General features: G+C 40.6%; 1 non-coding gene across 1 annotated transcript; it reads right to left on the reverse strand.

Moving 5' to 3' along the window:
• Positions 1-19,099: 19,099 nt before the first annotated feature.
• Positions 19,100-19,207, reverse strand: LOC112787255 (small nucleolar RNA R71). The gene has a single exon (XR_003194677.1). It is a non-coding gene; the product is annotated as a small nucleolar RNA R71 (small nucleolar RNA).
• Positions 19,208-72,089: the final 52,882 nt, after the last annotated feature.

Consider the following 72,089-nt stretch of genomic DNA (forward strand, 5'->3'; position numbering starts at 1 on the left):
GAATGTCCTATGAATCCATCACCTCTCTTAAATAAAAACTGTTTTAATTCAAAAGAACAAGAAGTACATGAGTTTCGAATTTATCCTTGAACTTAGCTTAATTATATTGATGTGGTGACAATGCTTCTTGTTTTCTGAATGTATGCTTGAACAGTGCATATGTCTTTTGAAGTTATTGTTTAAGAATGTTAAATATGTTGGCTCTTGAAAGAATGATGACTAGGAGACATGTTATTTGATAATCTGAAAAATCATAAAAATGATTCTTGCAGCAAGAAAAAGCAGCAAAGAACAAAGCTTGCAGAAAAAAAAAGGGGCGAAAAAAAAAATAGAAAAAAAAAGAAAGAAAAAGAAAAAGCAAGCAGAAAAAGCCAATAACCCTTAAAACCAAAAGGCAAGGGAAATAAAAAGGATCCCAAGGCTTTGAGCATCAGTGGATAGGAGGGCCTAAAGGAATAAAATCCTGGTCTAAGCGGCTAAACCAAGTTGTCCCTAACCATGTGCTTGTGGCGTGTAGGTGTCAAGTGAAAACTTGAGACTGAGCGGTTAAAGTCAAGGTCCAAAGCAAAAAAAGAGTGTGCTTAAGAACCCTGGACACCTCTAATTGGGGACTTTAGCAAAGCTGAGTCACAATCTGAAAAGGTTCACCCAATTATGTGTCTGTGGTATTTATGTATCCGGTGGTAATACTGGAAAACAAAGTGCTTAGGGCCACGGCCAAGACTCATAAAGAAGCTGTGTTCAAGAATCATCATACTGAACTAGGAGAGTCAATAACACTATTCGAAATCTGAAGTTCCTATAGATGCCAATCATTCTGAACCTCAATGGATAAAGTGAGATGCCAAAACTATTCAAGAGGCAAAAAGCTATAAGTCCCGCTCATATGATTGGAGCTATGTTTCATTGATAGTTTGGAATTTATAGTATATTCTCTTCTTTTCATCCTATTTGATTTTTAGTTGCTTGGGGACAAGCAACAATTTAAGTTTGGTGTTGTGATGAGCGGATAATTTATACGCTTTTTGACATTGTTTTTAGTATGTTTTTAGTAGGATCTAGTTACTTTTAGGGATGTTTTCATTAGTTTTTATGTTAAATTCACATTTCTGGACTTTACTATGAGTTTGTGTGTTTTTCTGTGATTTCAGGTATTTTCTGGCTGAAATTGAGGGACTTGAGCAAAAATCAGATTCAGAGGTTGAAAAAGGACTGCTGATGCTGTTGGATTCTGACCTCCCTGCACTCAAAGTGGATTTTCTGGAGCTACAAAACTCAAAATGGCGCGCTTCCAATTGCGTTGGAAAGTAGACATCCAGGGCTTTCCAGCAATATATAATAGTCCATACTTTGGCCAAAAATAGACGACGTAAACTGGCGTTCAACGCCAGCTTTCTACCCAAATCTGGCGTCCAGCGCCAGAAAAGGATCCAAAACCAGAGTTGAACGCCCAAACTGGCACAAAAACTGGCGTTCAACTCCACAAATGGCCTCTGCACGTGCAACACTCAGGCTCAGCCCAAACACACACCAAGTGGGCCCAGGAAGTGGATTTATGCATCAATTACTTACTCATGTAAACCCTAGTAGCTAGTTTATTATAAATAGGACCTCTTACTATTGTATTAGGAATCTTTGGTCTCAGTTTTATTCCATTGTTCATCTTAGGAGACTATTGATCTCGTTTAGGGGGCTGGCCATCTCGGCCATGCCTGGACCTTCACTTATGTATTTTCAACGGTAGAGTTTCTACACTCCATAGATTAAGGTGTGGAGCTCTGCTGTTCCTCAAAGATTAATGAAAGTACTACTGTTTTCTATTCAATTCATCTTATTTCGCTTCTAAGATATCCATTCGCACCCAAGAACGTGATGAAGGTGATGATTATGTGTGACGCTCATCACCATCTCCCCTACGAACGCGTGCCTGACAAACACTTCTGTTCTACATGAAATAAGCTCGAATGAATATCTCTTAGATCTCCTAACCAGAATCTTCGTGGCGTAAGCTAGAATGATGGCGGCATTCAAGAGAATCCGGAAAGTCTAAACCTTATCTGTGGTATTCCGAGTAGGATTCAATGACTGAATGACTGTGACGAGCTTCAAACTCGCGAGTGCTGGGCGTTAGTGACAGACGCAAAAGGAGGGTGAATCCTATTCCAGCATGATCGAGAACCGACAGATGAATAGCCGTGCCGTGACAGGGTGCGTGAGCATATTATTCACTGAGAGGAGGGGATGTAGCCACTGACAACGGTGATGCCCTTGCATACAGCCAGCCATGGAAAGGAGTAAGACCGATTGGATGAAGATAGCAGGAAAGCAGAGGTTCAGAGGAACGAAAAGCATCTCCATTCGCTTATCTGAAATTCTCACCAATGAATTACATAAGTATCTCTATCCCTATTTTATTATATTAAATTCGAAAACTCCATGATTATTTTATATCCGCCTGACTGAGATTTACAAGGTGACCATAGCTTGCTTCATACCAACAATCTCCGTGGGATTCGACCCTTACTCACGTAAGGTATTACTTGGACGACCCAGTGCACTTGCTGGTTAGTTGTATCGAAGTTGTGACAATTATGAATTAAGATCAGAGCACCAAGCTTTGGAGCCATTACCAGGATTTGTTCGAGCCTGGAGATCACAATTTCGTGCACCAGCTTTTAAACTCTTTATTTCGTGGTTAGTTTATTTTGCTGACACTCTTTCTGGTTGCTTGTTTAGCAAACCATTATTTTGAAAAACACAACGAGTAGCTTCTAAGCTTTTGGGTCTGACCCTGAAGCTTTGTTATTTTATGTCATGCTTGCTTGCACCTGTCTTAGATTCTTTATATGTTTCGAGAATGTTGAAGCCTTGTTGCTCAGCCTCTTTGAACTGCTTTGTACTTGGAGGTCGTAGATGCGTGGATCCAATTAGCAATCCATGACCGACTTCTTTGTCCTTTTCCAAGTAGTTGATCGACGTCGTCATGTCGATCTTTTCTTAGTTATTTTTAGTAATCCTCTTTTTTGGACCTTGGTCAGGTCTCTTTCAGAGATTACTTTTATAACTTGTTTGTTGTAGGAGACCGACTTCGTTGTGGCGATCTCTTCTAAGTTATTTTTTGTAATCCTCTTTCTTAGATCTTTGTCAGATCTCTTTCAGGGATTACTTTTATAACTTGTTTGTTATAGGAGACCGACTTCGTTATGTCGATCTCTTCTAAGTTATTTTTGTAATCCTCTTTCTTGGATCTTTGTCAGATCTCTTTCAGGGATTACTTTTATAACTTGTTTGTTGTAGGAGACCGACTTCGTTATGTCGATCTCTTCTAAGTTATTTTTGTAATCCTCTTTCTTGGATCTTTGTCAGATCTCTTTCAGGAATTACTTTTATAACTTGTTCGTAGGAGGTCGACTTCTTTGCGTCGTCCTCTTTCTAAGTTATTTTTGTAGTCCTCTTTTTGGACCTTTGTCAAGTCTCTTTCAGGGACTACTTTTATAACTTTTTCATTTTGGGCTGACTTTGTCATGTCGGGCCCTTCTAAGTTAAAGTAATCCTCTTTAATAGGGTTGGCCAGACCTCTTTCCAGGGTTTACTTATAACTTAGGTTGACTTGGTCCGACTTCTTAACGTCGGCCAGTCTTTAAGTTATTATTTAGCAATCCATAAGACCTCGTCAGGTTCTTTTTTCGGATCACTTTCGATAACTTCTTACATTATTCTGTGTTCATCTTTGCCGATTTGTAGAAGGTGGTTGCTATCTTTAGATCATCTTTTAGGTGAATCGCGTTTTCACCTTTATCGGACGATTATCTTTATCGTGATCGTGCAGTGAAATTGTTTTTCACTTTTTGCCGATCTGTTGCTTTATAATCGGACGATGAATGCTTCAGATTAATGCATCTTGAAAACTTGTAGAATATCTAAAATATATTTTATTCAAAGGAAAGTGCAAATATATACATGTGGGAATTTTTCATCCCTTTAAGTCGGATAGTGTCTGAGTCTCACTTGGTGCCTCATTAAAAAACCTTTTCAGGAAAAAGAGTGCATCCAATAATGAGATCTTTTACCTTTTCTAGCTGTAGTACCTTCTTAGGTTGCAGGCGTGCCATGAACTGGGAAGCTCTCGTCCATCGAGTTCGGACAGTCTGTAGTAGCCCTTCCCAAGTACTTCTACAACTCGGTAGGGTCCTTTCTAGTTTTCTGCCAACTTTCCTTCACCTGGTCGAGTTGTTCCAATATCATTTCGGATTAGGGTGAGATCATTCTCCGCAAAACTTCTCGGCACTATCCTTTGATTATATCTGGAAGCCATTCGACGTTTTAGTGCTTCTACCCTGATCCGAGCTCTTTCTTGGATTTCAGGTAGTAGGTCGAGCTCTTCCCTCTGGAGTTGGGAGTTTTCTCCCTCATTGTAATGAACCACTCTAGGCGATTGATGAGCGGATAATTTATACGCTTTTTGGCATTATTTTTAGTATGTTTTTAGTATATTTTAATTATTTTTTATTATATTTTTATTAGTTTTTATTTAAAAATCACTCTTCTGGACTTTACTAAGAGTTTGTGTGTTTTTCTGTGATTTCAGGTATTTTCTGGCTGAAATTGAGGGACCTGAGCAAAAATCTGATCCAGAGGCTAAACAAGGACTGCAGATGCTGTTGGATTCTGACCTCCCTGCACTCAAAGTGGATTTTCTAGAGCTACAAAAGCCCAATTGGCGCGTTCTCAATTGCGTTGGAAAGTAGACATCCTGGGCTTTCCAGAAATATATAATTGTCCATACTTTGCCCGAGATTTGATGGCCCAAATAGGCGTTCCAAGTCAGCTCAAGAATTCTGGCGTTTAACTCCAAAACTGGCACAAAAGCTGGAGTTAAACGCCCAAACTGGCACAAAAGCTGGCGTTTAACTCCAAGAAAAGTCTCTACACATGGAAGCTTCAATGCTCAGCCAAAGCACACACCAAGTGGGCCCGGAAGAAGATTTCTACATTAATTACTCATTTTTGTAACCCTAGGCTACTAGTTCTCTATAAATAGGACCTTTTACTATTGTATTTAGACACACATCTTGGGACGTTTAGTCCTTAGACCTTTGAGGCTGGCCATTCGGCCATGCCTACACTATTTGTTCTTATGTATTTTCAATGGTGGAGTTTCTACACACCATAGATTAAGGTGTGGAGCTCTGCTGTTCTTCATGAATTAATACAAAGTACTATTGTTCTTCTATTCAACTCAAGTCTATTTCTTCTCCAAGATATTCATTCGTTCTTCAACTTGATGAATGTGATGATCTGTGACGCTCATCATCATTCTCACCTATGAACATGTTCCTGACAACCACCTCTGTTCTACTAGCAATGGCTTGAATGTGTATCTCTTGGGTTTCTAATCTAAGATTGGAACCTTTGTGGTATAGGCTAGAATTATTGGCGGCCATTCCTGAGATCCGGAAAGTCTAAACCTTGTCTGTGGTATTCTTAGTAGGATCTGGGAAGGGATGACTGTGACGAGCTTCAAACTCGCGATTGTGGGGCGTGTGACAGACGCAAAAGGATCAATGGATCCTATTCTGACATGATCGAGAACCGACAGCTGATTAGCCGATGTTGTGACAGAGCATCAGGATCATTTTCACTGAGAGGACGTGATGTAGCCATTGACAACGGTGATGCCCAACATAAAGCTTGCCATGGAAAGGAGTATGAATGATTGGAGGAAGGCAATAGGAAAGCAGAGGTTCAAGGGGAACAAAGCATCTTCATACGCTTATCTGAAATCCACCAATGAGTTACATAAGTATCTCTATCTTTATTTTATGTTTTATTCATATTTTAATTATCAATCCTCCATGACCATTTGAATCTGCCTGACTGAGATTTACAAGATGATCATAGCTTGCTTCAAGCCGACAATCTCCGTGGGATCGACCCTTACTCACGTAAGGTTTATTACTTGGACGACCCAGTGCACTTGCTGGTTAGTTGTGCGGAATTCTGACAAAGTGTGATTCACGTTTGAGAGCTCCAAGTCCCTTGGCGCCATTGTTGATGATCACAATTTCGCATACCAAGTTTTTGGCGCCGTTGCCGGGGATTGTTCGAGTTTGGACAACTGACGGTTCATCTTGTTGCTTAGATTAGGTACTTTTCAGAATTTTTAAGAATGAATTCTAGAGTTTTAAGGTGATGTTCTTATCATCACAAAAGCTGATTAATTCTCATCAATTTAGCTGCTGAATGTAATGTCCTGCTGAAGCTTGGCCAAACATGTCTAATCTTTTTAGACTGAATGTTTAGACTAACATTGCATGATTCCTGGAATTCTTTTTAAAAGTTTTGAATCCCTTTATTTTCTTTTCGATATAAATTTCGAAAATCACAAAAAAATTTTAAAATCATAAAATCAAAAATATTTTATGTTTCTTGTTTGAGTCTAGTATCTAATTTTAATTTTGGTGTCAATTGCATACCTATAATTTTTGAAAATTACATGCACTATGTTCTTCATTAATCTTCAAGTTGTTCTTGATGATTTCATTGCTCTGATCTTTAAATTCTCTTGTTTTGTGTGTTTTGTTGTTTCTCATATGCATTCTCAATTTGTTAGTGTCTCCTATATGAAAATTTTTAAGTTTGGTGTCCTACATGCATTGTTTATTTGATCTTAGTTGCATTTTTATTGATTCCCATCATTAAAAATTCAAAAATATTTTTAAAACTATGTCTTTTCAAGTCAATAATATAGAGAATTGAAGATTCAGAACATTAAGCAGAGGAATCAAACAGAAAAAGCTGGGCGTTCAAAACGCCCAGTGAAGAAGGAAAACTGGCGTTTAAACTCCAGTCAGGGTACCTGGCTAGGCGTTTAACGCCCAAAATGGTAGAGATTTGGGCGTTAAACGCCAGAATGGGCACCATTCTGGACGTTTAACGCCAGGATGACACTAGAGGGAAGATTTTGTTTTTAATTCACATTTTTTTCAAGTTTTCATAATTTTTCAAAATCAAATCTTTTTCAAATCATATCTTTTCAATCATATCTCTTTCAAAATCAATTTCTTTCCATTTTATATTTATTTTTACTATTTTTGAAAATCCTTGCTTCAATTCAAGATTTACTTCAAAAATTTTCAAGTTGTTACTTGCCTATTAAGAAAGGATCAAATTTTAAATTTTAGAATCATATCTTTTAATTTCTTGTTAGTCAAGTAATCAACTTTAGTTTTAAAACTTTCTCTTTTTAATTTGATTTTCAAATCATATCTTTTCAATCATATTTTTTCAATCACACCCTTTTTCAAAATTAATTTTCAATCATATCTTTTTAATTTCTGATTTCAAAATCTTTTTCAAAAATCACTTGATTTCTTTCTCAATCTTAGTTTTCGAAAACCAATTACCAAATTTTCAAAATCTTTTAATTAATTTTCGAAAATTCTTCCCCTCTTTTCACATCCTTCTATTTAAAGGACTAAGACTCCTCATCAAGGTGCAATTCGAACTATGTCCCTCTTGATAAGTTCGAATTCCCTCTTCTCCACCTCCTCCTTCTATTCTTCTTTTCCCCTGACACCTCAAGGAATCTCTATACTGTGACATAGAGGATTCCCTACTTTCTTGTTCTCTTCTCTTTCATATGAGCAGGAACAAAGATAAAGGCATACTTGTTGAAGCTGATCCTGAACCTGAAAGGACCTTGAAGAGAAAGCTAAGAGAAGCTAAAGAACAATTCTCTTTAGAGGGCCTAACAGAGCTCTTCAAAGAAGAAGAAACCATGGCAGCCTGTTCCGAGGGTTACCTAAAACTGTAGGTCGATCTCGGACGAGATCTTCTATGCTGGTCGGAATCGATGTGTCCGGTTGGTGAATGGTGACCGGAGCTGGTGCGTGCGACTTGTTTGGACTTGAACGTGCTGCTGATCCTCCGTCACCGAAGGGTAGGGGGTACCTGCAAGAGACTCCGATGCTTAAGTTAGCATGGGTATTAAACAGGTGTTATGTAGAATCAGAGTGTGAGTTATACCTGGGTGCTCTAGTGTATTTATAATGGTGACATGTGACCTTTTGGATAAGATAAGTTAGTTATCTTATCTTATCTTTATCTTTGAGTTGAGGTCAGCGTATCTTTCAACTGAACCGCCTTCATCTCTATAGGCTTAGGCCGCCTTAGGATTCGGGTCGTGCTCCTCTGTTTGGGCCCTTAACTGGGCTCTTCTGTCGATTTGGCCGAGCTCTTTGAGAAGAGGTCGGATAGTCTGACCTGAAGAGGTTGGTCGCTTTTTCTCGGATCATCCCAGGTCGGATAGCTCGACCCAGGGTATGAACAGTGCCCCTGCTTGAGCTCGATCTTCTTTTTGAGGTCGAGTCCTTGACTTCGGTCCTTCTTAAAGTCGAACTCAAGCATTTGTCGATTCCTTTCTTTGTAAAGTCTTTTTTGAATGTAGAACGTTTTCCTCTAAAAGCGCGCGTTTTTGTATTAGCGCTTTTTTGGGAACGCAAGCGGTTTTAATATCCGCATTTAATTGGCATTAATTTGCCCTTCATTCTCTCTTGGCTTTTATTTTAAATTTCCTAATCAAAAATGGTTTCTCTTCTTCATTTCTTCTTCGTAACTTCTCCCTTTACTCTCTCATTTTCTGTTTCTCTCATATGCTCTCTGTCTTTCGCTTGCGCTTCTGCTTTCGTCGCTTGCCGTTTTTCTGGGCAGCCTTTGTCTCTGCGCTTCCATTCTTCCTCGAAGCTTCTTCCATCTCCAGGTTAGTCCCATTTCGTATTTTCCTCGTTGTTTTTTGACTTTGCGATGGGGTTTTCCTTTTGATCTTCTTTTTGGGGAAAGTTTGGATCTTTCTGTTTTTTATCATGCTTGACTTGTTGCATGCTCTGGAATTTCTTTGCTTTTTGGTGCAAATCTTTTTCTTGTTGCTTGAATCTTTTTCTTTTGCATGTTGCCGCCATTTCTGTTTGTGCCTTGGCTGATGATTTTTTGCTTGATTTCAAAAGAAAGTTTGCGCCTTTGCTGCTTGGCCTTTTTTTGACATTTCTCATATACTGTAGAAGTAGTGTTTTTCGCTGGTAAACTGTAGAAGTGTGGTCCTTTTGCGTTTTTGCTTCCTTTGTTTTCTGGATTTTATTTTGATGAGTGCTGGGATGTAGGCCGTAGAAATAACTTGAAAACCTTGCTTGTTTACTGCCTCCAAGGGATACCCCAAGACCTTTGTCTTGAGTCTTGGGGTTTTCCCTTTTTGTTTATCCGCCCGTCGAGATGTTTTGCCCTCTGTCCGAGATATTTTTGAGTAATCCATTCTTCTTTTATTTTTGTAGGATTTAGTTGACCTCATGTCTTCCCGAAATAACGTTGTCGAAATGCCTTCCCAGGTTCCCACGGGTATGGCTGATTGGGTGGACTCCATGGTTCTTATGTGTGTCTCGCTGGTTGATTCTGAATTTTGTACTCAGCTTAGGCAGTTTCACAGTGTCTGTAGTAATTATGGTGATGAGAAGAATTATGAACTTGTCCCTCCCTCTTCTGACGAGAGAGTCTGTTTTTCGACTCGAGTTGTTGATGGTCGCCCTTTCTTTTATGCTTATGATTTTTTCTTTGGTCAGCTGGGTATCTCCCTTCCATTTACCAAATTCGAAACCGACCTGTTATGGTCTTGTAATGTTGCCCCTTCTCAACTTCACCCCAATTCCTGGGGTTTTATTAAAATTTTCCAGTTGCTGTGCGATGGTCTTGGTATTTCTGCTTCCCAATCTCTCTTTTTCTATCTGTTTGTCTTGACTAAGCCCGGTGTGGTAAAAAAAAAAGTCGGCCTGGGTCTCCTTTCGTTCTACCCAGGGGAAGAAGGTTTTTTCCATGTTTGACGAGTCGTTCCGTGATTTTAAAAATTACTTTTTCAAGGTCCGAGCTGTTGAAGGAGCTCGGCCCTTTTTTCTAGATGAAAATGACGAACCTGCTTTTCCCTTGGAATGGCAAAAAGATGTGAAGGTTTCCAGGTATTCATGGAAAATGTTGGATGATGCTGAGCGAGCCTTTGTGACTATCTTGGAAGAACGCTGGGGTCAACCTCCCCATCTTGACACAAAGAAATTTCTAACCAATCCTACTCTTCTTCAAACTGAATTGGGTATCTTGTGTTTCTTTTATTATTTTGTTTATATTGCTTGTAGCTGTCTTTTCCGACTTATCCGACTTGTAGCTGAGTTTTCTGTTTTATTTACAGAGGCAATGAAGAATAATGAATCCATGAAAGCTGATAAGAGGGCGCAGAGGGCGACTGCTGCCAGAAATGCTGCTGCCCAGGCGGCTGGGGAGGGATCCTCCCAAGTGCGCGAGAAGCCGTCGGTGCAGAATTCCGCCGGGGTGAGGAAAGTGATCCCTACGCCCCGAGTTCGTTTGGCAGATCCTCACGTCACCTCTGCTGCTCCTTCTGTTGCTCCTCCCAATAAAAAACAAAAGATTGCTGAGCCCTTTGACCTCGATGCTCCTGATTTTAATGCTATTGAATTCGTGGATCAACAAATCGGTCCTTATGGCACTCTCTCCATGGACGATGTGTCCATCCTCCATCACTTGGAATTCATGGCCCGAAATCATGTGAAGATGGCGTACATGTCGGCTGCCATATATCGGACTGCTCAGAATCTCCCTCTCCACGCTACTAAAGCATTTGTGGAGGAGGTGAAACATGAGTTTGATCGGATGAAGGAGCTAAAGGAGGAGCTTGAGACGAAGGTAGCCAAGCTGGAGAAGGACTTGAAGAATGAGGAGGCGAGCTCTCAGTCATTGGCGGCTTTTTTGAGGTTGGCTGAGGATGCAGTCCTGATGCACAAGGAGAGTTACCTTTCATCTTATCGGGAAGTGATGCGCCTGAGGAGGGAGCTTGACAGTGTTCGGGAAGATTATACTGAGCTCTAAAGTCATCTCGTTGGCAGAGTGACTGCTGCTTATGAGAACTTGAGGTAGCAAGTTCAGGTCATTGCTCCCGAGGCCGACCTCACCCTTTTTAGCCTGGATAATATTGTCAGGGATGGCAAGATTATCCTTGATGATGAGGGTGGTGATGATGATGTCGTTCCTCTTGTGTCTTCTACCAAAGTGCCGACCTCTTCAGTTCCTCCCGCTATGCCCGACCCGGATTGCCAGATCTTGAATCGGGAGGATGGAACTGTGGATGCTGTGCCGATCCAGACTCGCCCTCCTTCTCCTTGTCCTGATGCTGCCAAGAAGGCTCCTGATGCTTGTCGATCTTTTCTTAAAATTTGTGTAGTTGGCCCGGCTTGTGGGCTTTTTTAGAACTCTTTTATTTATTTGCTGATACTTCTTAGTTGCTTATCTAGCAACTTTTATTTTGAAAAACAAACAATAGCTCGCTATCTTTTTTATAGTAGTTTTTGGTGGCCTTTCGAGGCCTTATAACTCTGTAAAAAGTAGTTTTTTAACTAGGCATCTTTTCTGTTTTCTGCTGATGTCGAAATCTTGCGGATCGACCTCCTTGGGTTGTTTTTGTTTTGTTATTTGTAGCCTGAATCCTTTGAGGTCGTGGTTGTGGGGGTCCAACTTGTTTCTTTAGTTTTCTTTGCTTTGTATGCTTTCTTAACGTTGGTCCCCTTCTAAGCTATTTTCGTAATCCTGTGTCTTGGACCTTTGCTAGGTCTCCTTCAGGGATTACTTTTATATCTTATTTTTGTAGGAGTTCGACTTCGTTAGGTCGACCTCTTTCTAAGTTATTTTTGTAATCCTCTTTCTTGGACCTTTGTCAGGTCTCTTTCAGGGATTACTTTGATAACTTTCCAGTTGTAGGAGTCCGACTTGGTTATATCGGTCTCCTTTAAGTTATTTGTAGTCCTCCTTCTTGGATCTTTGTCAGATCTCTTTCAGGGACTACTTTGATAACTTTTAAGTAGTAGGAGTCCGACTTCGTTATATCGGTCTCCTTTAAGTTATTTTTGTAATCCTCTTTCTTGGACCTTTGTCAGATCTCTTTCAGGGATTACTTTGATAACTTTCCAGTTGTAGGAGTCCGACTTGGTTATATCGGTCTCTTTTAAGTTATTTGTAGTCCTCCTTCTTAGATCTTTGTCAGATCTCTTTCAGGGACTACTTTGATAACTTTTAAGTAGTAGGAGTCCGACTTCGTTATATCGGTCTCCTTTAAGTTATTTTTGTAATCCTCTTTCTTGGACCTTTGTCATATCTCTTTCAAGGATTACTTTGATAACTTTCCAGTTGTAGGAGTCCGACTTGGTTATATCGGTCTCCTTTAAGTTATTTGTAGTCCTCCTTCTTGGATCTTTGTCAGATCTCTTTCAGGGACTACTTTGATAACTTTTAAGTAGTAGGAGTCTGACTTCGTTATATCGGTCTCCTTTAAGTTATTTTTGTAATCCTCTTTCTTGGACCTTTGTCAGGTCTCTTTCAGGGATTACTTTTATAACTTTTCATTTTGGGCTGACTTTGTCATGTCGAGCCCTTTTAAGTTAAAGTAATCCTCTTTAATAGGGTTGGCCAGACCTCTTTCCAGGGTTTACTTATAACTTGGGTTGACTTGGTCCGACTTCTCAACGTCAGCCAGTCTTTAAGTTATTATTTTAGCAATCCGTAAGACCTCGTCAGGTTCTTTTTTAGATTACTTTCGATAACTTCTTACATTATTCTGTGTTCATCTTTGCTGATTTGTAGAAAGTGGTTGTCATCTCTAAATCGTCCTTTGGGTGAATCGTGTTTTCACCTTTATCGGATGGTTGTCTTTATCATGATCGTGCAGTGAAATTGTTTTTCACTTTCTGCCGATCTGTTGCTTTATAATCGAACGATGAATGTTTCAGATTAATGCGTCTTGAAATCTTTGTAGAATATCTAAAATATATTTTATTTAAAGGAAAAGTGCAAATATATACATATGGGATTTTCTGAGTCTCAACTTGGTGCCTCATTAAAAAACCTTTTCAGGAAAAAGAGTGCATCCAATGATGAGATCTTTTATCTTTTCTAACTATAGTACCTTTTGAGGTTGCAGGCGTGCCATGACCTGGGAAGCTCTCGTCCATCGAGTTCAGACAGTCTGTAGTAGCCCTTTCCATGTACTTCTACAACTCGGTAGGGTCCTTTCCAGTTTGCTGCCAGCTTTTCTTCTCCTGGTCGAGTAGTTCCGATATCATTTCGGATTAGGATGAGATCATTTTCTGCAAAACTTCTTGGCACTACCTTTTGATTATATCTGGAAGCCATTCGGCATTTTAGAGCTTCTTCCCTGATCCGAGCTCTTTCTTGGATTTCGGGTAACAAGTCGAGTTCTTCTTTCTGAAGTTGGGAGTTTGCTCCCTCATTGTAGTGAACTACTCTGGGCGACCCTTCCTCAATCTCTACTGGAATCATCGCCTCTATTCCGTATGCTAATCGGAAGGGGGATTCCTTTGTGGTGGAATGTGGCGTTGTTCGATATGCCCACAGGACCTGTGGAAGCTCTTCTGCCCAGGCTCCCTTTGCATCTTGTAATCTTTGTTTTAATTCGGCCAATATGACTTTGTTAGCAGCTTCGGCCTGCCCATTGGCTTGTGGATGTTCGACGGAGGTGTACTGGTGCTTTATATTCAAGTCGGCTACTAGTTTTCTAAAGCCTGCATCTGTGAATTGGGTGCCATTGTCTGTGGTTATTGAATATGAAACCCCGAACCTTGTGACAATGTTTCTATATAAGAATTTCTGGCTTCTTTGAGCGGTGGCATTGGCCAGGGGCTTTGCCTTGATCCACTTTATAAAGTAATCTATCCCTACTATGAGGAATTTAACTTGTCCTGATCCCTGTGGGAAGGGGCCGAGAAGATCGAGTCCCCATTTTGCAAACGGCCAAGGCGAGGTCACGCTGATGAGCTCTTCTGGCAGGGCGATGTGAAAGTTGGCATGTTTCTGACATGGTGGGCATGTTTTTACAAATTCTGTGGCTTCTTTCTGTAGAGTTGGCCAATAAAATCCCTCCCGGAATACTTTTTTGGCGAGAGCTCGTGCTCCGAGATGATTGCCACAGATACCACTGTGTATTTCTTCTAGCACTTCCTTTGTGTTGGAGGTTGGCACACATTTTAGTAAAGGTGTTAAGATTCCTCTTTTGTACAGGATGTTGTTTATGATGGTGTAGTACTGTGCCTCCCTTTTTAACCTCTTTGCCTCCTTTTCTTCTGTGGGGAGCATTCCTGTTCTGAGGTAGTTGGCTATAGGGGTCATCTATCCTTGGTCCTGACTTGTTATAGTCAGGACTTTTTCCTCTTCCGAGATTGACAGGTTCTGCAACATTTCCTGGATGAGGCTTCTATTGTTGCCCCCTGGTTTGGTGCTGGCTAGTTTTGAGAGTGCATCAGCTCGGGCATTTTGTTCGCGGGGTATGTGGCAGATCTTATACTCCCCTATTTGTCCGAGCTGTTCCTTGGTTTTATCCAAATACCTTTTTATGGTGGGATCTTTGGCTTGGTAGCTCCCTGTTATTTGTGATGTGACCACTTGTGAATCGCTGTAAATATTGAGTTTTTGAGCTCCGACTTCTTTAGCCAGCTTCAAACCAGCTAATAATGCTTCATATTCTGCCTGGTTGTTTGAGGCCGGGAACCCGAACTTGAGGGAGAGCTCAACCTGGTTCCTTGGTTGCTTTCTATTATCACGCTCGCACCGCTTCTAGTTTTATTTGAAGAACTGTCCACGTAAAGGTTCCATTCTGTTGGGGTTTCTAGGGCATCTGTGAATTCTGCGATAAAATCGGCCAAATACTGTGATTTGATGGCCATCCGAGCTTTATATTGGAGGTCAAGCTCTGACAACTCGACTGCCCATTGTAGAATTCTGCCTGCTAGATCTGTTTTCTGTAATATTCCTTTTATGGGTTGGTTAGTTCGAACCTTAATAGTGTGAGCCTGGAAGTACGGGCGGAGTCGTCGAGATGTTAGGATAAGAGTATAGGAAAATTTTTCTATTTTCTGGTAGTTCAGCTCGGATCCCTGTAGTGCCTTGTTAATGAAGTAGACGGGTTGTTGTCCATTTTCGTCTTCTCTGACTAGTGCTGAGGCTATTGCCCGACTCCCTACTACGAGATATAATATGAGCGGTTCTCCTTCTCATGGTCGAGATAAGATAGGTGGCCGTCCTAAGAACTCCTTGAAGTCTTTGAATGCTTGCTCACATTCTGTCGTCCATTCGAACTGTTTTCCCTTTCTTAAAGTAGCATAGAAGGGGAGAGATCTTATCGCAGCTCCTGCTAAGAATCGGGATAGGGCGGCCAATCTCCCGTTGAGTTGTTGTACTTCTTTGACACATGTTGGGGTCTTCATGTTGAGTATGGCTTGACATTTGTCTGGATTTGCTTCAATTTCCCTTTGTGTGAGCATGAAACCTAAGAATTTGCCTGCTTCTACTGCGAAGGTACATTTTGCGGGATTGAGTCGCATGTTGTGTTTCCTTATGGTGTCAAACACTTGAGCCAGGTCAGATAATAATGTATCTTCGGTTTGTGTTTTTATTAGCATGTCGTCCACATAGACCTCCATGATGTTTCCGATGTGATCCGAAAAAACTTTATTCATTAGTCTTTGATATGTAGCTCCTGCGTTCTTGAGACCGAAGGGAATCACGATGTAACAGTAGTTTGCCTATGGTGTTAAAAACGAGGTATTTTCTTGGTCTCGTGGATACATGGGGATTTGGTTGTATCCTGAATACGCGTCCATAAACGAGAGATATTTATATCCAGAGGAAGCATCTACCAGGGCGTCAATACTTGGGAGTGGGTATGGATCTTTTGGGCAAGCTTTGTTGAGATCGGTGTAATCGGTGCACATTCGTCACTTCCCATTCGATTTTTTCACCAAGACGACGTTGGCTAGCCATAGCGGGTATTTAACTTCTCTTATAAATCCGGCTTCCAGTAGTGCCTGTACTTGCTCTTCCACAGCCTGGGATCGCTCTGGCCCAAGCTTTCTTCGTCTCTGCTGTACCGGTCGAAATCCTGGGTAGACCGCCAACTTGTGGCACATTAGCTTAGGGTCTATGCTTGGCATGTCCGCGGCTTTCCATGCAAAGAGGTCGACATTATCTCGAAAGAATTGTATTAGCAATTCTTTTAAATCTCCTTTGAGGATTGTGCCGATATTAGTTGTTTTTTCCGAGGTGTCCCCGATCTGAATTCTTTCTATCTCGCCCTCTGGTTGGGGGCGAAGATCTTCTCGTCGTTGAACTCCGCCCAACTCGATTGCGTGGAACTCTTCTCCTTTGCCTCTGAGGTTTAGGCTTTCGTTATAACAGCGACGTGCCATTTTTTGGTCAGCTTTTATCGTGGCTATCCCTTTCAGAGTTGGGAACTTCATACATAGGTGTGGGGTCGAGACTATTGCGTCGAGTTGGTTGAGTGTTGTCCGACCTATGAGAGCATTGTAAGCTGAACTTACATCAACCAAGATGTAGTCTATTTTGAGGGTCCTGGATTGGTCTCCTTTTTCGAAGGTTGTATGTAGTGATATATATCCTAGTGGTCGAACCGGGGTATCTCCTAACCCGAACAGGCTGTTTGGATATGCCTTAAGTTCTTTTTCATCTAAGCCGAGTTTGTCAAAGGCTGTCTTGAATAAGATGTCGGCAGAACTCCCTTGGTCTATTAAGGTGCGGTGTAGGTTGGCGTTTGCCAATATGATGGTGATGACCATGGGATCGTCGTGTCCTGTGATGATGCCAGACGCGTCCTCCTTAGTGAATGTTATCACTGGGATGTTGAGTGCTTCCTCCTCTCCTTCGACATGATATACTTCTTTGAGATACCTTTTGCGGGAAGATTTGGAGATCCCTCCTGCTGCGAATCCGCCATGTATCATGTGGACATGTCTTTCTGGTGTCCGAGGTGATCGTTCTGTTCGCTCGGTATCTTCATCTCTTCGTCTTTTTCTTTGATCATCATCTCGAGTAGCCAGGAATCGATCTAATTTTCCTTCCCTTACCAATTTTTCTATGATATTTTTTAAGTCAAAGCATTCGTTGGTGGCGTGTCCTCTGACCCGATGATATTCACAATATTCCTTCCGATTTCCTCCTCCCCTTTTTCCTTTGAGGGGCCGTGCTGGGGGGAATTTTTTCTGTATGGCAGACCTCTTTGTATATTTCGACTAGGGATGCTCTGAGGGGAGTATAATTATGGTATTTTTTAATTTTCTCCCCTTGTCGGTCTTCTTTTCATTTAGATTCCTTGTCTTTGTCACGGTAGGAGGCCCCCGATTTTGAGGTCTCTCATAACCGAGCGTTTTCTTCCATGTTGTATTTTTCTGCCCGTTCCTGCACTTCGTCTAAGGAAGTCGAGTACTTTTTTGATATAGACTGGCTGAAAGTTCCCTCTCGTAGGCCGTTGATAAGTCCCATGATGGCGGCCTCTGTGGGTAAGCTTTGTATGTCCATGCATGTTTTGTTGAATCTTTCCATGTAATTGCGGAGGCTCTCCCGATCTCCTTGCTTGATTCCTAGTAGACTGGGGGCGTGTTTAGCTTTATCTTTCTGGATGGAGAATCTGGCGAGGAACTTTCCGGCTAGATCGTCAAAGTTTGAGATGGACTTGGGAGGTAAGCTGTCGAACCATCTGATCACCATTTTCGTGAGGGTTGTTGGAAAGGCTTTGCAGCGAATGGCATCTGAGGCGTCGGTAAGGTACATTCTGCTTCTGAAATTGCTGAGATGATGGTTGGGACCAGTGGTACCGTCGTACAAAATCATATCCGGGAGTTTGAAGTCTTTTGGAATTTTGGTTTTCATGATTTCCCTGGTGAACGGATCCTGTTCTTTGCGTGAGCTTTCCTCAGGAGTGATCCGAGGGACTTTTAATTTGAGATCGGCTTCTAATTGCTGTAACTTGTCTTCCAATTCTCGACGTCGCCGTACTTCTTTTTGTAGATCTTTTTCTATTTCTTGTTGTCGTTGGGTTTTTTCTTCAAGTTGCTTCAAGCGATTTTGAAGGGCTTCTATTGCTCCCGGTTTAGCTGAATTTTTGTCTCCATTGGATTCCAAAGTGTCCTTTGGTGGGGTGTCCGCATTTTTGTGCGGTGTTCTATTCTCTAGATCTGAGTCGTGGTCATTGTCATGGTTTTCCGCCATGGTGATGGGATGACTTCCAGATTCCCCGGCAACGGCACCAATGTTCCGAGGGTTACCTGAAACTGTAGGTCAATCTCGGACGAGATCTTCTATGCTGGTCGGAACCGATGTGTCCGGTTGGTGAATGGTGACCGGAGCTGGTGCGTCCGACTTGTTTGGACTTGAACGTGCTGCTGATCCTCCATCACCGAAGGGTGGGGGGTACCTGCAAGAGATTCCGATGCTTAAGTTAGCATGGGTATTAAACAGGTGTTATGTAGAATCAGAGTATGAGTTATACCTGGGTGCTCCAGTGTATTTATAATGGTGACATGTGACCTTTTGGATAAGATAAGTTAGTTATCTTATCTTATCTTTATCTTTGAGTTGAGGTCAGCGTATCTTTCAACGGAACCGCCTTCATCTCTATAGGCTTAGGCCGCCTTAGGATTCGGGTCGTGCTCCTCTGTTTGGGCCCTTAACTGGGCTCTTTTGTCGATTTGGCCGAGCTCTTTGAGAAGAGGTCGGATAGTCTGACCTAAAGAGGTTGGTCGCTTTTTCTCGGATAATCCTAGGTCGGATAGCTCGACCCAGGGTATGAACACAGCCGAAAACAACAATGCCAACAATGCAAGGAAGGTGCTTGGTGACTTTACTGCACCTACTCCTGATTTCTATGGGAGAAGCATCTCTATCCCTGCCATTGGAGCAAACAACTTTGAGCTTAAGCCTCAATTAGTTTCTCTAATACAACAGAATTGCAAGTTTCATGGACTTCCATTGGAAGATCCTCATCAGTTCTTAGCTGAGTTCTTGCAAATCTGACACTGTCAAGACCAATGGGATTGACCCTAAAGTCTACAGACTTATGCTTTTTCCTTTTGCAGTAAGAGACAGAGCTAGAACATGGTTGGATTCACAACCTAAGGAGAGCCTGAACTCTTGGGAAAAGCTAGTCAATGCCTTCTTGGCAAAGTTCTTTCCACCTCAAAAATTGAGTAAGCTTAGAGTGGAAGTCCAAACCTTTAGACAGAAGGATGGCGAGTCCCTCTATGAAGCTTGGGAGAGATACAAGCAATTGATTAGAACGTGCCCTTCTGACATGCTTTCAGAATGGAGCATCATAGGAATCTTCTATGATGGTCTGTCTGAACTATCCAAGATATCATTGGATAGCTCTGTTGGAGGATATCTTCATCTGAAGAAGACGCCTGCAGAAGCTTAGGAACTCATTAAAATGGTTGCAAATAACCAATTCATGTACACCTCTGAAAGGAATCCTGTGAATAATGGGTCAACTCAGAAGAAAGGAGTTCTTGAGATTGATACTCTGAATGCCATATTGGCTCAGAATAAAATATTGACTCAACAAGTCAATATGATTTCTCAGAGTCTGTCTGGAATGCAACCAGCAACAGGCAGTACTAAGGAAGCTTCCTCTAAAGAAGAAGCTTATGATCCTGAGAACCCAGCAATGGAAGAGGTGAATTACATGGAAGAATCCTATGGAAACACCTATAATCCTTCATAGAGAAATCACCCAAATCTCTCATGGAAGGATCAACAGAGACCTCAACAAGGTTTCAACCACAACAATGGTGGAAGAAACAGGTTTAGCAATGGCAAGCCTTTTCCATCATCTTCTCAGCAACAGACAGAGAATTCTAAGCAAAACCCCTCTGACTTAACAACCATTGTCTCTGATCTAATCAAAACCACTCAAAGTTTCATGACTGAAACAAGGTCCTCCATTAGAAATTTGGAGGCACAATTGGGTCAGCTGAGTAAGAAAATTACTGAACTCCCTCATAGCACTCTCCCTAGCAATACAGAAGAGAATCCAAAAAGAGAGTGCAAGGCCATAACCACATCTCACATGGACGAACATGGAGAGGAGGAAGAGGCAGTGATTCCCATTGAGGAAAACCTCAATGGACGCCCACTGACCTCCATGGAGTTCCCTAATGAGGAATCATGGGAATCTAAGGCTCATACTGAGACCATAGAGATTCCATTAAATCTACTTCTGCCATTCATGAGCTCTGATGAATATTCTTCCTCTGAAGAGGATGAAGATGTTACTGAAGAGCAAGTTGCTAAGTACCTTGGAGCAATCATGAAGCTAAATGCCAAGTTATTTGGTAATGAGAATTGGGAGGATGAACCTCCATTGCTCATCAAAGAACTGGATGACTTGACTAGGCAGAGATTACCTCAAAAGAGACAGGACCCTGAAAAGTTCTCAATCCCTTGTACCATAGGCACCATGACCTTTGAGAAGGCTCTGTGTGACCTAGGGTCAAGCATAAACCTTATGCCTCTCTCTGTAATGGAGAAGCTAGGGATCATTGAGGTACAAGCTGTAAGAATCTCACTAGAGATGGCAAACAATTCAAAGAAACAAGCTTATGGACTTGTAGAGGATGTCTTGGTAACGGTTGAAGACCATTACATCCCTGCTGATTTCATAGTCCTAGAGACTGAGAAGTGTATGGATGAATCCATCATTCTTGGCAGACCCTTCCTAGCCACATCAAAAGCTGTGATTGATGTTGACAGAGGAGAATTGATCATTCAAGTGAATGAAGACTCCCTTGTATTTAAAGCTCAAGGATATCCCTCTATCACCATGGAGAGGAAGCATGAAGAGCTTCTCTCAATACAGAGTCAAACAGAGCCCCACAGTCAAACTCTAAGTTTGGTGTTGGGAGGCCACAACCAAACTTTAAGTTTGATGTTGAACCCCCACATTCAAACTCTAAGTTTGGTGTTGGGAGGTTACAACATTGCTCTGAACATCTGTGAGGCTCCATGAGAGCCACTGTCAAGCTATTGACATTAAAGAAGCGCTTGTTGAGAGGCAACCCAATCTTTACTTATCTATGTTAAATTTCTATTTTCTATTGTTATTTTATGTTTTCTGTAGGTTGATGATCATGTGAAGTCACAAAAATAATTGAAAAAGCAAAAACAGAAGGAAAAACAGAATGAAAAACAGAACACCCTGGAGGAGACAGTTACTGGCGTTTAAACGCCAGTAAAGGTAGCAAAATGGGCGTTAAACGCCTAGTCTGGCATCATTCTAGGCGTTTAATGCCAGAAAAGGGCACCAGACTGGCGTTTAACGCCAGGAATGGGCAAGAAGCTGGCGTTAAATGCCAGAAATGGGCAGCAGCCTGGCGTTTAACGCAAGGATTGGCAGAAAGGGGCGTTTTGCACGCCACTTGGTGCAGGGATGAGATATCCTTGACACCTCAGGATCTGTGGACCACACAGGATCCCCACCTACCCCACCACTCTCTCTCTTCTTCACCCATTCACCAATCAGCTCAATACCTCTTCCCCAAAAACCCCTCACCTATCAAATCCCACCATTCTCTTCACCACTCACATCCATCCTTCATAAAACCCCACCTACCTCACCATTCAAATTCAAACCACTTTCCCTCCCAAACCTACCCTCTATAGCCGAACCATACACACCCCTCTCACCCCTATATAAACCCATCTTCACTCCTTCATTTTCACACAACCTAAACACCACTTCTCCCCATTGGCCGAAACACAAAGCCCACTCCATCTCCTCTATTTCTTCTTCTTCTACTCTCTTCTTTCTTCTTTTGCTCGAGGACGAGCAACCTTCTAAGTTTGGTGTGGTAAAAGCTAAAGCTTTTTATTTTTCCAAACCATTTATGGCACCAAAGGCCGGAGAAACCTCTAGAAAGAGGAAAGGGAAGGCAAAAGCTTCCACCTCCGAGTCATGGGAGATGGAGAGATTCCTCTCAAGGGTGCATCAAGACCACTTCTATGAAGCTGTGGCTAAGAAGAAAGTGATCCCCGAGGTCCCTTTCAAACTCAAAAAGAATGAGTATCCAGAGATCCGACATGAGATCCGAAGAAGAGGTTGAGAAGTTCTCACCAACCCTATTCAACAAGTCGGAATCTTAATGGTTCAAGAGTTCTATGCCAACGCATGGATCACCAAGAACCATGATCAAAGTGTGAACCCGGACCCCAAGAATTGGCTTATAATGGTCCGAGGGAAATACTTAGACTTTAGTCCGGAAAATGTAAGGTTGGCATTCAACTTGCCTATGATGCAAGGAGATGCACACCCCTACACTAGAAGGGTCAACTTTGATCAAAGGTTGGACCAAGTCCTCATGGACATATGCGAAGAGGGCGCTCAATGGAAGAGAGATTCAAGAGGGAAGCCGGTTCAACTAAGAAGGCATGACCTCAAGCCCGTGGCTAGGGGATGGTTAGAGTTCATCCAACGCTCAATCATTCCCACTAGCAACCGGTCCGAAGCTACTATGGACCGGGCTATCATGATACATAGCATCATGATTGGAGAGGAAGTGGAAGTTCATGAGGTTATATCCCAAGAACTCTACAAGGTGGCGGACAAGTCCTCTCCTTTGGCAAGGTTAGCCTTCCCTCATCTCATTTGTCACCTTTGCAATTCGGTTGGAATTGACATAGAGGGAGACATTCTCATTGATGAGGACAAACCCATCACTAAGAAAAGGATGGAGAAAACAAGAGAACCTCATCAAGAGCATAAGGAAATTCCTCATCATGAAATCCCTGAGATACCTCAAGGGATGCATCTTCCTCCACAAAACTATTGGGAGCAAATCAACACCTCCCTAGGAGAATTGAGTTCCAACATGGGACAACTAAGGGTGGAGCACCAAGAGCATTCCATCCTCCTCCATGAAATTAGAGAAGATCAAAGAACCATGAAAGAGGAGCAACAAAGGCAAGGAAGAGACATTGAGGAGCTCAAGCACTCCATAAGATCTTCAAGAGGAAGAACAAGCCGCCATCATTAAGGTAGACCCATTCTTTAATCTCCTTGTTCTTTATTTTTCTATTTTTCGAAAATTGTGCTTTATGTTTATTTATATTTGTGTCTTTATTACATGATCATTAGTGTCTAAGTGTCTATGCCTTAAAGCTATGAAAATGAATCCATCACCTTTCTTAAATGAAAAATGTTTTTAATTGAAAAAGAAAAAGAAGTGCATCAATTTCAAATTTTAAAACAGTTTAATTATTTTGATGTGGAGGCAATACTATTGTTTTTTTGAATGAATGCTTGAATAGTGCATATTTTTGAATTTAATTGTTTATGAATGTTAAAATTGTTGGCTCTTAAAAGAATGAAAGGAAAAGGAGAAATGTTATTTGATGATCTGAAAAATCATAAAATTGATTCTTGAAGCAAGAAAAAGCAGTGAAAAGCTTGCAGAAAAAAAGATATATGCGAAAAAAAAGAGAGAAAAGAAAAAGAAAAAAAAAGAAAAAGTAAGCAGAAAAAGCCAATACCCCTTTAAACCAAAAGGCAAGAGTGATAAAAAGGATCCAAGGCTTTGAGCATCAGTGGATAGGAGGGCCCACAGGAATAAAATCCTGGCCTAAGTGGCTAAACCAAGTTGTCCCTAACCATGTGCTTGTGGCGTGAAGGTGTCAAGTGAAAACTTGAGACTGAGCGGTTAAAGTCGAGGTCCAAAGCAAAAAGAAGAGTGTGCTTAAGAACCCTGGACACCTCTAATTGGGGACTCTAGCAAAACTGAGTCACAATCTAAAAAAGATTCACCCAGTTATGTGTCTGTGGCATTTATGTATCCGGTGGTAATACTGGAAAACAAAGTGCTTAGGGCCGCGGCCAAGACTCATAAAATAGCTGTGTTCAAGAATCAACATACTTAACTAGGAGTGTCAGTAACACTATCTGGATTCTGAGTTCCTATAGATGCCAATCATTCTGAACTTCAAGGAATAAAGTGAGATGCCAAAACTGTTCAGAAGCAAAAAGCTAAAAGCCCCGCTCATCTAATTAATACTGATCTTCATAGATGTTTTTGGAATTCATTGTACATTCTCTTCTTTTTATCCTATTTGATTTTCAGTTGCTTGGGGACAAGCAACAATTTAAGTTTGGTGTTGTGATGAGCGGATAATTTATATGCTTTTTGGCATTGTTTTTAGTATGTTTTTAGTATATTTTAATTATTTTTTATTATATTTTTATTAGTTTTTATTTAAAAATCACTCTTCTGGACTTTACTATGAGTTTGTGTGTTTTTCTGTGATTTCAGATATTTTCTGGCTGAAATTGAGGGACCTGAGCAAAAATCTGATTCAGAGGCTGAACAAGGACTGCAGATGCTATTGGATTTTGACCTCCTTGCACTCAAAGTGGATTTTTTGGAGCTACAGAAGCCCAATTGGTGCGCTCTCAATTACGTTAGAAAGTAGACATCCTGGGCTTTCTAGCAATATATAATAGTCCATACTTTGCTCGATATTTGATGGCCCAAACAGGCGTTCCAAGTCAGCTCAAGAATTCTAGCGTTTAACTCCAAAACTGGCACAAAAGCTGGAGTTAAACGCCCAAACTGGCCCAAAAGCTGGCGTTTAACTCCAAGAAAAGTCTCTACACATGGAAGCTTCAATGCTCAGCCCAAGCACACACCAAGTGGGCCCGGAAGAAGATTTCTGCATTAATTACTCATTTCTGTAACCCTAGGCTACTAGTTCTCTATAAATAGGACATTTTACTATTGTATTTAAACACACATCTTGGGACGTTTAGTCCTTAGACCTTTGAGGCTGGCCATTCGGCCATGCCTACACTATTTGTTCTTATGTATTTTCAATGGTGGAGTTTCTACACACCATAGATTAAGGTGTGGAGCTCTGCTGTTCTTCATGAATTAATACAAAGTACTATTGTTCTTCTATTCAACTCAAGTCTATTTCTTCTCCAAGATATTCATTCGTTCTTCAACTTGATGAATGTGATGATCCGTGACACTCATCATCATTCTCACCTATGAACATGTGCCTGACAACCACCTCTGTTCTACTAGCAATGGCTTGAATGTGTATCTCTTGGGTTTCTAATCTAAGATTGGAACCTTCGTGGTATAGGCTAGAATTATTGGCGGCCATTCCTGAGATCCGGAAAGTCTAAACCTTGTCTGTGGTATTCTGAGTAGGATCTGGGAAGGGATGACTTTGACGAGCTTCAAACTCGCGATTGTGGGGCGTGTGACAGACGCAAAAGGATCAATGGATCCTATTCCGACATAATCGAGAACCGACAGCTGATTAGCCGATGTTGTGACAGAGCATCAGGACCATTTTCACTGAGAGGACGGGATGTAGCCATTGACAACGTGATGCCCAACATAAAGCTTGCCATGGAAAGGAGTATGAATGATTGGAAGAAGGCAATAGGAAAGCAGAGGTTCAAGGGGAACAAAGCATCTTCATACGCTTATCTGAAATCCACCAATGAATTACATAAGTATCTCTATCTTTATTTTATATTTTATTCATCTTTTAATTATCAATCCTCCATCACCATTTGAATCTGCCTGACTGAGATTTACAAGATGACCATAGCTTGCTTCAAGCCGACAATCTCCGTGGGATCGACCCTTACTCACGTAAGGTTTATTACTTGGACGACCCAGTGCACTTGCTGGTTAGTTGTGCGGAATTGTGACAAAGTGTGATTCACGTTTGAGAGCTCCAAGTCCCTTAGCGCCATTGTTGATGATTACAATTTCGCATACCAGCGATCCTTCCTCAATCTCTACTAGGATCATTGCTTCTATTCTGTTTGCTAACCGGAAGGGGGATTCCTTTGTGGTGGAATGTGGCGTCGTTCGATACGCCTATAGAACTTGTGGAAGCTCTTCTGCCCAAGCTCCCTTTGCGTCTTGTAATCTCCGTTTTAACCCGGCCAATATGACTTTGTTGGCAGCTTCGGCCTGTCCATTGGCTTGCGGGTGTTCAACGGAGGTGTACTGGTGCTTTATGTTTAAGTCGGCTACTAATTTTCTGAAGCCTGCATCTGTGAATTGAGTGCCATTGTCTGTGGTGATGGAGTGTGGAACCCCGAACCTTGTGACAATGTTTCTATATAGGAATTTCCGGCTTCTTTGAGTAGTGGCGTTGGCTAGGGGCTCTGCCTCGATCCACTTTGTGAAATAGTCTACCCCTACTATGAGGAATTTAACTTGTCCTGATCCCTGGGGGAAGGGTCCGAGAAGATCAAGTCCCAATTTTGCAAATGGCCAAGGCGAAGTTACGCTGATAAGCTCTTCTGGCGGGGCGATGTGAAAGTTGGCATGTTTCTGACATGGTGGACATGTCTTTACAAATTTTGTAGCTTCTTTCTGTAGAGTTGGCCAATAAAATCCCGCCCAGAGTACTTTTTTGGCGAGAGCTCGTGCTCCGAGATGTTTGCCGCAAATGCCGCCGTGTACTTCTTCTAGCACTTCCCTTGTGTTGGAGGTCGGCACGTATTTTAGTAATGGTATTGAGATCCCTCTTTTGTAAAGGATGTTGTTTATGATAGTGTAGTACTGTGCGTCCCTTTTTAACCTCTTTGCCTCCTTTTCTTTTGAGGGGAGTGTTTCTTCTTTGAGGTAGTTAATTATGGGGGTCATCCGTCCTTGGTCCTGACTTGTTATGGCTAGGACTTTTTCCTCTTCTGAGATTGACGGGTTCTGTAGCATTTCCTGGTTGAGGCTTCTATTGTTGCCCCCTGGTTTGGTGCTGGCTAGTTTTGAGAGTGCGTCAGCTCGGGCATTTTGTTCGCGGGGTATGTGGCAGATCTTATATTCCCCGAGTTATCTGAGCTGTTCCTTGGTTTTATCCAAATACTTTTTCATGGTAGGATCTTTGGCTTGGTAGCTCCCTGTTATCTGTGAGGTGACTACTTGTGAATCGCTGTAAATGTTGAGTTTTTGAGCTCCAACCTCTTTAGACAGCTTCAAACCAGCTAATAACGCTTCATATTCTGCCTGGTTTTTTGAGGCTGGGAACCCGAACTTGAGGGAGAGCTCAACTTGGGTTCCTTGGTTGCTTTCTATTATCACACCTGCGCCGCTTCCAGTCTTATTTGAAGAACCGTCCACATAGAGATTCCATTCTGTGGGGATTTTCAGGACATCTGTAAATTCTGCGATGAAGTCGGCCAGATACTGTGATTTGATGGCCGTCCGAGCTTCATATTGGAGGTCGAACTCGGATAACTCGACTGCCCATTGTAAAATTCTGCTTGCTAAATCTGTTTTTTGCAATATTCTTTTTATGGGCTGGTTAGTTCGAACCTTAATGGTGTGAGCCTGGAAGTACGGGCAAAGTCGTCAAGATGTTAGAATGAGAGTATAGGCAAACTTTTCTATTTTCTGGTAGTTCAACTCGGATCCCTGTAGCGCTTTACTAATGAAGTAGACGGGTTGTTGCCCACTTTCGTCTTCTTTGACTAGTGCTGAGGCTATTGCCCGGCTTCCTACTGCGAGATATAATATGAGCGGTTCTCCTTTTCGTGGCCGAGATAGGATAGGTGGCCGTCCTAAGAATTCCTTGAAGTCTTGGAAGGCTTGTTCACATTCTGTTGTCCATTCGAACTGCTTTCCCTTCCTTAATGTAGCATAGAAGGGGACAGATCTTATCGCTGATCCTGCTAAGAACCTGGATAGGGCGGCCAATCTCCCGTTGAGTTGCTGTACTTCTTTGACACAGGTTGGGCTCTTCATGTTGAGTATGGCTTGATATTTATCCGGATTTGCTTCAATTCCTCTTTGTGTGAGCATGAAACCTAAGAATTTGCCCGCTTCTACTGCAAAGGTGCATTTTGCGGGATTGAGTCGCATGTCATGCTTTCTTATAGTGTCGAACACTTGAGCCAGGTTGGACAATAATGTCTCTTCGCTTTGTGTCTTTATCAACATGTCGTCCACATAGACTTCCATGACTTTTCCGATGTGATCTGAGAAGACTTTATTCATTAGCCTTTGATAAGTAGCTCCCGCATTCTTGAGACCGAAAGGCATCACAATGTAGCAGAAATTCGCTTTCGGCGTTAAAAACGAGGTCTTTTCTTGATCTGGTGGATACATGGGGATTTGGTTGTATCCCGAGTATGCGTCCATAAACGAGAGGTATCTTGATGAGCGGATATTTTATACGCTTTTTGGGGTTAATTTCATATAGTTTTGAGTATGTTTTAGTTAGTTTTTAGTCTATTTTCATTAGTTTTGAGGAAAAATTCATATTTCTGGACTTTACTATGAGTTGTGTGTTTTTCTGTAATTTCAGGTATTTTTCTGGCTGAAATTGAAGGAGCTGAGCAAAAATATGATTCAGGCTGAAAAAGGACTGCCGATGCTGTTGGATTCTGACCTCCCTGCACTCAAAGTAGATTTTCTGGAGCTACAGAACTCGAAATGGCATGCTTTCAATTGGGTTGGAAAGTAGACATCCAGGGATTTCCAGCAATATATAATAGTCCATACTTTGCACAAGAATAGATGACGTAAACTGGCGTTCAACGCCAGTTCTCTGCCCAATTCTGGCGTCCAGCGCCAGAAAAGGATCAAAAGCTGGAGTTGAACGCCCAAACTGGCACAAAAACTGGCGTTCAACTCCACAAATGGCCTCTGCACGTGACTTGCTTAAATCTCAGCCCCAGCACACACCAAGTGGGCCCCAGAAGTGGATCTCTGCATCATCCATCATAGTCTACTCACTTTTTGTAAACCTAGGCTACTAGTTTAGTATTTAAACAACTTTTAGAGACTTATTTTGTATCTCATGACATTTTAGATCTAAACTTTGTACTCTTTGACGGCATGAGTCTCTAAACTCCATTGTTGGGGGTGAGGAGCTCTGCTGCGTCTCGATGAATTAATGCAAGTATTTCTGTTTTCCATTCAAACACGCTTGTTCCTATCTAAGATGTTCATTCGCGCTTAACTGTGATGAAGGTGATGATCCGTGACATTCATCACCTTCCTCAAACCATGAACGTGTGCCTGACAACCACCTCCGTTCTATATCCGATTGAATGAGTGTCTCTTAGATTCCTTAATCAGAATCTCCGTGGTATAAGCTAGAACTAATGGCGGCATTCATGAGAATCCGGAAAGTCTAAACCTTGTCTGTGGTATTCCAAGTAGGATTCAATGATCGAATGACTGTGACGAGCTTCAAACTCACGAGTGCTGGGTGTTAGTGACAGACGCAAAAGGATGAAGAATCCTATTCCAGTATGATCGAGAACCGACAGATGATTAGCCGTGCTGTGACAGAGCATGTGAGCATATTCTTCACTGAGAGGATGGGATGTAGCCATTGACGACGGTGATCCCCTACTTACAGCTTGCCATAGGAGGACGTGCGTGCGTGAATTAGAAGACAGAGGAAAGCAGAGATTCAGAAGACAAAGCATCTCCAAAACTCCAACATATTCTCCATTATTGCATAACAAGTAACCTTTAATTTATGCTCTCTTGGTTATTCGCAATTCAACTGATAAACATAATTGACTTCCTGACTAAGATTTACAAGGTAACCATAGATTGCTTCAAACCAACAATCTCCGTGGGATTCGACCCTTACTCACGTAAGATATTACTTGGACGACCCAGTGCACTTGCTGGTTAGTGGTACGAGTTGTGAAAAGTGTGATTCACAATTCGTGCACCAAGTTTTTGGCGCCGTTGCCGGGGATTGTTCGTGTTTGGACAACTGACGGTTTATTTTGTTGCTTAGATTAGGAAAATTTTTCTTTTTTGGTTTAGAGTCTCTTATTATTGTTCTTGGTTAAAAATATCCTTCTTTAAAACAAGTGTTACATTTACTGCCCAATTGGCTAGAGCGTTAGTCTAAGCCCGTGGCAGTTTGGTACACTCTTTTTTAAAAAAATCTTTTTCAAAAATAATTTTTCTATTAAATCCTGTGCCAAACTTTAAGTTTGGTGTTTTCTTGTTGATTTTTCTGTGTTTTTCGAAAATTTATTTTGGTTTTCTAAAAATTTTAAGTTTGGTGTTCTTCCTTTGTGTTCTCGTGTTCTTGTAAATCTTCAAAGTGTTCTTAAGTTTTCCTTGTGTCTTGATCTTAAAATTTTTAAGTTTGGTGTTCCTTGGTGTTCCCCCCCCCCCCCAAAAGTTTCGAAAATAAGGAACCTCAGATCTAAAAATTTTAAATCCTGTGTTATTTTATTGTTTTTCTCTCTCCTTTAAAAATTCAGATTTTTATTTCAAAATTTAAAACCTTTTTCAAAAATCATCATATCTTTTTCAAAATCTCCTAACCACTTTCTCTCTCCTCACTTTTTCGAAAATCTTTTACTCATTTTTATTTATTTTATTTTTTATTTTATTTTCGAAATAAATTAATAAATAAATAAATAAAAATATTTTTTCTATTTTACATCATCTCCCTTTCTCCATCATGGACCTAAGCGGAAATGAACAGTCCAGGAGGACTCTGGGGTCATATTCTAACCCCTCCACTGCTTCATATAGGAGTAGTATCTGCATACCCTCCATTGGAGTCAGTAGCTTTGAGTTGAATCCTCAGCTCATTATCATGGTGTAGCAAAGCTGCCAGTATTCCAGTCTTCCACAAGAAGAACCTACAGAGTTTCTGGCACAATTTTTACAAATTGCTGACACAGTACATGATAAAGAAATAGATCAGGATGTCTACAGACTATTACTGTTTCCATTTGCTGTAAAAGATCAAGCTAAGAGGTGGTTGAATAACCAACCTAAGGCCAGCATAAGGACATGAAAACAGCTGACAGAAAAATTCCTGAATCAATATTTCCCTCCAAAAAGGATGACACAGCTAAGGCTGGACATCCAAGGCTTTAAACAAGGAGATAATGAATCTCTTTATGATGCCTGGGAGAGATACAGAGAGATGCTACGAAAATGCCCCTCTGAAATGTTTTCAGAGTGGGTTCAGTTAGACATCTTCTACTATGGGCTTGCAGAAGGAGCTCAGATGTCTCTAGATTACTCAGCTGGTGGATCTATCCACATGAGAAAGACAATTGAAGAGGCTCAAGAGCTCATTGATACAGTTGCCAGGAATCAGCATCTGTACCTAAGCAACAACCCTTCCATGAATGAAGAGGTTAAAACAGTAACTGCTGAACTCAATCCTGTAAAACAAGCTGCTGAATTCAATCAGCAATTGGACTTTCTAACAAAGCAGCTAGCCGAATTTAAAGACAGGTTACAAGAGACAAGGATGGCTAATATACATATGGATGAACAGTTTAAGCAAACAAAGCAGCAGCTGTCAAGGCAAATAGCAGAAGAATGCCAAGCAGTTCAACTAAGAAGTGGGAAAACATTAAATACCCCACCTCAAGGCAGCAAAAAGCTAAGAAATGAGCAAACCACCCAAAATTCACCTGAGGACAGTAAGAGCCCAGGGAAAAATAATTCTGGCGCTAAAATGCCAGAAAATTGGTGGAAGGCTGGTGCTGAATGCCCAGACCATGGCCAAAACTGGCGTTCAACGCCAGAAACAAAGCAGGACTGGCGTTCAACGCCAGAAATGGGCAAGGATCTGGCGTTGAACGCCCAAAATGGGCAGGATCTGGCGCTGAACACCCAAAATGGGCACAATTCTGGCGTTCAAACGCCAGGAACAGACAAGGAGTTGGCTTCTCACGTCACTCCAGCTTCTAACTCTGGCACTCAATTGCCAGTGAGGGATCAGACACACACAAGTGCTGATGACAACCCCTCTAAAAAGGCTTCTTCAACCACTTCTGTAGGCAATAAACCTGCAGCAACTAAGGTTGAAGAATATAAAGCCAAGATACCTTATCCTCAAAAACTCCGGAAAGAGGAGCAGGATAAGTAATTTGCTCGCTTTGCAGATTATCTCAGGACTCTTGAAATAAAGATTCCATTTGCAGAAGCACTTGAGCAAATACTTTCTTATGCCAAGTTCATGAAAGAGATCTTGAGTCATAAAAAGGATTGGAGAGAAATAGAAAGAGTTCTCCTCACTGAAGAATGCAGTGCAGTCATTCTAGAGAGCTTTCCTGAAAAGCTTAAAGACCCTGGGAGTTTTCTGATACCATGCATATTAGAAGGTAATTGCACCAAGACAACTTTATGCGATCTTGGGGCAAGCATCAACCTAATACCTGCATCCACTATTAGGAAGCTTGGCTTAACTGAAGAAGTTAAACCAACCCGGATATGTCTCCAACTTACTGATGGTTCCACTAAATACCCATCAGGCGTGATTGAAGACATGATTGTCAGAGTTGGGCCATTCGCCTTTCCCACTGACTTTGTTGTGCTGGAAATGGAGGAGCACAAGAGTGCTACTCTCATTCTAGGAAGACCTTTCCTAGCAACTGGACGATCCCTCATTGATGTCCAACAGGGGAAATAACCCTGAGAGTCAATGATGATGAGTTCAAGTTGAACGCCGTCAAAGCCATGCAGCATCCAGACACATCAACAGACTGCATGAAAGTTGATCTTATTGACTCTTTGGTAGAAGAGATTAACATGGCTGAGAGTCTCGAATCAGAGTTGGAAGACATCTTTAAAGATGTTCAGCCTGATTTGGAGGATTCAGAGGACATGAAAGAGCCTCTGAACCTTCTTCTGAAAGAGGAAAAACCTCTTAAACCCGAGCTCAAGCCATTACCACCATCCTTGAAATATGTGTTTCTGGGAGAAGGTGACACTTTTCCAGTGATCATAAGCTCTGCTTTAAATTCACAGGAAGAGGAGGCACTTATTCAAGTGCTAAGGACACACAAGACAGCTCTTGGGTGGTCCATAGGTGACCTTAAGGGCATAAGCCAGCTAAATGCATGCACAAAATCTTATTGGAGGATAATGCCAAACCAGTGGTGCAACCACAGAGGCGGCTAAATCCAGCCATGAAAGAAGTGATGCAGAAAGAGGTCACCAAATTACTGGAGGCTGGGATTATTTATCCTATTTCTAATAGCCCCTGGGTGAGTCCTGTTCAAGTCGTCCCAAAAAAGGGAGGCATGACAGTGATTCATAATGAAAAAAATGAACTGGTTCCTACAAGAACAGTTACAGGGTGGCGCATGTGTATTGACTACAGAAGGCTCAATACAGCCACCAAAAAGGATCATTTTCCTTTACCATTCATAGACCAGATGCTAGAAAGACTAGCAGGTCATGATTATTACTGCTTTTTGGATGGCTACTCAGGCTATAACCAGATTGCAGTAGATCCCCAGGATCAAGAGAAAACAGCATTCACATGTCCATTCGGAGTGTTTGCTTATAGAAGGATGCCATTTGGGCTATGTAATGCGCCTGCAACCTTCCAGAGATGCATGCTCTCTATTTTCTCTGACATGGTGGAAAAATTTCTGGAAGTCTTCATGAATGACTTCTCAGTATATGAAGACTCATTCAGCTCCTGTCTTGATCACCTGAAACTTGTTCTGAAAAGATGCCAAGAGACCAACCTAGTTTTAAACTGGGAAAAGTGTCACTTCATGGTGACTGAAGGAATTGTTCTTGGGCATAAAATCTCAAACAAGGGAATAGAGGTGGATCAAGCAAAAATAGAGGTAATTGAAAAATTACCACCACCTGCCAATGTTAAGGCAATCAGAAGCTTTCTGGGGCATGCAGGATTCTATAGGAGGTTTATAAAGGATTTTTCAAAAATTGCAAAACCTCTAAGCAATCTGCTAGCTGCTGATACGCCATTTGTGTTTGACACAGAGTGCCTGCAGGCGTTTGAAATGCTGAATGCCAAGCTGGTCACAGCACCAGTCATTTCTGCACCAGACTGGACATTACCATTTGAGCTAATGTGTGATGCCAGTGATCATGCCATTGGTGCAGTACTGGGACAGAGGCATAACAAGCTTCTGCATGTCATTTATTATGCTAGTCGCATTCTAAATGATGCCCAAAAAAATTACACAACCACAGAAAAAGAATTACTTGCAGTGATTTACGCCATTGACAAGTTCAGATCGTACTTAGTAGGATCAAAAGTGATTGTGTATACAGACCATGCTGCTCTTAAATATCTACTCACAAAGCAGGATTCAAAACCCAGGCTCATCAGATGGGTATTGCTTCTGCAAGAGTTTGATATAGAAATAAGAGACAGAAAAGGGACAGAGAACCAAGTGGCTGATCATCTGTCCCGGATAGAGCCAGTGGAAGGGACGTCCCTCCCCTTTCTTGAGATCTCTGAGACGTTTCCTGATGAGCATTTATTTGCCATTCAGGAAGCACCATGGTTTGCCGATATTGCAAACTATAAAGCTGCAAGGTTCATACCCAAGGAGTACAACAGGATACAAAAGAAGAAATTAATTACTGATGCCAAGTATTACTTGTGGGATGAACCTTATCTCTTTAAGAGATGTGCAGACGGAATAATCCGTAGGTGCGTGCCTAGAGAAGAAGCACAGAGGATCCTGTGGCATTGCCATGGATCTCAATATGGAGGCCATTTCGGAGGTGAGCGAACAGCCACCAAGGTCTTCCAATGTGGCTTCTATTGGCCCACACTCTATAAAGATTCCCGAGAGTTTGTACGTAATTGTGACAGTTGCCAAAGAGCTGGTAATCTGCCTCATGGTTACGCCATGCCTCAACAAGGAATCTTGGAAATTGAGTTGTTTGACGTATGGGGAATTGACTTCATGGGACCTTTCCCACCATCATTCTCAAACACTTATATTCTGGTGGCAGTTGATTATGTATCAAAATGGGTTGAGGCTATTGCCACACCCACCAATGATACTAAAACAGTGCTGAAGTTCCTCCAGAAACATATCTTTAGCAGGTTTGGTGTCCCTAGAGTACTAATCAGTGATGGGGGCACTCACTTCTGTAATAAACAGCTTTACTCTGCCATGGTTCGGTATGGAATTCGCCACAAGGTGGCCACTCCATATCATCCACAAACCAATGGGCAAGCTGAAGTCTCCAACAGAGAATTAAAGAGAATCCTAGAACGGACAGTAAATACCCGTAGAAACGATTGGGCACGGAGCTTGGATGATGCTCTGTGGGCTTACAGGACAGCATTCAAGACCCCCATAGGGACATCTCCATACCAACTCGTGTATGGTAAGGCATGTCACCTGCCCGTGGAATTGGAACATAAGGCCTACTGGGCAACCAAATTCCTAAACTTTGATGCCAAATTAGCAGGAGAAAAATGATTGCTCCAGCTAAATGAGCTAGAGAAATTCAGATTCACAGCTTTCGAAAATGCCAAGCTTTATAAAGAAAAATAAAAAAATGGCATGACAGAAAGCTGTCATCTAGAATCTTTGAACCAGGACAGAAGGTCCTATTGTTTAACTCTAGATTCAGGCTATTCCCCGGGAAACTGAAATCCCGGTGGAGGGGACCATACGTGATTACAAGTGTATCACCATATGGTTATGTGGAGCTTCAAGATATTGATTCTGATAAGAAGTTCATTGTCAATGGACAGAGAATCAAGCATTATCTTGAAGGCAACATTGAGCAAGAATGCTCAAGGCTGAAGCTAGATTAAAAGCTCAGCAAGGTCCAACTAAAGACAAAAAAGAAGCGCTTGCTGGGAGGCAACCCAGCCATGGGGCAACAATCCTCTAAGCATTTTGCCCTATTTTTATTTTTATTTTTATTTTTATTTTTATTTGTTTATATAGAGTTTATTGACAACAAGGTAAATAATCATTTACAGAAGACCTCGGCACACAAAATAAGAGAAAAAGAGCTCACTGGCAAGAAAACGCCAGTAAAAGTATATTTTGGGCGTTCAACGCCCAAAATGGGCATCTACTGGGCGCTGAACGCCAGTAATGGTAGCAATCTGGGCGTTCAACGCCAGAAATGGGCACCCACTGGGCGTTGAACGCCAGTAATGGCAGCAGCTGGGCGTTGAACGCCCAGGAGAGCAGCATTTGGGCGCTGAACGCCCAAAATAGGCAGTGTTTGGGCGTTCAAACGCCAGGAAGGCAGGGAGGAGCCAAATTCATTTTTCCACACGTATTTCCATTCTAATTTCAAATTTTATGCTTCAATGCATGATTTTTACATGAACATGTCAAGAACCCTGATTTCTAAAATCCTTAATTTCTAAAAATCCATCTTTCCAAATTCAATCCAACTCTTTTCAAATCTTTTCTGAAAACAAATCTATCTTTTTCACTCTAAAATCTTTTCAACTAATCCATATCTTTTTCAAATCTCCATATTATCTTTTTCAAAATTCAGATTTATCTTTTTCAAAAATCTATCATATATCTTCAAAATTAAACTATATCTTCTATCTTATCTTTTTCAACTCAATCTTCTTATCTTATCTTTTCCAATTTTTCGAAAACCCACCCCCCCATCCCTTTAAATTTGGGTTCGGCCTCCCTCCTCCTCCATCAACAATTGCACCTAGCTCTCCTTCTATCCCTCTCCTTTCTTTTCTTTTGCTTGAGGACAAGCAAACCTCTAAGTTTGGTGTGTTTATCTGAGATCACTAAGATCATGGCTCCTAAAGAAAAACAACCCACTCCAAGAGGCAAGAAAGAGAGCGTTCCAAAACCACTTTGGAATCAAGGAAAGTTCTTATCTAAAGAACATTCAGACCATTATCTTAAAGTAATGGGTCTGAGATCAGTGATCCCGGAAGTTAGATTCGATCTGAAAGAATATGAATATCCGGAGATCCAGGAGCAAATTCGAATCAGGAACTGGGAAGTCCTAGCTAATCCTGAAACGAAAGTGGGAAAGAACATGGTCCAGGAGTTCTATGCTAATATGTGGCAAACTGACAAGCAAAAACTATCTGGAACTGCATTCTATGAATTTCGGACCATGGTCAGAGGAAAGATTGTTCATACCACCCCTGACAAGATCAGGGAGATCTTAAAGCTACCTCAGCTAAAGGATGATCCAGACTCCTTCAACAGGAGGATGATGAGAGCAGACATTGACCTGGATAAGATTCTAGAGGACATATGTATCCCTGCAGCCAGGTGGACCACCAACACAAAGGGTGTCCCAAATCAACTCAAGAGGGAGGATCTCAAACCAGTCGCCAGAGGATGGCTGGACTTCATTGGGCGTTCTCTGTTGTCTACTAGCAACCGTTCTGAAGTCACAGTTAAAAGAGCAGTGATGATCCATTGCATCATGATGGGAAAGGAAGTGGAGGTTCATCAGCTGATTTCAGCTGAACTCTACAAAATTGCTAACAAAAATTCTAAAGAGGCTAGGTTGGCTTATCCAAGCGTGATTTCTCTGCTCTGCAAGGACGCAGGAGTAAGGATGGGAATAACTGAGTATATCCCAATTGAGAAGCCAATCACCAAAGTATCAATGGAAAAACAACAAGCACAGGAGGATCCTATCAAGAAGAGAGCACAGGAATTCCTCCCAGAGATCCCTCAATCTGAATACTGGGAATATCTTGAGACGTCTGTTACCAAGATACGGGAAGCTATGGAGCAAATAATAAAAGAACAGAAGGAACACAGTCAAATGCTGACCTATATGTTTAAAGAACAAGAGGAGCAAGGGCGTGACTTAAGGGAATTGAAGCGCCAAAAGTCTTCTCTTGTAGGACCAAGCATCCCAAGGATCAGAGGAACCCCTGTTTCCCCAGAATAAAGGTTGTTAATTTCCAATTTCTGCCTTAACTCTGTGACAATGTCCTTATAGAAGTTTACCTTAGGAGTCATATAGTAGTAATTAGTATCTATTTTGATTTTATCTCCAATTAAGCTATAGTTTATTTCTCCCATCATCAGTAAACATGAATAAAGTAGTAGATCTTTTGAATAAGAGGCAATAAAATTTCGAGTTTTAATAAGAGAAATTCTAATTAGTTAAATGTGGTGGCAATGCTTTCTGTCTTCTGAATGAATGCTTGAACAGTGCATATGTCTTTTGAATTTGTTGTTTAAGACTGTTAAATATGTTGGCTCTTGAAAGAATGATGAACATGAGACATGTTATTGATAATTTGAAAAATCATAAAAATGATTCTTGAAGCAAGAAAAAGCAGCAAAGAAAAAAGCTTGCAAAAAAAAAAAAAGAAAAAAGCAAGCAAAAAAAGCCAATAACCCTTAAAACCAAAAGGCAAGGGCAAATAAAAGGGATCCCAAGGCTTTGAGCATTAGTGGATAGGAGGGCCTAAAGGAATAAAATCCTGGTCTAAGCGGCTAAACCAAGCTGTCCCTAACCATGTGCTTGTGGCGTGAAGGTGTCAAGTGAAAACTTGAGACTGAGCGGTTAAAGTCAAGATCCAAAGCTAAAAGAAGAGTGTGCTTAATAACTCTGGACACCTCTAATTGGGGACTTTAGCAAAGCTGAGTCACAATCTGAAAAAGGTTCACCCAATTATGTGTCTGTGGCATTTATGTATCCGGTGGTAATACTGGAAAACAAAGTGCTTAGGGCCACGGCCAAGACTCATAAAGAAGCTGTGTTCAAGAATCATCACACTGAACTAAGAGAATCAATACACTATCTAAATTCTAAGTTCCTATAGATGCCAATCACTCTGAGCTTCAATGGATAAAGTGAGATGCCAAAACTGTTCAAAAGCAAAGAAAGAAAAAGCTACTAGTCCCGCTCATCTAATTAGAATATGAGCTTCAATCAAAAAATCTGAGATATTATTGCTTCTCAACCTATGAGTCTTCTATTTTATTTGTCTAGTTGCTTGAGGACAAGCAACAGTTTAAGTTTGGTGTTGTGATGAGCGGATATTTTATACGCTTTTTGGGGTTAATTTCATATAGTTTTGAGTATGTTTTAGTTAGTTTTTAGTCTATTTTCATTAGTTTTGAGGAAAAATTCATATTTCTGGACTTTACTATGAGTTGTGTGTTTTTCTATAATTTCAGGTATTTTTCTGGCTGAAATTGAAGGAGCTGAGCAAAAATCTGATTCAGGCTGAAAAAGGACTGCTGATGCTGTTGGATTCTGACCTCCCTGCACTCAAAGTGAATTTTCTGGAGCTACATAACTCGAAATGGCATGCTTCAAATTGCGTTGGAAAGTAGACATCCAGGGCTTTCCAGAAATATATAATAGTCTATACTTTGCACAAGAATAGATGACGTAAACTGGCGTTCAACGCCAGTTCTCTGCCCAATTCTGGCGTCCAGCGCCAGAAAAGGATCAAAAGCTGGAGTTGAACGCCCAAACTGGCACAAAAACTGGCGTTCAACTCCACAAATGGCCTCTGCACATGACTTACTTAAATCTCAGCCCCAGCACACACCAAGTGGGCCCCAGAAGTGGATCTCTGCATCATCCATCATAGTCTACTCACTTTTTGTAAACCTAGGCTACTAGTTTAGTATTTAAACAACTTTTAGAGTCTTATTTTGTATCTCATGACATTTTAGATCTAAACTTTGTACTCTTTGAAGGCATGAGTCTCTAAACTCCATTATTGGGGGTGAGGAGCTCTGCTGCGTCTCGATGAATTAATGCAAGTATTTCTGTTTTCCATTCAAACACGCTTGTTCCTATCTAAGATGTTCATTCACGCTTAACTATGATGAAGGTGATGATCCGTGACATTCATCACCTTCCTCAAACCATGAACGTGTGCTTGACAACCACCTACGTTCTATATCCGATTGAATGAGTGTCTCATTCCTTAATCAGAATCTCCGTGGTATAAGCTAGAACTGATGGCGGCATTCATGAGAATCCGGAAAGTCTAAACCTTGTCTGTGGTATCCCGAGTAGGATTCAATGATCGAATGACTGTGACGAGCTTCAAACTCGCGAGTGCTGGGCGTTAGTGACAGACGCAAAAGGATGAAGAATCCTATTCCAGTATGATCGAGAACCGACAGATGATTAGCCGTGCTGTGACAGAGCATGTGAACATATTCTTCACTGAGAGGATGGGATGTAGCCATTGACGACGGTGATCCCCTACTTACAGCTTGCCATAGGAGGACGTGCGTGCGTGAATTAGAAGACAGAGGAAAGCAGAGATTCAGAAGACAAAGCATCTCCAAAACTCCAACATATTCTCCATTACTGCATAACAAGTAACGTTTAATTTATGCTCTCTTGGTTATTCGCAATTCAACTGATAAACATAATTGACTTCCTGACTAAGATTTACAAGGTAACCATAGATTGCTTCAAACCAACAATCTCCGTGGGATTCGACCCTTACTCATGTAAGGTATTACTTGGACGACCCAGTGCACTTGCTGGATAGTGGTACGAGTTGTGAAAAGTGTGATTCACAATTCGTGCACCATATCTATATCCGGAGGAAGCATCTACCAGAGCGTCGATACTTGGGAGTGGGTAAGGATCCTTTGGGCAGGCTTTGTTGAGATCGATGTAATCGGTGCACATTCACCACTTCCCATTTGATTTTCTCACCAAGACGACGTTGGCTAGCCGTAGTAGGTACTTGACTTCTCTTATGAATGCAGCCTCCAGTAGTGCTTGTACCTGTTCTTCCACAGCTTGGGATCGCTCTGGCCCAAGTTTTCTTCGTCTTTGCTATACCGGCCGAGATCCCAGATAGACCGCCAACTTGTGGCACATTAGCTTGGGGTCTATGCCTGGCATGTCTGCGGCTTTGCATGCGAAGATATCGACATTATCTCGTAAGAATTGTACCAGTAATTCTTTTGAGTCTCCTCTCAGGATCGTGCAAATATTAGTCGTTTTGTCCAAGGTGTCTCCGATCTGAACCTTCTCTATCTCACCTTCTGGCTGCGGACGGAGTTTTTCTCGTCTCTAAACTCCGCCAAGCTCAATCGTATGAAACTCTTCTCCTCTGCCTCTGAGGTTTAGACTTTCGTTATAACAGCGGTGTGCCATCTTTTAATCTGCTTTTATTGTGGCTATCCCCTATGTAGTTGGGAATTTCATGCATAGATGTGGAGTCGAGACTATTGCGCCGAGTTGATTTAGTGTTGTCCGACCTATTAGAGCATTGTAGGCTGAACTCACATCGACCACAATGTAGTCTATTTTGAATGTCCTGGATTGGTTCCCTTTTCCGAAGGTTGTATGTAGTGATACGTATCCCAGTGGTTGTACCCAGGTATCTCCCAGTCCGAACAGACTGTTCGGGTATGCCCTAAGCTCCTTGTCTTCTAGGCCGAGCTTGTCGAAGGCAGTTTTGAATAAGATGTCGGCGGAGCTCCCTTGGTCTATTAATGTGCGGTGGAGATTGGCGTTTTCCAGTATGATGGTGATGACCATGGGGTCGTCGTGTCCCGAGATGATACCGGATGCGTCCTCTTTAGTGAATGTGATTGCAGGGGTGTCGGGTGCTTCCTCCTTTCCCTCGACATGATATACTTCTTTGAGATATCTTTTGCGAGATGATTTGGAGATTCTTCCCCCTGTGAATCCGCCGTGTATCATGTGGACGTGTCTTTCCGGTGTACGAGGTGATCGCACGGTTCGTCCGATATCTTCGTCCCTTCGTCTCTTTCTTTGGTCATCATCTCGGGTGGCTAGAAACCGATCTAGTTTTCCTTCCCTCACCAATTTTTCTATGTTCTTTAGATCGAAGCACTCGTTGGTGGAGTGCCCTCGCACTCGATGATATTTGCGATATTCATTCCGGTTTCCTCCTCCTCTTTTGCCTTTGAGTGGCCGAGCTGGGGGTATTTTCTCCGTATGGCAGACTTCTTTGTATACGTCGACTAGGGATGCCCTGAGAGGAGTGTAATTGTGGTATTTTTTGATTTTCTCCCCTTGTCGATCTTCTTTCCTTTTGGATTCCTTGTCTTTATCTCAGCAGGGACCCCGGATTTTGAGGTTTCTCCCAACCGAGCCTTTTCTTCCATGTTGATGTATTTTTCTACTCGCTCCTACACTTCGTCTAAGGAGGTAGAGTACTTCTTTGATATGAATTGGCTAAAAGGTCCTTCTCATAGGCCATTGATGAGTCCCATAATGGCGGCCTCTGTTGGCAAGCTTTGTATGTCCATGCATGTTTTGTTGAATCTTTCCATGTAGTTCCGGAGGCTCTCCCGATCTCCTTGCTTGATCCCCAGTAAACTGGGGGCGTGCTTGGTCTTATCTTTCTAGATGGAGAATCTGGCTAGGAATTTTTTGGCCAGGTTTTCAAAGTTTGAGATGGACTTTGGAGGTAAGTTGTCGAACCATCTGATTGCTGTCTTCGCGAGAGTTGTTGGAAAAGCTTTGCAGCGAACGGCATATGAGGCGTCGGTGAGGTACATTCTGCTTCTGAAATTGCTGAGATGATGGTTGGAATCTGTGGTGCCATCATACAAAGTCATATCCCGGAGTTTGAAGTCTTTTGGAATTTTGGTTTTCATGATTTTCCTGGTGAATGGATCTTGCTCTTTGCGTGAATTTTCCTCAGGAGTGGTCCGAGGAGCTTTTGATTTGAGATCGGCTTCTAATTGCAGTAGTTTATCTTTCAATTCTCGACGCCGCCGTACCTCTCTTTGTAGATCCTTTCTGACCTCTCGTTATTGTTGGGTTTCTTTTTCAAGTTGCTTTAAGCGGTCTTGAAGTGCTTCTATTACCCCCGGATTTGATGAGTTTTTGTCCCCGTTGGATTCCGGAGTATCCTTTAGCGTAGTGTCTGCGTTCTTGTGCGGTGTTCTATCTTCCAGATCTGAATCGTGGTCGTTGTCATGACCGTTCGCCATGGTATTGGGATGACTTCCAGGTTCCCCGGCAACGGTGCCAATGTTCCGAGGGTTACCTGAAACTGGAGGTCGATCTCGGACGAGATCTTCTGTACTGGTCGGAGTTGTCGTGTCCGACTTGTTGGACTGGCTGTACTGCTGATCCTTGGTCACCGGAGGATGGGGGTACCTGCAAGAGACTCCGATGCTTAAGTTAGCATGGGTATTAAACAGGTTTTTTGTAGAATCAGAGTATGAGTTATACCTGGGTGCTCCAGTGTATTTATAATGGTGTGGAGTGACCTTTTTAGATAAGATAAGTTAGTTATCTTATCTTATCTTATCTTTGGGTGAGGTTAGCTTATCTTCCATGGAACCGCCCTTATCTCTATAGGCGTGGGCTGCCTCTGGATCTGGGTCGTATTCCTTGAGTTGGACCCTTCTTTGGGCTTTCCTGTCGATTTGGCCGAGTTCTTCGTAAAGAAGTCGGTCCGCTTGACTTAAAGAGGTCGGTCGCTTTGCTACTGAACATCCCAGTTTGGACAGCTCTACCCAGGGTATGAACAGGTACCAACGGTAATGCTTTAAAACTATTGCTGTTGTGGATAACAAAAGTACAACAGTTTAAAAGCGTTGCCTATCCATGTACGGTTTTAAACCGTTGTATCATGAAAAAGAACGATTTAAAACCGTTGCGTTTCGAGTAATGGTTTAAAACCGTTGTTTAAATTTTTTTTCAAAACCGTTGCCTATACCAATAACTTTGGCAACGGTTTTTTGGTTACCGTTACCTTAGGTAAAAAACCGTTGCCTTTGAGCATTGGCAACGGCCGCATATACCACAGGTCAAAAACCGTTGCCAAAGCGTTGCCTAAAGTTTAGGGAAAGGTTTTTCAATCTATGGCAATGGTTTTTGACCATTGTGAAAAGCCTTGTTTGTTGTAGTGTAGTTAGGAGATTAATGCTAATAGTGGTTATATTTATGAAAATAAATAACATGAAATAAACAGTACTTGTGATTCAGTAACAGGGAACAGGCTAAGGTTTCGGAGATGCTCTGTCATCTGAATCTCTGCTTTCCTACTATCTTCTTCTCCAAACACGCATGGCCTCCTTCCATAGCAGGCTGTATGATCCTCTCGGATGAAAAATACCAAGCACTGTCATCGCACGGCTAATCATCTGTCGGTTCTCACTAGCGTCGGAATAGGACCATTATCCTTTTGCACACTGTCACTGCACCCAACATTCGTGAGTTTGAAACTCGTCACAGTCATCCCCTTCCAGATCCTACTCGGAATACCATAGACAAGGATTAGACTTTCCGGATCCCAGGAATGCTACCATTGATTCTAGCCTATACCACGAAGGTTCTAACCTCTGGACTCGGTCCGTGGATTAGAAACCCAAGAGATACGCACTCAAGCTGTCACCTAATGACTACGTTGAGCTCAGATAGAATAGAGTGATTGTCAGGCATGCGTTCATAGGGTTGAGGATAATGATGAGTGTCACGGATCATCATATTCTCCATATTGAAGTACGAGTGAGTATGTTAGAATAGAATCAAGCGTAATTGAATAGAAAACAGTAGTAATTGCATTAATCCATTGAAACACACCAGAGCTCCTCACCCCCACCTATGGGGTTTAGAGACTCATGCCGTCAAAGGTACAATATAAAATGTAAAAATGTCATAAGTTACAAAATGAATCTCTAAAAGTAGTTTTTATACTAGACTAGTAACTTAGGTTTTCAGAAAATGAGTAACTAAGTGCAGATAGTGCAGAAATCCACTTCTGGGACCCACTTGGTGCGTGTCTGGGCTGAGCTTCCAAGCTTTCACGTGCATATACCCAAAGTTGGCGTTAAACGCCACCCTGGGTGCCAGAATGGGCGTTTAACACCGAAAAAGGTGCCAGTTCTGGCGTTTACGCCAAAAAGTTTTAGACTGACTTTGAACACCACTTTGGGCTATCAATTCTCAGGAAAAGTATGGACTATTATATATTGCTGAAAAGTCCAGGATGTCTACTTTCCAACGCAATTGAGAGCGGGCCGATTGGGCTTCTATAGAGCGATAAAATCCATTTCGAGTGCAGGAGGGTCAGAATCCAACAGCATCTGCAGTCCTTTTTCAGCCTCTGAATCAGATTTTTGCTCAGATCCCTCAATTTTAGTCAGAAAATACCTGAAATTACAGAAAAATATACAAACTCATAGTAAAGTCCAGAAATGTAATTTTTGAATAAAACTAATAAAAATATAATAAAAAGTAATTAAAACATACTAAAAACTATATAAAAACAATGCCAAAAAGGGTATAAATTATCCGCTCATCACGTACGCGTGACACGCAAAGATGACCAGCAACGCGTGCGTGTGCTTGACGCATACGCGTGACATGCGCGTTCTCCAGAAAAAGCATAAAACACTGGGGGCGATTTTGGATCGAGTTTGGACCCAGTTTCTGGCCCAAAAACACAGACTAGAGCCAGGGAACGAGCAGAGACTCAACATATATTCTCATTAGCATAGTTTTAGTTTTAGTTTTGAATCTTAAAGAGAAATTACCCCTCTTCTAGGTTTTCTACACATTCACATATTTTTAGTTTTATGCTTTTGCTTTGGATATTGACAAGAGCTATTACCTCCGTTGAAGTTATTATTCTAGTTTGTTCTCTTATTCCCTTACTCTTCAATATCCTTAATCTTTGCTCAGAGTTACATTTGGATAATTTGTAGAATTTATTAATGCAAAGAATTATTTTTACTTTTAATTAATTCTTAGTTATTGTTTATCATGTCTTCCTTTTATTCCCTTTTTAATTCTGTGCAAGTAATTTTCATGTCAATGAAATAGACTCCCAACTTGACTTGGGGGTTGATTAAATGGAGACCCTAGAGTTGGAATGCTCAAGTGATTAGTTAACTGGAAGTTGTTGGCTAATTCTCTATTTACTAACGCTAGACCTTCCCAAGGGAGAGGACTAGGATTTGCGAATAAGAGTTAGCTCAATCACTTGACTTTCCTTTATTTAGTAAGAGTTAACTAAGTGAAAATAACAACCTTTTTATACTACACTTGAGAGAATTCCAACAAGAATAGAACTTCTAATTAATCATTCCCCCAGTCAAGGCTTTTTATTCTGAATATATAATTCTCTTTAAATTTTCATTGCGTTAATTTATAATTATTTATTTTCTGTTATTCAACTCTCAAAAATTCTTGGAAAACTCCTGATTAATAAGATAGCACCCTTTTGTCAACTCGTTGGGAGACGACCTGGGATTCATACTCCCAGTATTTTTATTCTGATTTTGTGACACCCTTTCTAAATTGATAAGCGGATTTTAGCTGGTTAAGACTGTACTTACAATGCTGTTCTTATATTATTGATTTCTTAATTGGCTGAATTCTGCCACCATTAGGCATCTCGCGTGGCCCATGCGTACGCGAGTAGGGACAAATGCACTGACGCGTACGCTTGGGCCATGCGTATGCGTGACCCCAGTTTTTAGCAAAGTGGATTTTTATGTTTTAAAACCTAATTTCGAACTTCTAAGCCTCTATTTTTACTCTTTTAGCCCCTAGATCTTAGTGGTATGCCTAGTAATAAGATGAAACTAGGAAAAAGTGGTAACTTGGAGGTGAAGTAAGGTTGAAAAATGATGAATTATATATGAAAAGTGTAAATAAGCGAAGTATATGGATTCTATGGCTATAATGAATAATTATGCAATGACTATGCACGAATGTAGAAGTAATAATGACAAATTTGAGAATGAATAGACATGATGATGGTATGGATGTGACGGATGTGGGGAAGGCGGTAGGGCGCAAATCCCTCGATTTCCCCCGCATTCCTTGTGATTGTGTTTTGTGGAATGTAAAGAAGGTGGTAGGTTACTAATCCCCTGAAATATTCCCTCACATTCTTTCTCTCTCTGTCTACAAGGTGGTAGGGCACTAATCCCTTGACTGGTATGGCATGGCCTCACTAGGGGAAGGTGGTAAGGCACTAATCCCCCAATTTATTTCCCCCTGGTTTATGCCTCCAGGAGAAGGTGGTAGGGCACTAATCCCCCGATTTTATGCCTCCTGGAGATGCGCAGTCGAGAGACGATATCCGGGTTAGCTACCGGGTGTGTCGGGTTCTGGCAGTTAACCGACACGTGAGCTCACGGCCAGTAGGATAGACATTCATCATATGCATATGTTTAAATCTTGCTTGTGCTTTAATTGGGAATGCTTATGTGAATTCAATATGCTTAATTGTTATACGTGCTATCTGCATTACTTGTATTCTAATTGTGCTTGCCATTGTCTGCTTGTTTATCTGTGTGGTTCTGCTGGTATTTTGGAGGATTATGGAGGAAGATGAATAGTTAAAGGTTTAAGTAGTTAGAGTTTGGTTAAGCTTAAGGATCTTAGAGAACCACCCTCGTTTATAGTTTCCATTTTAAAGCTTTAAGTTTTATAATCTGAGTGTCAGAGTTCTAGAATTGCCTCTGGCTTTCCAGGACCTTATATCTTATGTATACGGCACCATTACCATCCTGAGAACCCCTGGTTCTCACCCCATACATATTTTGTGGTTTTCAGATGCAGGACGTGAGGCACCTCGCTGAGGCATGCTGGAAGCTTCTGATAGCGAAGATCCTTGTCTTTTGAGGTTTTATTTTGGATATATGTATTTATGTAGATACTTATTATCTCTAGTGCTTATGTATATGCTGTGTTAACTCTTCTTAGAGGTTATTTTGGAGAAACAGATTTTGTAACTCTATATTTTGGGCTTATTTTGGTTTCTTATATTATATATGTATGTAAATATTCTCCGACCAACCATAGCTTCGCAGGCTAAGTTAGAAGCTCGTTATTTTGTACTCTTGACCCTCTAAACTTGCTTTCTGTATATATATGTTTATGAACGTTAGCTTTCTTCGTACGCAAGTAATCCCTATTCTTGAGCATTAAGCTTTTCGATTTTGCAATTTCGTTTTCCCCTTTTCTTCTAAGGTCTTAGTTATAAATCTTTTTCACTATATTATATATAAAATCTTACTTTTAAAGGACGTAATACCTCACCACCTTTGTCTTATAACTTAAGTATAAGACTCTGTGTGGTAGGGTGTTACATTATGGTATCAGAGCAGTTCGTTCCTGTAGGGCCTGAAGGATGGACTGACTATGCTTCTATGCATTCTCTATGTGTGTGTCTATGTGCTATTAGGATATCTAACTGATATATGTGACATAAACATTCATGAGCATGCATTTGGGTCTTGAAACACTAGACTTGCGATATTGAGACTGATCAATTTGATATCACTTGTTTGGTGTGTATAGGAACCAGATGTCGACTTGCAGACGCAGTCGCGGGCGAGGAAGAGGTAGATTAGGCAATGCAAACTCTAAACCGACAGGGAATAACCCTATGGGCTTTATGGCTGCCCTGGGAAATATGGTTGCGGCTATGCAGGCGACGGTCTAGGCATTAGGAAATCAGATGAACAACGGGAATAATGGGAACAATGGTGATGAGGGGCCAATGACGCTTGCCTCTTTTCTGAAGGTGCACCCTCCGGCCTTTAGGGAGATTACAATCCCTACTGAAGCAAATAACTGGCTTCAGGCAATGGAGCAGGCTCTGTAGGCTCAGCAAGTTCTTGAGGAAAAGTGTGTCGAGTTCAGGACCTATCAGTCACAAGGTGAGGCCCAGTACTGGTAGCAGGGAACATGATGTATCCTGTAGCCTGATGGTGCTGTGATACCTTGGGAGGTGTTCCAGACGGAGTTTTACAGGAAGTACTTTTCCAGTTCGGTCAGAAATACCAAGGAGCTTGAGTTGCTACAATTAAAACAAAGCCAGATGACTTTTACTAAGCATACTAACAAGTTCGAAGAACTGTGCTAGTTTTCCCGCATTTTCCAAGGTGTTCCAGAGGATTTTGCTGAATGGAAGTGCATAAAGTATGAGGGAGGACTTCGGAGTGAGATTCTCAGCTCCGTTGCACCGATGGAGATTAGAGTATTTTCTGAGCTTGTGAATAAGAGTCGAGTGGCTGAAGAGTGTCTGAGGAAGGCAGTAGTGGAGAAGGGAAATCAAAGGATGCTTTTTTAGAGGAATCAAGGAAAGAGCCTTATACCGAGGAGTCAAAATTTCAAAAAAAATGGTTATATTCCTCTATGTCAATAGGACCAGAACGATCACGGGAGGAATGACAATCATGATGGGAATGGAAGAGGAAAGCAGATAAAGACATATTCTGATGAGTTGAGGTGTTTCAAATGCGGTTTACTGGGGCATAAAGCTATAGTTTGTCCACACACGAGGGATCAAGATGTTGGTCGACCACGACAAGAAGGAGGTAATCGTGGAACTGATAACTGAATTTTATTTACGTTATAGAATTGTTGAGACATTGCACTTGTCCATACCTAGGTCGAATTAGGGTTTTAAATGTTGAACTTAATAACCGAACTACGAAGAAGGGGCATGACATGGATTTAGCTTTTAACTGCCAATTATTTAGGTGGCGAGAGAGAGTAAGTAGCGATAAAGATTAGAACCGAGGACCGGATCATTTTTTATTACCTTATGCAAAATAACACTATTAAAATCGGCAGAACTTGGAGAGCTAGATGAAGTGAGCAATAGAAACGAAGTCCATTCAATTAAGCATTTCCAGTGTGAAACAACAGTTATGTCAGAGGAAGATAACAACAGAAAGACTTATACGTGAGGGATTACGTCAACGCTTCTTCGTAACCCAACCTAGCCCTTCTTTTGTGACTTACATTGGAAATTCTATTTTGAATTCCTTCTTGAATCTTCAACAATTTATCAGACATAAGATTTTCAATAATCAACTTATTACAGTTCAATATAACAACCAATCACAATATCAACTTTGTCAAATCGTCCATGTACCATGGTTACAACCCAAGTTAGTAGTCTAAACATTTCCATAATCATTGCTCAAGCTTATTTCAATACCATAGTTGGCTATTCGGTATCACTCCGATCCTAATCCTTAGTTTATATTTTCATCTACTTATAAAAGCCCTTTAAGTAGTTAGAATTGATTATTCTTCTAAATTACTCAACACTTCTATGCCTTAACTACACATTTTAACTTGAAAAATATAACCGTAGTCTTTATTTATAAAACACCCCATGTGCGTTTCATCCGATGTAACTAAAATTTTCAGCAAAATATTCACATAGAAATACATCCGTGTACTTGTTCTCAATTCACACACAGTCGACTTTCATCACAATCAATCACGAATTCAACCCTTACAAAGCCATCAAACAAATTAGAACCAATCTCATCATAATCAAACATCCTCACTATCTTCCACAATTCCCAATTTTATCATCTCTCGTCAATTAGTCATACAAAACAATTATAAATAATCCGCGATTACTCGTTAAGCTTTTCAACATTCGTGATGAATTGATCATCTTTCTAATACTATTTCTTACTTGCATGAACCTTGTCTGGGCAAAAATGTGTAAATTCTAAAATTTAGGACTCACTGAGAGTGAAGTTGCTCTCCTTCGCAATCTGTATTCTTAAAAAGTCGGCCGAGACTTACTTGATTTGATTCTCCTTGTTCTCTCTCTATCACGGTTTCAAGTTGAATTCCCTTCTTACTATGCACCTCGATTTTTCTCCTTGTGCATTTTGTCATTTATTCTGAGACTTAGTGTGATCACCATACGAGACGTCATTTTCCTTCCTTGTGAACACCATTTGTGTGATGTGAACGCTGATGAGCGGATATTTTATATGCTTTATGGAATCATTTTTATATAGTTTTCATTATGTTTTATTTAAGTTTTATTATATTTTCATAGGTTTTAGTGAAAAATTCATATTATTGGATTCTACTTTGAGTTTATGTGTTTTAAGGTAATTTCAGGTATTTTCTGGCAGAAATTGAGGAGCTTGAGCAAAAGTCTGATTCAGAGACAGAGAAAGGACTGCAGATGCTGTCAGGATCTGACCTCCAAGCACTCGAAGGAGATTTTCTAGAGCTATAAAAGTCCAAATGGCGCGCTCTCAACGGCTATGGAAAGCTAACATCTAGGGATTTTCAGAAACATATAATAGTCCATACTTTGCTTTGGAAATGAATTCCCAAAACTGGCGTCAGCCACAAGTCCCATTCCTGGCGTCCAACACCCAAAGGGGAGTGGCTGGCGTCCCAACGCCCAAAAGGGAGTCCCAAGCTAGTGTTCAACGCCCCTAAGGAGTCCTAGCACATGAAGACACTCAAGCTCAGCCTAAACACTCACCAAGTAGGCCCAAAAAGTGGATTTTCACACCACAAGACTAGTTTATCTTATTTCTATAATTCTTAGCTAGCAGATTAGTATTTATAGGAGAAAATCACCCTTGTTTAGGGGTTCTGCCAATCTTCTTCCCCCACTTTACATTCAAACATTACCTTTTGTACAGTATGAGTCACTAACCTCCTAATGTTAAGGTTAGGAGCTCTACTAATTCTTATGAATTAAAAATATCACTATTCTATTTCAGTCTATGCTTGATTCTATTCTAAGATGTATCTTCGTTCTTCATCCTAATGGATTGGGAGTGTAACTTGACCATCATCCCAACTCCACATGGGTTCTTGCGAGTCGTTGATGGGATAGTATTAAACCACCAGCTTGATTATACATCTCTTAGACGGTTAATCCATGGCTTCATTGGGGACTTCTCGAGACATCAGTTCAGCCGAGGTATGAGGCGATTAGGGTCTTTGTGGTATAGGATAGAACAAAAGGAGAAGCATTTTCTAATCCGAAAGATCCGACCTTGTCTGTGGCATTTTGAGTATGATCACCAAGGGAACAAACTGCTAGAGCTTCACCCCCATTCAGATTGGATGACCGCTGACCCGACATTTGATATGAAGCAGAGGAGATTAATGACCGCTGACCTGACGTTAATCATATATAGCCTGCCACAGAATGAATCAATCAAAAGTTAGAGTAGATGGTGAGAAACATTGATCCAGAAGGAAGAAGCATCTCTGAAGCTTCAACCATTCTCCTACCATAGATTTCACACCTGTCCAGTAACATTTTAATTATTTATCTGTTTTATGCATTTTCTCATGAAAACTATCTTTTCTATCCGCCTGACTAAGATCTGCAAGGTATCCACTGCTTGCTCAAACCAACAATCTCCGTGGATAAAGAGATGTGCGGATAAGAGAAGAGGAGACCTATATTGTGTGAGGAAGGAAGTTTCTCGTACTCAAAGGTTACCTCAATAGATTAGAAACAGTGAACAGACGAGACTAAGGGGATTATGACTGGGAAGTATTTAATCAATAGTAGTATTAAGACAGATTAGGAGCTAGGATGGAAGCGCACACCTGGGGACTTGAATCCAAAGTGAGATATCTACCCACACTTCCCTTCTGGATAACTAAATCTGAATTTTAAGGGCAAAATTCTTAATTAGGTGGGTAGGATATAAAACCCACAAAATTAATAAGTAATTAGCTAATAAATTAATAATTATTTGAAGAAATTAGAAATTAAATTTTATAGTTTTATGAGATAGAGCTAATTAAAATAAGAAATTTTCACACTAATTTTAAAGCATTTGGCCCAAGATTGGGCTGAGCAGGCCAAACCGATCAAACTGGGCCCAAACCGGGCCCATGGATCCAACCAATCCAAAAAATTAAATGAGCTTGAGCTCATCCTCCTCCCCTTGCATGCAAAGAATGCAGAAGTTCAGCAAGAGAGGGGGAAGAACACTCCAAGCACCAAACCCTTGGATTTCATTCAAATCCACACAACTTTTCACTTTAAGCTCCAATCGCCGCACCGTTTACTGCCACACGTCCGCAGTTACGAGCTCTGCAAAGCCCAATACATTATAAGGTGAGGAAATCACATTCCTAGTTCCTATTCTTTTTTCTTCAGTTCGAAAATGTCATGATTTTTGGGTATTGAGATTTTGGTTAATTTGATATTTTAGGATCAAATTGACTTGAGAAATTAGTGAGCTTTTGCTAAATTGAGGTAGATACAAGGTAAGGATCATCAACCCTAGTCAATTTCTTATTTATATGTGTTTGGATATTGGAGATTGGTATATAAATATGGTAATGTGAATTAGGTTGTGTATGTATAAGATTTGGAGCATAATTGTGTAAATTGGGAGCTTGGCTTGGGTCTTGGTTGCTGAATTTTGGTGTTGAAGGCTTGAAACCTTGTCTTAGTGGGTTATCTTGGGTTATATGAGGAAATCGGCTAAGGTATGGTTTTGATTTCTTGTATTTAATATGTAATGTCTTGTAAAAACTTATGCTAGAAGACCATAGGATAGGAATGAATGCATGAGTATGATTAATTGCTTAGTGCCTTGATAATAATTGTGAACTAGATTGAGTATTGATTTGTTGTTTAATATTGGGAATGGAAATAGAATGTCAAATGATGACTTAATGATGGTTGACAATTTGATAATAATGAATATATATAGATGATGGATTGTTGATGATCTTGTTGATATAATTGTGAAGTTTATGAATGAGACTTGTTTAAAATTTGAGGTATGATGGATGATGGAAGGGTGTAGAGTTGTGTTGTTGTGATATTGTATGTGTTGGAGCTGACTTTGAGTGTAGGAAGATTGATATTGAAAGTTGAGTTAATGAAAATAGAAGTTTGAGGATTTTTGGGTAAACTTGATTTTTGGCCGAATATCGGCGAGTCATAACGCACCTACGCATACGTGTGGCCCTGTGTACGCGTGACCTCGATTATCAGCTGACGAATGGACTTTTGCTAGTAAAGAATTCACAAATAAGTTCTTGTTGCAAGTATAGTTTCTAAACTAACAATAATCCTTTCGTACAAAAACTTGTTTGTCACTAAAGCAAACCTAATAAAAATAATAACCGAAGTATTTAAACATCGGGTTATCTCTTAAGGAATTGCAGGGAGGTGTAGTTATTATTGGTTATGGAAAAGTATATTTTTGGGGTTTGGAATAAAGAACAAGAAAAGTAAATTGCAAGAAATTGAATTAATAATTAAGAAAACTCTTGGCAAGGTATGGAAACTGGACGTCTTATCCTAGTTATCCTTATCAATTATGAGGAGAATTGTTCATTGCTCCCACTTAGTTAACCCTTACTAAATAAAGGAAAGTCAAGTGGACTAATCAAATTGATTCCTCAAGTCCTAGTCAACTCCTAAGGAAAGACTAGCTTTAGAGGGATCCAAATCAACCAGCAAATTCCAATTATCAGTCAACAAGGAGTTTGATAACTCAAGCATCTCCAATTACTCAACCAAAGCTAAGAATGTAAAAAGCTAAATTAAAATCATAAATATGAAATACCTCAAATTCCATTAAATAAAGAAATCAAATCTAACATGGAGTTCATAAACCAAATTAGGAAAATAAATAAACTAGAATGATAGAATAATTAAAAGTAGAAGAGAAACTAAATTAAAGGAACATTGAACCTGTAATTGAGAAGAAATAATCCTAAAACTAAGAGAAATCCTAAAACCTAGAGAGAGAGGAGAGAGCCTCTCTCTCTAGAAACTACATCTAAAACCTAAATTTTTTTGTAAATTGATGAATGAATGAATCATTCATTGATTCTCCCATTCTGCAGCCTCTATTCTGTGTTCTCGGGTTTGGAATTAGGCCAAAAAGGAGCCCAGAAATCCCCCCAGCGCTTTCTGCAACTTTCTACACGTGGCGCATGTCACGCGTACGCGTACGCATCATTTGGAGAATTTTCTTGTCACGCGTACGCATCAGTCACGCGTACGCGTCGCTCGTCTTCTGCGTTAGGCACGCGTAGGCATCGCCCATGTGCGCGCATCGCTGCCAGCTTTTCAAAACTTCATTTTTCACGTTCCTTCCACTTTTGCATGTTTTCTTTCTATCCTCTAAGCCATTCCTACCCTCTAAAGCCTGAAAGTACTCAACACACATATCATGGCATCGAATGGTAATAAAGGATAATTAAAATTAACAGTTTAAAGGCCTAGGAAATATGTTGTCAACTATATCACAAAATAAGGAAGGAATTGTAAAACTATGCAATTTATATGAATAAGTGAGCAAATAATTGATAAAAACCACTCAAATTAGCACAAGATAAACCATAAAATAGTGGTTTATCAATCTCCCCACACTTAAACATTAGCATGTCCTCATGCTAAGCTCAAGGAGACTGAAAAAGAGTGAAGGCAGAATGGTGGGACCTATGCAATGCAATCTATCTAAATGCAAGCTACCTACATGCATCATGCTATTCTAATTATTAGCTACCTATATATATAAGCATACATGTGGTCAAATTGAGTCATATTTCAAGGAAATCATATATGCACAACCAAGGACTAATTCATATTAAAACACACTCATAATTGAGTTGAGTTAATCAAAAGAGTTCACAAACTTGCAAGACAAGCAAAGATTAAACATGGACATATGGAGATGAGACATTGAACCCTTACTGGATTTGTATATGCACTCTAATCACTCAGTGTTTGGGGTTTAAACCAACTCAACTCTTCTCTAGTCATGCTTTCTAAAACTTTGTTCTTCATCTAACCAATCAACAAATATTTAATGTACAAATGCAAACATCATGAGGTCTTTTCAAGGTTGTAATGGGGTTAAGGCAAGGGTAAGGGTATATGTATGGCCAAGTGAGCTATAAATTGAATCCTTGACTAGCCTAAGTTCTCACCTAACATACACATACTCTATATAACTCTAAAATTCATGTCTAGCTACCCATAATTCTCACTTTTGTATCACATACTCATGTACCAAATATCTCTTTAGTTTCACCACATGTGCATTGATCTTTTATTAAACTTAGCATTGGGGTAATTTTATCCCCTTATCTAACTATGAATATATTTTTTTATAAAAGCAAATATAACATGTCAATGCACATGGATATTCTATTTTTCTGGTCTCACATGAGTAAGTACCCAAATTCCCAATATCTTTTCAATAAAATTCAACACTTTCCTATCAACCCAAGTTCCCACGGTTCCCCACACTTAATTGATACACAATCTCTGTCTTAAGCTAACCAAAGATTCAATTTGGGGTAATTAATTTGTTTTCTGCTTAAGGCTAGTGATGTGGTAAACTTACAGAATAAATGGGGATTAAAAGGCTCAAAATGGCAAACAAGGTTGATTGAGAGGGTAGGCTATTTGGGATAAGTGAACTAATGACAAATAATGGCCTCAATTATATGCAAGCATGTAAATATACTAAACAGTAGACATATAGAATGGAACAAAATAAAGTCTGCAATCATAGTGATGAAACACACAAGAATAAAACATTATGGTTAAATAATGTAACCATGCAATTAAGCTCAAAAACTCACTGGTTGTGTGTTCTCTGGCTCAAAAACCATATATCAAAATATATATATCATGCAAGTAAAAATAAAATAGTTTTAACTCAATTCAATGTGAATCTTTAAATGCCTTTCCTAAAAATAAATATATTCCTTGAAAATGTCATCAATGGACCAACAATTATTACTATATATATATACAAAATGGATTGTTGTGATTATGAAAAACTAAAAATTTATAGTTTACTCCCTATTTTCAATCAAATCAAATTCTCATATGCTAAAAGGGGTAAACTAAGCTCAATAATCAATATTTTCTATATCACAACTAATAGACTAAAGGTGTAATTTATGCTAAATATCTAAGATATATATATAGCCCAAAGTGCAAAATGTAACAAAGTAAAATAAGCAAAAGTACAGTAAAAGAAAATGTGCAAGTACTGAAAGAAAAATAAGATAAAATAAAATAAAATAAAGAAAAAAATACAAAATAAAGCAGAAATAGGATAAAAGGTCTAAAATAGTTCACCAAAAATCTGCCAGAGATGGCGATCTCCCTACACTTATATCATAGCATCGTCCTTGATGCTCAGTCAAGCGGGGTGTGAGGGATCATTGCCTCCTGAAGGGTGTGCTGCTGCTAGCTCTCTGGGCTCTGGCTGTGTGGGGCTCGAGGCGCTGCAGGCTGCTCAAGCTGAGGCTCCTCGTGCTGTGCCTGCTGCTAGTCTACCACCTGTGCCTCCTCATCCTACTCATCTTCCTCCGCCTCCTCAGAGTTCTCTGATAGTGTTTCAGGTTCGGAGGGGATATCAGTATGCCCAGTTCTCATCATCAGCTTCAGATGCTCATAGCGCCGCTTGTTGTGACGCTCAGACTGCTCAATACGCCGCTGAGTGTGGCACTCCATCTGATTGATGCGCTCAAAGAGGCGGTGCACTAGATGGTAGATGGGCTGGGAAGCGGGAGATGGTGCTATGGATACGGGAGGTGCAGCAGGCGCTGAGGGTGCTGCGGAGGATGTGGCCGCATCAGTAGAGGCAGTGAGAGAAGGTGGTCTGTGGCCTAAAGCTTCGAACCGCTTGCCATGTGGAATAATCTTTTTGCATTCGGCAACCGGTGGCTTCTCATCCTCAGGTTCCCAAGGCACCTCAGCTCTGCGGGCCATCTGGGTAATCAGATAGGGAAAAGGTAGGGTGCCTCTGACATGGACTCTAGCCGTGTATTTCCTGATGAACCGCGGAAGGTACAGTTCCTTACCTTTCATAACGCACCAGATGAGAACGATCATAGCAGCCGGCACCTCTGACTCATGAGTGCTCGGCATAACATAGTTGCTCAGTATTTGTTGCCATAGCCGAGCCTCATCATTAAGATAGATGATCTTGATGCCCTTAGGAGTTACCGTCAAATTACCCATAGCCCAGGGAACAGCAGGATCAATGGCTATGGTGCGCCTCACAGCATCCCAATCAAACCTCATAAACCTCATGGACCTCAGCCTTCTGATAACCATCTGCTTCGGTTGATTTTGGCTGGAAATAGAGGATATCTTCTATGGCTTCCTCAGTAACCAAGATCTGTTTTTCTCTTAGCTGTACTGCATCCAGGGTCGTCTTGTAATAGTTGCAGTAGAATTCCCGGACCCAGGATGCATTAACCTCTATCAAATTCCTCTCTAGAAAGAACCAACCTCTCTGTTTGATCTGCTCTGTAGTGTACTGCTGTAATTCAGTTGGTATTCGGAGAGTCTTTTCCAAATATAGGTGCCTCTTTTCCGCAAAGACCAGAAATTTCAGTTCACAGTAGCGGTTTGTAAACTTGATTGGATCAGTTGCAGGCACTAGTTGATCTTCTTTTTCCTGTGGAGTGAAGTTCTTCTCACGTCAGGAATCATCCCCTAGAATATCTGAGAGAGCGATAGATGACTGTCCTCTTTTCCTCTTACCCATGCTGGCGTTAGCTTTGTCTTTGCCATTCGGATCAGACATTCTGAAAAGTAGAGATCCTAGGATACAGATTAACAATTAAAACAGGGAAACAAATAGGCAATCAATGGGCAAGCATGACAAGCAGTGGATAGGCAAAAGGGGGATAAAAGCTAAAACAAGAAGTGATTCATAAAGATATAGAATTTTGGACTAGATGCAAGGTAGGATTCAAAGAAACTAATCAGAAATCACAATCCGAGAATCTACTAAATGAAATTTCAGCAAGCTTGTATGTCAAGAAACAACAATAAACATGCCTTGAAAGGGGTTGAAAAAAATTTAGTGTAAAACTAATAGAAAAGTTAGGAAGTCAATGAAGTCAAGAGTTAGAAAGGCAAGTTAAAATTAGTGGCATAGTACCGTGGTTCCTAGCTAACAGAAGTTCACAAGATTGAAGAACAAGCAACTCACATTCAAGCAAAGAATGCAGATTATTGATGATAAATCAAGCAGAAAAGAAAGCACAAAGGGAAATAAATCATCAACAAAGCAATTCAATTAAGAAGGGAACCAATTGGAATGAAAATGCCAGCCCAGCATCTCATGAAATGACTTCAGCGGAAACCAAGTAATTTGCAATTTCAAAAGCACTAAAGTCAATTCATGAGTGGAAGTTAACTAAAACAGTTTTCAGAAAAAAAATTGGGCAGCATTCCGGCTGTAAAAGGAACGTTCCCGGAAAAACAAATAGCAAAAACTCAGTTCAAATAGAGTAAAGGCAGTGCAGCGAAGATGCAGTAATCAGCATGTGATATGAACTCAGAGCAACAATGATAAGTAGCAATAACAAATTCAACTTATGTGAATTGACGTCATGAAGCAAAATAGTATCAAACAGCAATGAAACAGCAAGCCAGCAACATCAACAGCAAAGCAATTGTGAAAATCAGATAATTCAAACAGCAGGAACTGAGCACTTATCAGACCTAAATCCTCTAACCACAACCTAGCTACCTAACCACCTGAAATCCACTAAGAACATACAATTCTAACTATCCTAAATTGAATAGAATTGAAATATGCAACTGACTTAAGTGAACAGAAAAAGAAATTCAAATGTAGGGGTGGAGACATGGAAAACCTGGGAGGAGTTTAGGAAGCCGAGGTGGAAATGGAAACTGGAGGGGGAAGAAGGGCGGGGGTGGTGCGAAGTGCTGCCGACATCGAGGTGGTGGCTCACGGTTTCGCAGTGGTACCCGCAGCGGTGCGTGGCGAGGGTGAGAGGGGGAATAGGGAGAAGAGGAGAAGAAGAAAGGAAAGGGGGAGGGAGGGTGATCGGCGGCATCGGTGACGGTTCTGGTGTTGCCGGTGGTGGCCGCAGTGGTGGCTGGTGGCAATGAGGGTTTGGAGAGGGGAGGAATAAGGAGAAGAGAGGGGGAAGAGTGACGGGCGGGTCGGCAGTGGTGCGGCGGCGGTCTGGGTCGTCGGCGGTGGTGGTTGCTGCGCGAGGATGATGGTGGTGAAGGGTGGTTGCTGCAATGGAGGGAAGGAGAGAATTGGAACGTTGGGGGAGAAGAGGGACACGAGTGAGCTAGGGTTCTCACGTCAGGGGGTTAATGAAATCGAATCCACGCGTACGCGTAGATCACGCATGAGCGTGGATGGGGGAAAAATGCATCGGCGCGTACGCGTCATTGACGCGAACGCATGAAAAGGGATAAATGAAGATGCTTCATGCGTACGCGTCGACCAAAATTGTGCTAAATGCACGATTCCAGCGTCATTTTTGCGCAATTTTCTGTTCAAATTGAGGTGGCTAGATTTTTTATGCGACGCGTGCGCGTCGTGCACGCCCACGCGTGGTGTGCTAAAATGAAATTGACGCGTACGCGTGGGCCAAATTGTGCCTATAGCACACCAGCCGCACGATTCCATCACAACTTTTTGGTCGTTGGATGGAGACGCCGATTTGGGATCGACGCCCACGCGTGGCCTATGCGCACGTGTGGTGTGGCTTTCTTTTTATGTAGTGTGGAGAATGCAAAATACAAATGCTGATGCAGACATTATGAATGAACACTAAGAAAAATATAAAACTAAGAATAAAGCAAAACAAAATAAAGCTAAGACTAAAAAAGAACGATTATACCATGGTGGGTTGTCTCCCACCTAGCACTTTTAGTTAGAGTCCTTAAGTTTAAACATTTGGTGAGCTCCTTTGTTATGGTGGCTTGTGCTTGAACTCGTCCAGGAATCTCTACCAATGTTTGCAATTCCAATAGCCTCCGGAATCCCAAACTAGGCACATAAAGCCTTTAAGCAAGTTAAAGAAAGTTACAAGGCCCCAGGAATGTTGATTGTCAGAATGAATTCCGGGATTCCAAACCTTGATTTTGCACCCGTCTTCGCTTTGATCTACATTGTTCCAACTGGGTGGTACGCAATTTGAATTCTCACTAAGATACTCAAACATCTTCCGAGACCCATTCAATCAAGCTCTATACCAATCCTTGTACTTCAATTTGGAGCGTGGAACCGTATTGAAACTTGCATGACAACTCTTACCACTAACCATCTCCTTCTTACTCTTATAGCCATAAAGGGCTCTAAGTTGCCCATCCGTCTCAAGCAAAGCATATTCACATGGGCCAATTAAGCTTAGAGATGAAAGATTTACCCACTTGAATGAAGGAATGGATGGTGATGGCTTTAGAGGAGAGGTCTCCAACAACTTTGGCAAGGAGATTTCTAGCTCCATTCCCTTGAGCTCTTCCTTGAATTCTTCCACCTCTTTGCAAGTCTCTTCAACATTAACCTCATCCTCTAGTTCAATGGGAGAGAGTTCAATTATAGGTAGAAACTCATTAATTATTGAACTTGTCTCATGATCAACCGCTTCAAAGTCTTCAACCATGATATGCCTTGGAGGATGTATACCCTCCTGATGAGCGGATATTTTATACGCTTTTTGGGGGTATTTTCATATAGTTTTTAGTAGGATCTAGCTATTTTTTTAGTATATTTTTATTAGTTTTTATGCAAAAATCACATTTCTAGACTTTACTATGAGTTTGTGTATTTTTCTGTGATTTCAGGTATTTTTTGGCTGAAATTGAGGGACCTGAACAAAAATCTAATTCAGAGGCTAAACAAGGACTGCAGATGCTGTTGGATTCTGACCTCTCTGCACTCAAAATGAATTTTCTGGAGCTACAGAAATCCAATTGGCGTGCTCTCAATTTCGTTGGAAAGTAGACATTCATGGCTTTCCAGCAATATATAATAGTCCATACTTTGCCCAAGTTTTGACGACGCAAATTGGCATTTAACGCCAAGTCTTTACCCTATTCTGGCATTAAACGCCAGAAACAGGTTGTAAACCAGAGTTAAACGCCAGAAACAGGCTACAACTTGGCGTTTGACTCCAAATAAAGTTTCTACACATGGAAGCTTCAATGCTCAGCCCAAGCACACACCAAGTGGGCCCCGGAAGTGGATTTCTGCACTATCTATCTTAGTTTACTCAATTCCTGTAAACCTAGGTCACTAGCTTAGTATAAAAACTACTTTTAGAGATTTATTTTGAATCTCATGACATTTTTTCACATTTTATCTTGTATCTCTACAGGATGAGTCTATAAACTCCATGATTGGGGATGAGGAGCTCTGCTGTGTCTCAATGAATTAATGCAATTACTTCTATTTTCTATTCAACACGCTTGTTTCTGTTCTAAGATATTCACTCGCACTTAACCCTGAAGAATGTGATGATCCGTGACACTCATCATCATTCTCAACCTATGAACGTGTGCTTGACAACCACTTACGTTCTATCTGTAATAGCTTGAGTGTATATCTCTTGGGTTCCTGGTTCAGGAGTTTGATTGCCTCTCCTGACAACGGAGCATTCAATTCCATGAATCCAGAGTCTTCGTGGAAAAAGCTAGAATCAATTGGCAGCATTCCTGAGATCCGGAACGTTTAAACCTTGTCTGTGGTATTCTGAGTAGGACCTGGGAAGGGATGACTGTGACGAGCTTCAAACTCACAAGTATTGGGCGTAATAACAGACGCAAAAGGATCAATGGATCCTATTCCAGCACAAGTGAGAACTGACAGATGATTAGCCATGTACATGGACCTTTTTCACTGAGAGGACGGATGGTAGCCATTAACAATGGTGATCCACCAACATACAGCTTGCCATGGAAGAAACCTGCGTGCGTAAAGAAGAAGACAGTAGAAAAGCAGAAATTCAGAAGACAGAGTATCTCCAAAACCTCAATCTGTTCTCCATTACTGCATAACAAGTATTGTTTATTTTATGTTAATTACTCTTCATAAATCCAACAATTTTTATTATTAATTTCCTGACTAGGAATTACAAAATAACCATAGCTTGCTTCAAGCCGACAATCTCCGTGGGATCGACCCTTACTCACGTAAGGTATTACTTGGACGACCCAGTGCACTTGCTGGTTAGTGGTACGAGTTGTGAAAAGTGTGATTTATAATTCGTGCACCAAGTTTTTGGCGCCGTTGCCGGCGATTGTTCGAGTTTGGACAATTGACGGTTTATTTTGTTGCTTAGATTAGGAACAATTTATCTTTTTAGTTTAGAGTCACTAAAATTGCGTCTTCTATTATTGTTTCTGGTTGAAATTTTTAAAAAAAAAAATCCTTATTTTCTCTTTTTAAGTTTTTCGAACAAAATTTTTTTTAAACTAATAATTGAGTTTTTCTGTTTGAGTTTAGTTTCACGTTTTAAGTTTGGTGTCAATTGCATGATTTTATTTTTCTTTCAATTTTTTTTTGAATTATTAATGCTCAGAATATAAAAATTTTTAAGTTTGGTGTCCTTTGTATTTCTGTTTTCTTAAAAAAATTTTCAAAAGTTGTTCTTAACGTTCATTGTGATATTCAAAGTTTTCCTGTTTGTTTCCTTTGTTTTGATATGAAAATTTAAGTTTCGTGTCATTTTTACTGTTTTTCTCTTTCTTCATTAAATTCAAAAATATCTTTTCTCTTTATTTTAATTAATTTTCGAATTTTTCTTTAAAAATTCAGATTTTTATTTTAAAACTTTTTATTCTATCTTATCTTAGTTTTGAAATTTCAAAATTCAAAATCTTTTTCAAAAATCTTATCCAAAATTTTTCAAATCTTCTTAATTAAGTAATTATTTTAGTTTTCAAATTTATTTTTCTCTTAGTTTTCGAAATTTATAATTATTTTATTTTATCTTATTATTTTTATTTATTCTTATTTATCTCAATAATTCGGTTTGTTCTAGTTAAATAAAATAAAAAAAAACATATTTTGTTTGCAATTCATATCAATTCCATTTCATCCAACATGGACCTAAATAGAAATGAACAGTCCAAAAGGACTCTTGGGTCATATGCTAACCCCATTACTGCTGTATATGGGAGTTGAATTTGTATACCTCCCATCAAAGCAAGCAGTTTTGAGCTAAATCCTTAGCTCATTGTCATGGTGCAGCAAAATTATCAGTATTCCGGTCTTCCACAGGAAGAACCTACTGAGTTTCTGGCACAGTTCTTGCAAATTGCTGACACAGTACGTAACAAGGAAGTAGATCAGGATGTCTACATATTATTATTGTTTTCATTTGCTGTAAAAGATCAAGCTAAGAGGTGGTTAAATAACAAACCTACAGCAAGCATAAGAACATAGAAACAGTTATCAGACAAATTCCTGAATCAATATTTCCCTCTAAAAAGGATGACACAGCTAAGGCTGAACATCCAAGGCTTTAAACAAGAGGACAATGAATCTCTTTATAACGCATGGGAGAGGTACAGAGGGATGCTAAGGAAATTCCCCTCTAAAATGTTTTCAGAGTGGGTACAATTAAACATCTTCTACTATGGGCTTACAGAAGAAGCTCAGATATCTCTAGACCACTCAGCTGGTGGATCTATACACATGAGAAAGACTATTGAAGAGGCTTAAGAGCTTATTGATATAGTTGCTAGAAATCAGCATATGTACATAAGTAATGAGCCCTCCATGAAAGAAGAAGCTAAGGGAGTATCAACTGACTTTAGTCCTCAGGAACAAGTTGCTGAACTCAATCAACAACTATCTTCTATAACAAGGCAGTTAGCAGAATTTAAGGAGATGCTACAAGAAACCAAAAATTCTAACAACGATATGGAATCACAATTGAATCAGACAAAATAGTAGTTATCAAAACAGATAACAGAGGAGTGTCAAGCTGTTCAATTAAGAAGTGGAAAAACATTAAATACATGAACTCAAAGCAGCAGAAAGCCAAGAAAAGAACAGCTGATAGAGGATGAGCAACCTGCTACCCAAAATTCCTCTAAGGACAGTAAGAGCCCAGAGGGGAATAAGTCTGGCGTTCAAACGCCAAAAAAGGGTGAAAAACTGGCGTTAAACGTCCAATCCATGTCCAGTTCTGGCGTTCAAACGCCAGTGAGGGATCAGACACCTGCAAGTGCTGATAATAACTCCCTCAAGAAGGCTTCTCAACCTACCTCTGTAGGAAATAAACCTGCAGCAACTAAGGTTGAGGAATATAAAGCCAAAATGCCTTATCCTCAAAAACTCCACCAAGCGGAACAGGATAAACAATTTGCCCGCTTTGCAGACTATCTCAGGACTCTTGAAATAAAGATTCCGTTTGCAGAGGCACTTGAGCAATTACCCTCTTATGCTAAGTTCATGAAAGAGATCTTAAGTCATAAGAAAGATTGGAGAGAAACAGAAAAAGTTTTTCTCACTGAAGAATGCAGTGCAGCCATTCTAACAAGCTTACCAGAAAAGCTTAAGGATCCCGGAAGCTTTATGATACCATGCACATTAGAGGGTACTTGTACCAAGACAGCTCTATGTGACCTTGGGGCAAGTATCAATCTGATCCCTGCATCCACTATCAGAAAGCTTGGCTTGACTGAGGAGGTCAAACCAACCCGGATATATCTTCAACTTGCTGATGGCTCCATTAAATATCCGTCAGGCATAATTGAGGACATGATTGTCAAGGTTGGGCCATTTGCCTTTCCCACTGACTTTGTAGTGCTGGAAATGGAGGAGCACAAGAGTGCAACTCTCATTCTAGCAAGACCTTTTCTAGCAACTGGACGAACCCTTATTGATGTCTAAAAAGGGGAAGTGACCTTGAGAGTCGATGAGGATGAGTTCAGGCTGAACACTGTTGAGGCAATGAAGCATCCAGACACATCAAAAGACTGCATGAGTGTTGATATTATTGACTCCTTGGTAGAGGAGATCAACATGGCTGAGAGTCTCGAATCAGAGCTAGAAGACATCTTTAAAGATGTTAAGTCTGATCTGGAGGAATTAGAGGAAACAAAAGAGCCTCTAAAAATCCTTCAGAAAAAGGAGAAACCTCCTAAACCTGAGCTCAAACCACTGCCACCATCCCTGAAATATGTATTTCTGAGAGAAGGTGACACTTTTTCTGTGATCATAAGCTCTGCTTTAAATCCACAGGAGGAGAAAGCACTACTTCAAGTGCTAAGGACACCCAAAATAGCTCTTGGGTGGTCCATAAGTAATCTTAAGGGTATCGGCCCAGCAAGATGTATGCACAAGATCCTATTGGAGGACGATGCTAAGCCAGTGGTTCAACCACAGAGGCGGCTAAATCTAGCCATGAAGGAGGTGGTGCTGAAAGAGGTCACCAAGTTACTGGAGGCTGGGATTATTTATCCTATTTCTGATAGCCCCTAGGTGAGCCCTGTTCAAGTTGTCCCCAAGAAAGGAGGCATGAGAGTGGTTCATAATGAAAAGAATGAACTGGTTCCTACAAGAACAATTACAGGGTGGCGTATGTGTATTGATTACAGAAGGCTCAATACAACCACCAGGAAGGATCACTTTCCTTTACCATTCATAGACTAGATGCTAGAGAGACTAACATGTCATGAATATTACTGCTTTTTGGATGACTATTCATGTTACAACCAAATTGCAGTAGATCTTCAGGACCAAGAAAAAACAACATTCACATGTCCTTCTGGAGTGTTTGCCTACAGAAGGATACCTTTTGGTCTGTGCAATGCACCTGCAATCTTTCAGAGGTGCATGCTCTCTATCTTCTCTGATATGGTAGAGAAATTTATGGAAGTCTTCATAGATGACTTTTCAGTATTTGGAGACTCATTCAGCTCCTGCCTTGACCATTTAGCACTTGTTCTGCAAAGATGCCAAGAGACCAACCTAGTTTTAAACTGGGAAAAATGTCACTTTATGGTGACTGAAGGAATTGTCCTTGGGCATAAAATTTCAAATAAGGGAATAGAAGTGGATCAAGCTAAAGTGGAAGTAATTAAAAAATTACCACCACCTGCAAATGTTAAGGCAATCAAAAGCTTTCTGGGACATGCAGGATTCTATAGGAGGTTTATAAAGGATTTTTCAAAAATTGCAAAACCTCTGAGCAATCTGCTAGCTACTGACACGCCATTTGTGTTTGACACAGAGTGTCTGCAGGCGTTTGAAACTTTGAATGCTAAGCTGGTCACAGCACCAGTTATTTCTGCACCAGACTGGACATTACCATTTGAACTAATGTGTGATGCCAGTGACCATGCCATTGGTGCAGTACTGGGATAGAGGCATAACAAGCTTATGCATGTCATTTATTATGCTAGCCGTATTTTAAATGATGCACAGAAAAATTACACAACCACAGAAAAAGAGTTGCTTGTAGTGGTTTATGCCATTGACAAGTTTAGATCATACTTAGTAGGATCAAAAGTGATTGCGTACACTGACCACAGCGCTCTTAAATATCTACTTACAAAGCAAGATTCAAAACCCAGGCTCATAAGATGGGTGTTGCTTCTGCAAGAGTTTGATATAGAAATAAGAGTCAGAAAAGGGACAGAGAACCAAGTGGCTAATCATCTGTCCCGGATAGAACTAGTAGAAGGGGCGTCCTCCCCCTCTATTGAGATCTCTAAAACCTTTCCGGATGAGCAATTATTTGCCATTCAGGAAACACCATGGTTTGCAGACATTGCAAACTATAAAGCTGTAAGATTCATACCCAAAGAGTACAGCAGGCAGCAAACAAAAAAATTAATTAGTGATGCAAAGTACTACTTATGGGATGAACCATATCTCTTTAAGAGATGTGCGGATGGAATAATCCGAAGATGTGTGCCTAGAGAAGAAGCACAGAAGATCCTATGGCATTGCCATGGATCACAATATGGAGGACATTTCGGAGGTGAGCGAACAGCCACCAAGGTTCTCCAATGTGGCTTCTACTGGCCTACTCTCTATAGAGACTCCCGAGAGTTCGTATGTAACTGACAGTTGCCAGAGAGCTGGTAATCTGCCTCATGGTTACGCCATGCCTCAGCAAGGGATCTTAGAGATTGAGTTGTTTGATGTATGTGGTATTGACTTCATGGGGCCTTTCCCACCATCATACTCAAACACCTATATTCTGGTGGCAGTTGACTATGTATCCAAATGGGTAGAGGCCATTGTAACACCCACTAATGATACTAAGACAGTACTAAAGTTTCTCCAGAAACATATCTTCACCAGGTTTGGTGTCCCTAGAGCACTAATCAGTGATGAGGGCACTCACTTCTGCAATAAACAGCTTTACTCTGCTATGGTTAGATATGGAAATAGCCACAAAGTAGCAACTCCATATCATCCACAGACAAATGAGCAGACTGAAGTCTCTAATAGAGAACTAAAAAGAATCCTAGAACGGACTATAATTACCCGTAGAAGGGATTGCGCAAGAAGCTTGGATGAGGCTCTGTGGGCATACAGAACAGCATTCAAGACTCCTATAGGGACCTCTCCATACCAGCTTGTGTATGGTAAGGCCTGTCATTTGTCCGTGGAACTGGAACACAAGGCCTACTGGGCAACCAGATTCCTAAATCTTGATGCCAAGTTAGCTAGAGAGAAAAGATTGCTCCAGCTGAATGAGCTAGAGGAATTCAGACTCAATACTTTCGAAAATGCTAAGATTTACAAAGAGAAAGCAAAAAGGTGGCATGATAAGAAATTGTCACCCAGAGTCTTTGAACCAGGACAAAAGGTTCTGCTGTTCAACTCTAGGCTCAGATTATTCCCTGATAAACTGAAATCCTGGTGGAAAAGACCATATGTAATTACAAGTGTATCACCATATGGCTATGTGGAGCTTCAAGACATTGATTCTAATAAGAAGTTCATTGTTAATAGACAGAGAATCAAGCATTATCTTGAAGGTAATGTTGAGCAAGAATGCTCAAAGCTGAGGCTAGATTAAAAGCTCAGCAAGGTCCAGCTAAAGACAATAAAGAAGTGCTTGCTGGGAGGCAACCTGGCCATTAGCAAAGCTTATTTGTTATTTAAATAATAATTATACGAGTTTAATATAAATAGTCTTCAAGGTAAAGTATCAATTGCATAAGTTCACAGAGCTACAGAAGGATTCAGAGCACAAAACAGGGAAAAGGAGCTCACTGGCAAGAAAATGCCAGTAAGAGGTATATTTGGGCATTAAACGCCCAAAAGAAGCTTCAACTGGGCATTTAACGCCAGTAAAGATACCTCTTTGGGCGTTAAACGCCAGAATGGGTGCCATTCTGGGCGTTTAACGCCAAACTTGCAGCATCCTGGGCGTTCAGAAAAACGCCCAGTGACAAAAGATTTCTGGCATTTAACGCCAGCCAGAAGCTACAGCTGGGCGTTAAACGCCCAAAAGAAGCTACAGATGGGCGTTAAACGCCCAAAACAAGCAGCAGTTCGGCGTTTAACGCCAAGATTGTGGAGGAGAGGAAGTTTTGTTTTCCAACTCAATTTTTTTTCAAATTTTCATGATTTCATCCATAAATTCTTGCATAAACATATTACAAAGTATCATCTTTCAATTTCAATTTCAAAAAAAAAAAAACAAAAAAATTTTAAATATTTTTTCTAATCCTAAAAATCTTTTTCAAATCTTCTTCAATTTCTTTTCAAATCTTTTTCAAAACTCATCTATCTTTTTAATTTCTTCTCATATCTTTTTTTTACTTATCCTATTATCTTTTCAAATTCAAATTTATCTTTTTCAAATCCATCATATCTTTTCAATTTTAAAATTTCATATTCTTCATATCATATTTATCTTTTACAAATCATATCCTCTATCATATCTTTTTCAAAATTTTCAAACCCACATCCTCCCTTATAAATTCACACTCGGCCACCCCCTCTCCTCCATCATTCGAATTTGTCCCTCCTTCTATTCCTCTCCTCTCCTTTCTTTTGCTTGAGAACCAGCAAACCTCTAAGTTTGGTGTGCTTTTCATGATCCCTGAGCTAAGACTCCCTAAGATCATGGCTCCTAAAGGAAAACAAACCACTTCAAGAGGCAAGAAAGAGAATATTCCAAAACCACTTTGGAATCAAGAGAGGTTCTTAACCAAAGAACATGCAGACCATCACTACAAAATAATGGGTCTAAGATCAGTGATCCCAGAAGTTAAATTCGATCTGAAAGAAGACGAATATCTGGAGATCCAAGAGCAGATTCGAAAAAGAGGCTGAGAAATTCTGGCTAATCCTGAGACAAAGGTGGGTAGAAACATGGTTCAGGAATTCTACCCAAATCTGTGACAAACAGATAAGCAGAGATTAACTGGAGCCACCTTCTATACCTTTCGAACCTTGGTTAGAGGAAAGATTATGTACTTCCACCAGGACAAAATAAGAGAGGTCTTTAAGCTGCCTTAACTACAAGATGATCCAGAATCCTTTAATAGGAGAATGGTGAGATTTGATAAGCGCTGAGACCAAGTTCTAGAGGACATATGCATCCCTGGAACCAAGTGGATAACCAATGCAAAGGGTGTCCCAAATCAACTCAAAAGAGGAGATCTCAAACCAATTGCTAGGGGCTGGCTGGACTTCATTGGACGTTCTATACTGCCCACCAGCAACCGCTCTGAAGTCACTGTCAAAAGAGCAGTGATGATCTACTGCATTATGCTGGGAAATGAAGTGGAGATTCATCATCTGATTTCTTGTGAGCTCCACACAATTGCAAACAAGAACTCTACTGACGCTAAATTGGCTTACCCAAATCTAATCTCTCTGCTCTGTAAAGATACTGGGATGAAGATGGGAGTGGATGAGTATATCTCAGTCGAACAACCAATCACCAAAAAGCTAATGGAAGGACAACAAGTGCAAGATAACTCCATCAAAAGGAGGGCACAAGAGTTCCTCCCAAAAATCCCTCAGATTGACTACTAGACCCGCCTAGAAGCATCTGTCACCAAGTTGCAAGAAGCTATAGATCAACTGAAAGAAGAACAGCAAGTTCAAAATAGCATGCTCTGCAAACTGCTGAAGGAACAAGAGGAGCAACGGTGTGAGCTACAGGAGCTGAAGCGCCATAAGCTATCTCTTGAAGGGCCAAGTACCCCACAGATTAAAGGAGCATCCATCTCCCAAGATAAAGGTTGTTGAGTCCTAATCTTAGTCTTAACTCTGTGATAACTTTTACTATTAGAAATCTACCTTAGAAGTTATATGAGTAGTATTAATTAGTATCGTTATTTTTATTTTTATGCCCCAAATAAGTTATAATTTATGTTTCTTATCATCATTAAACATGAATAAAATAGCATATTTTTAGAATAAGAAAGCAATTTTATTTTCGAGTTCTTAACAAGAAAAATTCAAATTATTTATATGTGGTGGCAATACTTTTTGTTTTCTGAATGAATGCTTGAACAGTGCATATGTCTTTTGAATTTGTTGTTTATGAATGTTAAAATTGTTGGCTCTTGAAGAATGATGAAAAAGAGAAATATTATTGATAATCTGAAAAATCATGAAATTGATTCTTGAAGCAAGAAAAAGCAGTGAAGAACAAAGCTTGCGAAAAAAAATGGCGAAAATAAAAGAAAAAGAAAAAGCAAGCAGAAAAAGTCAGTAACCCTTTAAACCAAAAGGCAAGGGTAAAAAGGATCCAAGGCTTTGAGCATTAATGGATAGGAGGGCCTAAAGGAATAAAACCTTGGCCTAAGCGGCCAAACCAAGCTGTCCCTAACCATGTGCTTGTGGCGTGAAGGTGTCAAGTGAAAAGCTTGAGACTGAGCTGTTAAAGTCGTGATCCAAAGCAAAAAGAGTGTGCTTAAGAACTCTGGACACCTCTAACTGGGGATTTTAGCAAAGCTAAGTCACAATCTGAAAAGGTTCACCCAGTTATGTGTCTGTGGCATTTATGTATCCGGTGGTAATACTGGAAAACAAAGTGCTTAGGGCTATGGCCAAGACTCATAAAACAACTGTGTTCAAGAATCAACATACTAAACTAGGAGAATCAGTAACACTATCTAAATTCTGAGTTCCAATAGATGCAAATCATTCTGAACTTCAAAGGATAAATGGAGGTGCCAAAACTGTTCGGAAGCAAAAAGCTGCTAGCCCCGCTCATCTAATGAGAATTTGAGCTTCATATGAAACTTTGAGATGTTATTGCCTCTTAATTCTCTTTCTATCCTATTTTATTTATCTAGTTGCTTGAAGACAAGCAACAGTTTAAGTTTGGTGTTGTGATGAGCGGATATTTTATACGCTTTTTGGGGGTATTTTCATATAGTTCTTAGTAGGATCTAGCTACTTTTTAGTATATTTTTATTAGTTTTATGCAAAAATCACATTTCTGGACTTTACTATGAGTTTGTGTGTTTTTTGTGATTTCAGGTATTTTTTGGCTGAAATTGAGGGACCTGAGCAAAAATCTGATTCAGAGGCTGAAAAAGGACTGCAGATGCTGTTGGATTCTGACCTCTCTACACTCGAAATGGATTTTTTGGAGCTACAGAAACTCAATTTGCACGCTCTCAATTGCGTTGGAAAGTAGACATTCAGGGATTTCCAGTAATATATAATAATCCATACTTTGCCCAAGTTTTGACGACACAAATTGGCGTTTAACGCCAAGTCTTTACCCTATTCTGGTGTTAAACGCCAGAAACAGGTTGCAAACCAGAGTTAAACGCCAGAAACAAGCTCTACAGCATGAGTCTCTAAACTCCATGATTGGGGGTGAGGAGCTCTGCTGTGTCTCAATGAATTAATGCAATTACTTCTATTTTCTATTCAACACGCTTATTTCTGTTCTAAGATATTCACTCGCACTTAACCCTGAAGAATGTGATGATCCGTGACACTCATCATCATTCTC

This window comes from Arachis hypogaea, chromosome 20 (genome assembly GCF_003086295.3).
Source record: "Arachis hypogaea cultivar Tifrunner chromosome 20, arahy.Tifrunner.gnm2.J5K5, whole genome shotgun sequence".
NCBI classification, from domain to species: domain Eukaryota; kingdom Viridiplantae; phylum Streptophyta; class Magnoliopsida; order Fabales; family Fabaceae; genus Arachis; species Arachis hypogaea.